Here is a 72089-nt window from a genome sequence, read left to right as displayed (position 1 = left end):
GGAGAGTTTGGGGAGTTTTGCTTATCTACCAGCAGCGGAGAGGCCTATGGCGATGGATGTTCAGGACTTAGCCAGCCTATTCGTCAGATTGGATCTTTCGGAGCCCAATCGGGTTCTAGCTTGCGTGGTCTCTCGGTCTTCCTTATTTGATCGTATCAGGGAGCGTCAGTATGATGACCCTCATTTTCGTCCTCAAGGACAAGGTTCTGCACAGTGATGCCAGAGATGTGACTATTGGTGATGACGGGGTATTGAGGATTCAGGGTCGGGTATGCGTACCTAATATTGATGGGCTTCGGGAGTTGATTCTAGAGGAGGCCCATAGTTCGTGGTATTCCATTCATTCGGGTGCCGCGAAGAAGTACTAGGATTTGAGGAAGCACTAGTGGTGGAGGCGGATGAAGAAGGATATAGTTGGGTTTGTAGCTCGGTGTCTCAATTGTCAGCAGGTAAAGTATAAGCACTAGAGACCGGTGGGTTGCTTCAGCAGATAGAGATTCCGAAGTGGAAGTGGGAGCGGATCACCATGGACTTCGTAGTTGGGCTCCCACGGTCTTTAAGAAAGTTCGATGCCATTTGGGTGATTGTGGATCAGCTGACCAAGTCCGCGCACGTCATTCATGTGTGTACTACTTATTCTTCGGAGCGGTTGGCGGAGATTTATATCCGGGAGATTGTCCATCTGCATGGTATTCCAGTTTCCATCATTTCAGATAGAGGTACTTAGTTCACATCATGGTTCTGGAGGGCCGTACAACATGAGTTGGGAACTCGGGTGGAGTTGAGCACAACATTTCACCCCAAGACGGACGGACAGTCTGAGCGCACTATTTAGATTCTTGAGGATATGCTCTGTGTGTGTGTGATGGAGTTTGGGGGTTCTTGGGATCAATTCTTGCCACTGCCGGAGTTTTCCTACAACAACAGCTATCAGCCCAGCATTCAGATGGCACTGTATGAGGCCTTGTATGGAAGGTGGTGTAGATCCCCAGTGGGTTGGTTCGAGCCGGGTGAGGCTAGATTTTTGGGCACAGACTTGGTTTAGGACGCCTTGGAGAAGGTTAAGGTGATTCAGGATAGACTCTGCACAGCCCAGTACAGACAGAAAAATTATGCGGACTGGAAGGTTCGTGATGTTTCCTATATGGTTGGAGAGCGGGTCTTGCTTCTAGTTTTGCCTATGAAGGGCGTTATGAGATTTGGGAAGAAGGGAAAATTGAGTCCAAGGTTATTGGTCCTTTTGAGATATTGCGACGTGTGGGAAGGTTGCTTATGAGCTTGCCTTACCTCCCAGCTTGGCAGGAGTTCATCCAGTATTTCATGTTTTGATGCTTCGGAGGTTATCCATCGCACGTTTTGGATTTCAGTTCAGTCCAGTTGGACAAGGATCTATTTTACATTGAGGAGCCAGTGGCGATATTGGATAGGCAGGTTCGGAAGCTGAGGTCAAAGAACATTGCATCAGTAAAGGTTCAGTGGCGGGGTCAGCCGGTCGAGGAGGCGACCTGAGAGACCGAGCAGGATATGCGCAGCCGTTACCCTCATCTTTTCACTACTTTAGGTATGTCTCTATGCTCGTTCGAGGATGAATAAATGTTTTAAGAGGGGGAAGATGTAACGACACGGCTGGTCATTTTAAGAATTAACACCCCGATCTCCTATTAACTGCTTTCCCCATGTTTGTTTCTGCTATTGTGAGTTGCCGAGAGGATTCATTTTGGGTTCCGGAGTGTTTTGGGACACTTAGTCCCTAAATGAGAGTTTAAGCTTTAGATATTTGGACTGTAGTCGGAGAAGTGTGAAGACGGACTCGGAATGAAATTTTGTTGGTTCCGTTAGCTCCGTTTGGTGATTTCGAGCATAGTGGCATGTTCGGACTGTATTTTGGAGGTCCGTAGCTTAATTAGGCTTGAAATACCGAAAGTCTAATTTTTGAAGTTTCCGGTTCGATAGTGAGATTTTGATATCAGAGTCGGAATGGAATTTCGGAAGTGGAGTAGGTCCGTTGTGTCATTTGGGACGTGTGTGCAAAATTTCAGGTAATTCAAACAAGGTTTGATAGACTTTTTTTATCGAAAGCGGAAATTGGAAGTTTTGGAATCCTTAGGATTGAATCGAAGGGTGATTTAGTATTCCGGCATTGTTTTGAGTGTTCTGAGGGTTGGTATGAGTTTGAATAGTGGTATATGACTTTTTTTTTATTTTGGATTAAGGTCCCGGGGGCCTCGGGATGATTTCAGAAGGTTGACGGAAGGATTTGGGAGATTTTGAAGCAGCTTCAGCTACTGAAGTCTGTCATAACCGCAGGTGCATGATCATAGAAGCGTGGGAGAAGCCGCAGATGCGGCCATGTGCTAAAGGACCAGAAGTCGCAGGTGCGAGAGGTTGAGCGTACCTGCGAGACCGCAGGTGAGATAAAAGAATCGTAGGTGCGGCCCAGTCCTTTAAGTGGAATTTCGCAGATGCGCACCTGGGACCTAAGGTGCAGGTCAACAGGTGCGAGGAAAAGGCCGCAGGTGCGGAAACCCTGGGCCAGAACCTATATAAGGGTTCCTTCATGATTTTCAGCTCTATTTCAACATTTTTATCCGAGATTGAAGTGTTTTGGGAGATTTCTGAGAGAGAATTCAAAGGAGGTTCGAGGAGGTAAAATTTTTGTAACCAAGACTCAGTTATATGGTGTTATTTCACTGATTAGACAAGGAATTTAAGGAAAATGATGGTTAGAATTGGGTATTTAGGGTTTGAAATTGGAGACTTCGATTTCGGGATTTAAGGGGTTGTTTGTGGTCCGATTTTGATGTATTTAATATGTATGAACTCGTGAGAGTTTAAGGATTCTAGTTTTTCAAATTTTAACTAATTCCGAGACATCGGCCCGGGGGACTTTTTTGGGTAATTTTCTTAATTTCGCGTGTTAGCTTCGAATTAATTAGTAGAATTAGTTACTTGAACTTATATTTACATTATGCAATTGATTTGAAGATGTTTGGGGCATTTGGAGTCGGGTACTCGTGGCAAGAATGTGATTTCGAGTTGATTGAGCTAGTTCGAGGTAAGTTGCTTGCCTAACCTTGTGTGGGGGAACTCCCCTTAGGATTTGGTATGGTTGTTATAGAGTGTCGTGTACGTATACGTGCTAATTGTTGAAAATCCCATTTTCCTTAAGCTAATACCATGTTTTCTTGTAGTTTAGCAAATACTTGTATTTGAAGCCTCTTGTTTAGATTAGGAAAAGCATACTTACGTGACTTAATTGTCTTACCTGCCTTAATTGCCTACTTGTATTCTGTGCAGCATGTTAGAGTAGAAATTTCCTATTTAATTCTTGAATAGAACTGTATATTCTTCTGAGATGGTTGTGTGTTTACTTTGGGACTACGGGACAATATCCTGGGAGATTCCCCCCCCTGCTTTTTTACTTTGGGACTATGGATCGGTATTCCGGTAGATCCCCCTACACATTTATATTGGAACTAGGGGACTGCACCCGATAGATTCCCCCAGTACTGAGTATTTACATTTGGGACTAAGGATTGGTATTCCGGTAGATCCCGTATGCACTACGAGTTGGACTACGGGACGACACCCCGGAGATCCATTGGATATATATATTTGGGGACTATAGGACAGTATCCTAGTAGATCCACGGTTGCTATCAGTGTGGAGTTATTTTGTTTCTGTAATTTTCTCTCCATTGTATTGGTTGTTATTCTTATTATCCTGTGTTACTGCATACTGTTAGCATTTAATTATATTGTCGTATTCTATACTGTTTCACCTTGTTTTTCATCTATAATCAGTAGGGCCCGGACCTTCCTTATCACTACTCGACCGAAGTTAGGCTTGACACTTACTTAGTACCGATATTGTGTACTTATGCCCTTCCTGCGTGCATTTTTTCGTGTGTGGATCCAGGTTCTTCGGCTCAGCCATACCATCAGTGAGGCGAGGCGATCTTCAGAGACTTCGAGGTATAACTACTGCATCGGCAGACCGAGGAGTCCCTCTCTATTCTCCCCTCTAGCTTTAGCTCTATTGTATTTATTTTTGTGTAGACATTCTGGAGATTAGAACACTTGTGGTCATTCAACAACTTGTAATTTCATGAGATTCCGGGTTTTGGGAGTTGATTTAGTTTGAGAGTTTATATTTGTATATGCCAAGCGACATCTTAAATGTTTTATTTATGTTTATTTCGCAGTTTTTGGCTAGTTTTTATCTTTCATTTCTTTTTCACAAATCGTTAGGCTTACCTAGTCTTAGAGACAAGGTGCCGTCACGACAGTTCACGGAGGGCGAACTTGGGTCATGAAAATGCCATATTTGGGCCTCGTGCCAACTGTTTGGACCCTTAGGGGCTTTTTACTACTATTTTTCACTGTTTTGACTTAATATGTGTACTCAGTCATGCTGTATTTTACTGATTTCACAACCCAATCGAATTTACTTTGTTTTGATATTTAGAATGATATTTTGGGCTGAGCATCCTGTTTTACTGTTGCCTGAGTAGCTTGTGAGGTTTCTGACTGAGTGAGGCCGAGGGCCTGTGTTATGAGGATATTATAGGATTGGGCTGCGCGCCACAGCATGTTGTACTGATTTGTGATATATGAGAGGTCGAGGGCCTGATTTGTTATGCCATGAGATGGCTTGTGAAAGTTCTTGGGCTGTAGGAGCCCCTCTGGAGTCTGAACACCCCTAGTGAGCGCGGGTACCCAGTGTGAGTGATGTGATGTAGCTCGAGGGGCTGCTGTTGATTTATCTTGTTGCCCGAGGGGCTGATTGCGAGTGACTGTGAGGCAACCCAAGTGGCTGGTTCTGTTGATATTTGGCCCGAGAGGCGATTTATGGTACATGTTATGCTCGAGGGGCTGTTTACGCTTCTATCATTTTTACTCATTGTTTCACCACTAGTTTGAAACTATTGAAAGAAGTTTCAAAAATGTTTTACTAAAACTGAGTCGTTTTTATGAGTTAATTGATTTTCTGTATTGTTCTGGACATATACTGTTTTGATGTAGTGTTATAACGTGGAATTACCTGTTTTCTTACTGCTCAGCTGCTTTTACTTTTATAACTTACAAAGTTGGCATGCTCACATTACTTCCTGCACCTTGCGTGCAGATCCAGGAGTCTCGGTACGCGATAGTGAGTGTTGATCAGTCTTCTAGCAGGTTTTCCGGAGTTGGCTAGGTAGCTACTTGATATTCACAGCCCTGCACTTCTCCTTCTTACCTTACTCAGATTGTCTTAGTATTTTATTTTTCGGACTATGTTAGCCTTTCTTGTTCTTAGACGGGTTTGTAGTTGCTCATGACTGGTGATACCCCGATGTCGGGCTTGTGTTATATTTCTGCCTGCTTATTTAAACTTATACTGTGAGATATTTTTGTTAATTAATGGCTTAAAAATGACTTTTATAATATGGTTCGGAAGGATTTGGGAGATTTTGAAGCAGCTTCAGCTGCTGAAGTCTGTCATAACTGCACATGCAGTTTGGGGACCGCAGGTGCTTGATCACAAAAGCGTGGGAGAAGTCGCAGATGCGGCCATGCTCTAAAGGACTAGAAGTTGCAGGTGCGAGTGGTTGAGCGCACCTGCGAGACCGCAGGTGAGGTAAAAGAAGCATAGGTACGGCCTAGTGCTTTAAGTGGAATTTCGCAGATGCGCACCTGGGACCTCAGGTGTAGGTCAGCAGGTGCGAGGAAAAGGCCGCAGGTGCGGAAACCCTGGGCCAGAACCTATATAAGGGTTCCTTCATGATTTTCAGCTCTATTTCACCATTTTTATCTGAGATTGAAATGTATTGGGAGATTTCTGAGAGAGAATTCAAAGGAGATCCGAGGAGGTAAGATTTTTGTAACCAAGACTCAGTTATATGGTGTTATTTCACTAATTAGATAAGGAATTTATGGAAAATAATGGTTAGAATTGGGGGTTTAGGGTTTGAAATTGGAGACTTCGATTTCGGGATTTAAGGGGTTGTTTGTGGTCCGATTTTGATGCATTTGGTATGTATGAACTCGTGAGAGTTTAAGGATTCTAGTTTTGCAAATTTTAACTGATTCCGTGACGTGGGCCCAGGGGACTTTTTGGGTAATTTTCTTAATTTCGCGTGTTAGCTTAGAATTAATTAGTAGAATTAGTTTCTTGAACTTATATTTACATTATGCAATTGATTTGAAGATGTTTGGGGCATTTGGAGTAGGGTACTCGTGGCAAGAATGTGATTTCAAGTTGATTGAGCTAGTTCGAGGTAAGTTGCTTGACTAACCCTGTGTGGGCGAACTCCCCTTAGGATTTGGTATTGTTGTTAAAGAGTGTCGTGTACGTATACGTGCTAATTGTTGAAAATCCCGTTTTCCTTAAGCCAATACCATATTTTCTTGTAGTTTAGCAAATACTTGTACTTGAAGCCTTTTGTTTAGATTAGAAAAATCATACTTACGTGACTTAATTGTCTTACCTGCCTTAATTGCCTACTTGTATTCTGTGCAGCATGTTAAAGTAGAAATTTCCTGTTTAATTCTTGAATAGAACTGTATATTCTTCTGAGATGGTTGTGTGTTTACTTTGGAACTACAGGACAATATCCTGGGAGATTCCCCCCCCCTGCTTGTTTACTTTGGGACTATGGATCGGTATTCCGGTAGATCCCCCTACACATTTATATTGGAACTAGGGGACTGCACCCGATAGATTCCCCCAGTACTGGGTATTTACATTTAGGACTACGAATTGGTATTCCTGTAGATCCCATGTGCACTACGAGTTGGACTACAGGACGACACCCCGGAGATCCATTGGATATATATATTTGGGGACTATAAGACGGTATCCTAGTAGATCCACGGTTGCTATCTCTGTGTGGAGTTACGTTCTTTCTGTAATTTTCTCTCCATTGTATTGGTTGTTATTCTTATTATCCTGTGTTACTGCATACTGTTAGCATTTAATTATTTTGTCGTATTCTATACTGTTTTACCTTATTTTTCAGCTATAATCAGTAGGGTCCTGACCTTCCTCGTCACTACTCGACCGAAGTTAGGCTTGGCACTTACTGAGTACCGATGTGGTGTACTTATGCCCTTCCTGCATACATTCTTTTCGTGTGTAGATCCAGTTTCTTTGGCTCAGCCATACCATCAGTGAGGCGAGGCGATCTTCAGCGACTTCGAGGTATATCTACTGCGTCGGCAGACCGAGGAGTCTCTCTCTATTCTACCCTCTAGCTTTAGCTCTCCTATATTTACTTTTGTGTAGACATTCTGGAGATTCGAACACTTGTAGTCATTCAACAACTTGTGATTTCATGAGATTCCGGGTTTTGGGAGTTGATTTAATTTGAGAGTTTATATTTGTATATGCCAAGCGGCATATTAAATGTTTTATTTATGTTTATTCCACAGTTTTGGCTAGTTTTTATCTTTCCTTTCTTTTTCACAAATCGTTAGGCTTACCTAGTCGTAGAGACTAGGTGCCGTCACGACAGTTCACAGAGGGCGAACTTAGGTCATGACAATGCCATATTTGGGCCTCGTGCTAACAGTTTGGACCCTTAGGGGCTTTTTACTACAATTCCTCATTGTTTTGACGTAATATGTGTACTCAGTCATGCTGTATTTTACTGATTTCACAACCCAATCGTATTTACTCTGTTTTGATATTTAGAATGATATTTTGGGCTGAGCATCCTGTTTTACTGTTGTCTGAGTAGCTTGTGAGGTTTCTGACTGAGTGAGGCCGAGGGCCTGTGTTATGAGGATATTATGGGATTGGGCTGCGCGCCACAGCATGTTGTACTGATTTGTGATATATGAGAGGCCAAGGGCCTGATTTGTTATGCCATGAGATGGCTTGTGAAAGCGCTTGGGTTGTAGGAGCCCCTCTGGAGTCTGAACACCCCTAGTGAGCGCGGGTACCCAGTGTGAGTGATGTGATGTAGCTCGAGGGGCTGCTGTTGATTTATCTTGTTGCCCGAGGGGCTGATTACGAGTGACTGTGAGGCAACCCAAGTGGCTGGTTCTGTTGATATTTGGCCCGAGAAGCGGTTTATGGTTGATGTTATGCTCCAGGGGCTGTTTATGCTTTTATCATTTTTACTCATTGTTTCACCACTTGTTTGAAACTATTGAAAGAAGTTTTAAAAAGGTTTTACTGAAACTGAGTCATTTTTACGAGTTAATTGATTTTCTGTATTGTTCTGGACATATACTGTTTTGATGTAGTGTAATGACATGGAATTAACTGTTTTCTTACTACTCAGCTGCTTTTACTTTTATTACTTACAGAGTTGGCACTCACACTACTTCCTGCACTTTGCGTGTAGATCCAGAAGTCTCGGGATGCGATAGTGAGTGTTGATCAGTCTTCCAGCAGGTTTTCCGGAGTTGGCTAGATAGCTGCTTGATATTCACAGCCCTGCACTTCTCCTTCTTACCTTACTAAGATTGTCTTAGTATTTTATTTTCGGACTATGTTAGCCTTTCTTGTTCTTAGATAGGTTTGTAGTTGCTCATGACTAGTGATACCCCGATGTCGGGCTTGTGTTATATTTCCGCACTGCTTATTTAAACTTATACTGTGAGATATTTTTGTTAATTAATGACTTTTATAGAATGGTTCGGAAGGATTTGGGAGATTTTGAAGCAGCTTCAGCTGCTGAAGTCTGTCATAACTGCACATGCAGTTTGGGGACCGCAGGTGCATGATCACATAAGCGTGGGAAAAGCCGCAGATGTGGCCATGCGCTAAAGGACCAGAAGTTGCAGGTGCGAGTGGATGAGCGCACCTGCGAGACCGCAGGTGAGGTAAAAGAAGCGTAGGTGCGGCCCAGTGCTTTAAGTGGAATTTCGCAGATGCGCACCTGGGACCTCAGGTGTAGGTCAACAGGTGCGAGGAAAAGGTCGCAGGTGCGGAAATCCTGGGCCAGAACCTATATAAGGGTTTCTTCATGATTTAAAGCTCTATTTCACCATTTTTATCCGAGATTGAAGTGTATTGGGAGATTTCTGAGAGAGAATTCAAGGGAGGTTCGAGAGGTAAGATTTTTGTAACCAAGACTCAGTTATATGGTGTTATTTCACTGATTAGACAAGGAATTTATGGAAAATGATGGTTAGAATTGGGGGTTTAGGGTTTGAAATTGGAGACTTCGATTTCGGGATTTAAGGGGTTGTTTGTGGTCCGATTTTGATGTATTTGGTATGTATGAACTCGTGAGAGTTTAAGGATTCTAGTTTTGCAAATTTTAACTAATTCCGAGACGTGGGCCCGGGGGACTTTTTTGGGTTATTTTCTTAATTTCGCTTGTTAGCTTCGAATTAATTAGTAAAATTAGTTACTTGAACTTATATTTACATTATGCAATTGATTTGAAGATGTTTGGGGAATTTGGAGTCGGGTACTCGTGGCAAGAATGTGTTTTCGAGTTGATTGAGCTAGTTCGAGGTAAGTTGCTTGCCTAACCTTGTGTGGGGGAACTCCCCTTAGGATTTGGTATTATTGTTATAGAGTGTCGTGTACGTATACGTGCTAATTGTTGAAAATCCCATTTTCCTTAAGCTAATACCATGTTTTCTTGTAGTTTAGCAAATACTTGTACTTGAAGCCTCTTGTTTAGATTAGGAAAATCATACTTATGTGGCTAATTGTCTTACCTGCCTTAATTGCCTACTTGTATTCTGTGCAGCATGTTAGAGTAGAAATTTCCTGTTTAATTCTTGAATAGAACTGTATATTCTTCTGAGATGGTTGTGTGTTTACTTTGGGACTACGGGACAATATCCTGGGAGATTCCCCCCTGCTTGTTTACTTTGGGACTATGGATCGGTATTCCGGTAGATCCCCCTACACATTTATATTGGAACTAGGGGACTGCACCCGATAGATTCCCCCAGTACTAGGTATTTACATTTGGGACTACGAATTGGTATTCCTGTAAATCCCCTGTGCACTACGAGTTGGACTACGGGACGACACCCCGTAGATCCATTGGATATATATATTTGGGGACTATAAGACGGTATCCTAGTAGATCCACGGTTGCTATCTCTGTGTGGAGTTACGTTATTTCTGTAATTTTCTCTCCATTGTATTGGTTGTTATTCTTATTATCCTGTGTTACTGCATACTGTTAGCATTTAATTATATTGTCGTATTCTATACTGTTTCACCTTGTTTTTCATCTATAATCAGTAGGGCCCGGACCTTCCTTATCACTACTCGACCGAAGTTAGGCTTGACACTTACTTAGTACCGATATTGTGTACTTATGCCCTTCCTGCGTGCATTTTTTCGTGTGTGGATCCAGGTTCTTCGGCTCAGCCATACCATCAGTGAGGCGAGGCGATCTTCAGAGACTTCGAGGTATAACTACTGCATCGGCAGACCGAGGAGTCCCTCTCTATTCTCCCCTCTAGCTTTAGCTCTATTGTATTTATTTTTGTGTAGACATTCTGGAGATTAGAACACTTGTGGTCATTCAACAACTTGTAATTTCATGAGATTCCGGGTTTTGGGAGTTGATTTAGTTTGAGAGTTTATATTTGTATATGCCAAGCGACATCTTATATGTTTTATTTATGTTTATTCTGTAGTTTTTGGCTAGTTTTTATCTTCCATTTCTTTTTCACAAATTGTTAGGCTTACCTAGTCGTAGAGATTAGGTGCCGTCACGACAGTTCACGGAGGGCAAACTTGGGTCATAACAATGCCATATTTGGGCCTCGTGCCAACTGTTTGGACCCTTAGGGGCTTTTTACTACTATTCCTCACTATTTTGACTTAATATGTGTTCTCAGTCATGGTGTATTTTACTGATTTCACAACCCAATCGTATTTACTCTGTTTTGATATTTAGAATGATATTTTGGGTTGAGCATCCTATTTTACTGTTGCCCGAGTGGCTTGTGAGGTTTCTGACTGAGTGAGGTCGAGGGCCTGAGTTTTGAGGATATTATGGGATTGGGCTGCGCGCCGCAGCATGTTGTACTGATTTGTGATATATGAGAGGCCGAGGGCCTGATTTGTTATGCCATGAGATGGCTTGTGAAAGCGCTTGGGCTGTAGGAGCCCCTCCGGTGTCTGAACACCCCTAGTGAGCACGGGTACCCAGTGTGAGTGATGTGATGTAGCCCGAAGGGCTGCTGTTGATTTATCTTGTTGCCTGAGGGGCTGATTACGAGTGATTGTGAGGTAGCCCAAGGGGTTGGTTCTGTTGATATTTGGCCCGAGGGGCGGTTTATGGTACATGTTATGCTCAAGGGGCTGTTTACGCTTCTATCATTTTTACTCATTGTTTCACCACGTGTTTGTAACTATTGAAAGAAGTTTTAAAACAGTTTTACTGAAATTGAGTCATTTTTACGAGTTAATTGATTTTCTGTATTGTTCTGGACATATACTGTTTTGATGTAGTGTTAGACATTACCCGTTTTCTTACTGCTCAGCTGCTTTTACTTTTATTACTTACTAAGTTGGCGTACTCACATTACTTCCTGCACTTTGCGTGTAGATCCAGAATTCTCGGGACGCGATAGTGACTGTTAATCAGTCTTCCAGCAGGTTTTCTGGAGTTGGCTAGGTAGCTGCTTGATATTCACAGCCCTTCACTTCTCCTTCTTACCTTACTCAGATTGTCTTAGTATTTTATTTTTGGACTATGTTAGCCTTTCATGTTCTTAGACGGGTTTGTAGTTGCTCATGACTGGTGATACCCCGATGACGGGCTTGTGTTATATTTCCGCACTGCTTATTTAAACTTATACTGTGAGATATTTTTGTTAATTAATGGCTTAAAATGACTTTTATAGAATGGTTTGGAAGGATTTGGGAGATTTTGAAGCAGCTCCAGCTGCTGAAGTCTGTCATAACCACACATGCGGTTTGGGGACCGCAGGTGAATGATCACAGAAGCGTGGGAGAAGCCGCAGATGCAGCCATGCAATAAAGGACCAAAAGTTGCAGGTGCGAGTGGTTGAGCGCAAATGCGAGACCGCAGGTGAGGTAAAAGAAGCGTAGGTGCGGCTCAGTGCTTTAAGTGGAATTTTGTAGATGCGCACCTGGGACCTCAGGTGCAGGTCAGCATGTGCAAGGAAAAGGCCACAGGTGCAGAAACCGTGGGCCAGGACCTATATAAGGGTTCCTTCATGATTTTCTACTCTATTTCACCATTTTTATCTGAGATTGAACTGTTTTGGGAGATTTCTGAGAGAGAATTCAAGGGAGGTTCGAGGAGGTAAGATTTTTGTAACAAAGACTTAGTTATATGGTGTTATTTCACTGATTTGACAAGGAATTTATGGAAAATGATGGTTAGAATTGGGGGTTTAGGGTTTGAAATTGGAGACTTTGATTTCAGGATTTAAGGGTTTGTTTGTGGTCCGATTTTGAGGTATTTGGTGTGTATGAACTCGTGAGAGTTTAAGGGTTCTAGTTTTGCAAATTTTAACTAATTCCGAGACATGGGCCTGGGGGACTTTTTTGGGTAATTTTCTTAATTTCGTGTGTTAGCTTCGAATTAATTAGTAGAATTAGTTACTTGAACTTATATTTACATTATGCAATTGATTTGAAGATGTTTGGGGCATTTGGAGTCGGGTACTCGTGGCAAGAATGTGTTTTGAGTTGATTGAGCCAGTTCGAGGTAAGTTTCTTGCCTAACCTTGTGTGGGGGAACTCCCCTTAGGATTTGGTATTATTGTTATAGAGTGTCGTGTACATATACGTGTTAATTGTTGAAAATCCCATTTTCCTTAAGCTAATACCATGTTTTCTTGTAGTTTAGCAAATACTTGTACTTGAAGCCTCTTGTTTAGATTAGGAAAATCATACTTACGTAGCTAATTGTCTTACCTGCCTTAATTGCCTACTTGTATTCTGTGCAGCATGTTAGAGTAGAAATTTCCTGTTTAATTCTTGAATAGAACTGTATATTCTTCTGAGATGGTTGTGTGTTTACTTTGGGACTACGGGACAATATCCTGGGAGATTCCCCCCTGCTTGTTTACTTTGGGACTATGGATCGGTATTCCGGTAGATCCCCCTACACATTTATATTGGAACTAGGGGACTGCACCCGATAGATTCCCCCAGTACTGGGTATTTACATTTAGGACTACGAATTGGTATTCCTGTAGATCCCATGTGCACTACGAGTTGGACTACAGGACGACACCCCGGAGATCCATTGGATATATATATTTGGGGACTATAAGACGGTATCCTAGTAGATCCACGGTTGCTATCTCTGTGTGGAGTTACGTTCTTTCTGTAATTTTCTCTCCATTGTATTGGTTGTTATTCTTATTATCCTGTGTTACTGCATACTGTTAGCATTTAATTATATTGTCGTATTCTATATTGTTTCACCTTGTTTTTTATCTATAATCAGTAGGGCCCTGACCTTCCTCGTCACTACTCGACCAAGGTTAGGCTTGGAACTTACTGAGTACCGATGCGGTGTACTTATGCCCTTCCTGCGTACATTTTTTTCGTGTGCATATCCAGGTTCTTCGGCTCAGCCATACCTTCAGCGAGGCGAGGTGATCTTCAGAGACTTCAAGGTATATCTACTGCGTCAGCAGACCGAAGAGTCCCTCTCTATTCTCCCCTCTAGCTTTAGCTCTCTTGTATTTACTTTTGTGTAGACATTCTAGAAATTAGAACACTTGTAGTCATTCAACAACTTGTGATTTCATGAGATTCCAGGTTTTGGGAGTAGATTTAGTTTGAGAGTTTATAATGTATATGCCGAGCGGCATCTTAAATGTTTTATTTATGTTCATTCCATAGTTTTTGGGTAGTTTTTATCTTTCGTTTCTTTTTCCACAAATCGTTAGGCTTACCTAGTCGTAGAGACTAGGTGCCATCACTACAGTTCATGGAGGGCGAACTTGGGTCATGACAATGCCATATTTGGGCCTCGTGCCAACTATTTGGACCCTTAGAGGCTTTTTACTACTATTCCTTATTGTTTTGACTTAATATGTGTACTCAGTCATGCTGTATTTTACTGATCTCACAACCCAATCGTATTTACTCTGTTTTGATATTTAGAATGATATTTTGGGATGAGCATCCTGTTTTACTGTTGCTTGAGTAGCTTGTGAGTTTTCTGACTAAGTGAGGCCGAGGGCCTATGTTATGAGGATATTATAGGATTGGGCTACGCGCCGCAGCATGTTGTACTGATTTGTGATATATGAGAGGCCGAGGGCCTGATTTGTTATGCCATGAGATGGCTTTTGAAAGCTCTTGGGCTGTAGGAGCCCCTCCGGAGTCTGAACACCCCTAGTGAGCGCGGGTACCCTGTGTGTGATATGATGTAGCCCGAGGGGCTACTGTTGATTTATCTTGTTGCCCGAGGGGCTGATTACGAGTGATTGTGAGGCAGCCCAAGGGGTTGGTTCTGTTGATATTTGGCCCGAGGGGCTGTTTATGGTACATGTTATGCTCAAGGGGCTGTTTACGCTTCTATCATTTTTACTCATTGTTTCACCACTTGTTTGAAACTATTGAAAGAAGTTTTAAAAAGGTTTTACTGAAACTGAGTCATTTTTACGAGTTAATTGATTTTCTGTATTGTTCTGGACATATAATGTTTTGATGTAGTGTTATGACATGGAATTACCTGTTTTCTTACTGCTCAGCTGCTTTTACTTTTATTACTTACTGAGTTGGCGTACTCACATTACTCCCTGCACCTTGCGTGCAGATCTAGGAGTCTCGGGACGCGATAGTGAGTGTTGATCAGTCTTCTAGCAGGTTTTCCGGAGTTGGCTAGGTAGCTGCTTGATATTCATAGCCCTGCACTTCTCCTTCTTACCTTACTCAGATTGTCTTAGTATTTTATTTTCGGACTATGTTAGCCTTTCTTGTTCTTAGACGGGTTTGTAGTTGCTCATGACTGGTAATACCCCGATGTCGGGCTTGTTTTATATTTCCGCACTGCTTATTTAAACTTATACTGTGAGATATTTTTGTTAATTAATGGCTTAGAAATGACTTTTATAGAATGGTGGATCGATTTGAGAATTGTGTCAGCTGGCCTAGTTTCACGATAGGTGCCATCACGATCGGGTCGGTTTTAGGGTCGTGTCATTGTTCAAACATAAAGATCTAAAAGTAGAATGTCAAATCGATCTTTTTACTCTTTGAAAATAAAATTTATGGTGGATAAAATTATAATTAAGATTAAATCGTCAAAACAAGAGATGAACTAATATTAAGAAACTGAATCAACATGAAATAAATTATTTTTTGTTTTAAGACCAAATATTAAATCTTTCAATTAATTATTTAGCAAGAGAATCTAATTCAACTATTTTTTTAAATTCATCATATGAGTAAAATTATTTTTCACAAAAAAAATCTTAGAATACATAAATTTATTTCATAAAAAGAGCGTTAGAGATTTAAATAATTCGAATACAAAGTAAAAAAATATTATTATAGTATTAAGAATCAAACGGCCATAAAAGTGCCTGTTGAAGCACAATCAAAGCTACATCATGAACAAGAACAAGCTTTCAAGACTATATTTTAAAGAGTCGACTCTGGTATAGCGGGATTATTTTTTGTAGATGCCTCCGGAGGAATCAAAATAATATTTTTACATCATGCATTACTTGCAAATGTCAAATCAAGAGGCATGAAACTGTTAGCAATAATAACAAATGGTGTATCCACAACGATTCACTCACTTTAGATTTGATATACCTCTTCAAACAACTAAAATAACCATCACAAATATATCAAAGTATAGCAATGTTGCTAAATTTATAATGAAGGCAAAATTGATAATTTGGGACGAAGCACTTATAGCTAAGTATCAAATGATCGAAACAATTGCCCAAAATTCTAGAGATATATTGAATAACAATAAACCGTTTGGTGAAAATTTAATGGTTTGGAAGGTGATTTTTGTCAATGATAACCAATATTTCCAAAATCGCCAAAAGCAGAGACTGTAGAATATAGCTTGCTCAAATGAAAAAGATTTGACTAACAAGAAATATAAAATAAGAACAGATCGAGTATTTAGTGACTTCTTGCTTCGTGTCGGAAACGAAAAAGAGCATCTAATAAAAGATGATTTGATTCTTCCAGGACACTTGGTTATCAATCCCAATAGTAATAGTATTGCAATTAATAAGGAAAATATTTCTATCATTAGGTTAAAACACAATTTGTGCAAATTGCACGATAGAAATTAAAAAGTTATCTTAACTTGCAGAAACAATATGTCGATCAACAAAATAAAAGGTTGATTGCAAAATTTTATGGTAAAATACAATATTTTTTACTTTTTGACTCAGTCGAAGATGATACCAACAAATACTACAAAGAAGAATACTTAAATACTTTAGTATCAAATGATCTTCTACCACACAGGTTCGTTGTCAAGTTTATTTTTTCTTACATATGTTAGTGTCACCGTATATGCAATAGACTAAGTTAAAATTTATCTTCCATTGCATATAGATTAATTTTAAAAAAAACTATGCCTGTAGAAACTGAAAAACTTAGATCCGTCGAATAGCTTATATAATAGCACATAGATGGTATATAGAAGTTTTGACAATAACGTCATACATGCAAAAATTATGATACTGGTCAATATGCTTTTAAGTATATTTTTATCTCTGAATTCAACTTTCGTCTTCCAAAACTGAAGAATATCTTTTTAAATTTGTGTGAAAATAATTTTTGATATGTTCATGTTTTGCAATTATAATAAATAAAGCACATGGACAAACATCCTAAATATTGGACCATATTTATCGCAATATGTTTTCTTGAACGAACATCTATATGTTGCACTTAAAGAGTAATATCAATATCGACAATAGGAGTTCTGGTTATGGCAGAGCAACCAAAATATTAGAAGGAAACATACATAAAAAATCATCTACAAAGAATTGTTCGGCAAGATACCATCAAATTAAATACTTTTAAATTATAATACGTAGTCATCTAACTAACATGACTGAATTGATCATTTGTATAAGTTTTGATGATGTCCTTTCATTTTGAATTCACATATTATGCTAATGTAATATTTTTCGGCTTTAGATGGTTTAAATGCTAAAATCATCATATACCATTAGTAACGTGCAACGCATGTTCATAGATACTGGTATTATATAAATGAGTAAATTTTCGAATTGCGCTACTATTTTTATGCAAGGAAAATAATACCTCATTCATCTAACTTTTGCATAAAATGACAAACCCCTTCGAATTAACATTTTCAAGTGGTTTTTAACATTTTGAAACTCTACAAAAGAAATGTGATGATCTAAAAGGTCATCTTTTGTTTTAGAAGTCAAATCTGTGTTTCGAGGCCTTAAAACCCTCCTTTTGTCTCACCTCAATTGGCGTGCGCAGTCCGGGCGTATATCTAGAAAGCCTTTATGTGAAACTTTGAGAAAAATGCTTAATTTTGCCTTTAAAATTGAATTAAGTTGACTCCGGTCAACATTTTGGGCAAACAGACCTACACCCGTGATAATATGGGGCTTGGGTGTATGCTCGAAATTGAATTCCGAGGTATTTTTTTGAAGCTTAATCGGTCCGAAATGGACTTGAAGGTATTTTTTTCCCCTCACTGTCTGTTTTTCAATTCTCAAATGTTGAATTGTGCATGTAGTTATATTATACGATTTAGGCCAAGCGTGCCAAAAAAAATTTCAAAAGAACTCACACTGTGAATATCCCTGCACCTTTTATATGTAGCTTCTTTTTTGTTAATCAACTTCCGACATGACGCTTTGTTTGCACATCCAAAACGAAGTACAATATGGCCCATCACCGAGATATTATTAGCTCGCATGGTGTGTCACTCACATCATCCGAGTATTCATAGCTACCAAAGCACACATTCTTCTTCTTATGCGTTCAGTGTTTTACTTTTATACCAGTTTGTTGACCTATACCAGCCCAAAAATCCTCTTAACATAGTGCCAGATATTGTCCATTTTGGACCAAGACTACACAGTTTTCTCAAAGGGCTCCCACCATTAAGAGTGTTCCTACTGCACATCCAATATATTAGTATTATAATTGTATTAGTCTAACAGCTCATAATATTACTTTTCCTACAGAAAACAACTTGATAAAACCTTTTTGCTGCAGGCAGTAACCACTAGCACAAATGGATGGACTGATGCAGGGCATGCTGTAAATCAAGTGTATGACATGCTTTACATGATGGGGCGTGACGACATTGTTGTTGGAATGGGAGGCGAAGGAGGAATACTTCCCAATGGTACCATTCTGCCAAATGTTGGTGGATATCTCCCTATAATTGATCAGGTGAAGAAAAGCTCTCTGTGTTCTCTACTTCTCAACCAGTTCTGCAAGTTAAAAGTCATTTATTTAATGTCAAAATGCTGGTTAGTTATATATATCCATACTTTCCCTTTGATACTGGATATGCTTCTAAAGTTTCACTGATTTGTTAGGAAAATGGAACGGCTGGATATTGTAGATATAGACAAGCTATACCTATGGGTCTTGGAGGACGTTTGGACATCGACTCAAGCAATGGGTTCCGAAAGAGTTTCCTTCCACAGGTACCACTTTGCAGTGTTGCTGAATAGAGGTGTCATGATTCAAGCCCATGACACGTATTGTCCGCTTTTGACTTAGGCCCGCACGGATTTGTCTTTCTGGCTATGCCACCTCGAGCTCCAAAAGCGTGCGTACCATGTTTGTCATGCCTTATAAAGCTCATCACTTTCCTCTCTCATTCCGATGTGGGATTTGCCTGAGGTGACATGCACACTCCTTCTTCAGAAGCATGCTAGCCTAGAAGCCTGCCAGTCCTACTTGATAAACTTATCAGCCCCCCCCCCCCCCGTCATGGGCATCACATTCACCCATGACGGAGGGCGGGCTGATGAGGGTGGGTTTAGAAGGATTAAGGCTTCTAGGTTGGCAAGCTTTGAAGAAGGGATGCACATGGCACCTTAGGCCAATCCCACATCGGAATGGAAGAGAAAAATGAAGAGCTTTATAAGGCATGACACATGTTCACACGGTACGCGTGCTTTTTGAGGCTCGATGTAGCGTAGCCCGAAAGACAAATCCATGCGGGACCATGCCCAAAGTGGACAATACATGACATGGGCGTGGGTCGTGACAAGAGGATAACTTGTTCTGCAAGTAGAATAGGCAATAATGCAACTATTTGAGGATAAGCTAACTTCTACCTCAGTGACTAGATGAAGTAGCTCAGATCTCATTGCTTACTTTCCTTTGCTTGAAATGTGTGCATAACTTGTTAATCTGGAGCTGGTAACCAGGGAAAGAGACAGTATTCGCCTCTTCAACAGCCAACAGCTCAGCAAGTGATGATCAAAACAATTTCTTCTGGTCCAACTGTAGTTTTTCTCATTAGATCACATACAAATTTTGCACTATTTCTGCTAAGTAATCCACATTTGAAGAAAAATGTTGAGCACATTTACATAATGGGAGGTGGTGTAAGGTCACAAAATCCAACAGGTTGCTGTCCTAAGAATTCCAACTCTTCTTGCCAACCTCGACAGTGTGGTGACCGTGGCAATTTATTCATAGATTACACCAGCAACCCTTATGCAGAGTTCAATTTGTATATGGATCCTTTTGCTGCTTATCAGGTTTAATACAAAAAAAAAAAAAAAAAAAAAAAAAATAGGCCTTTTCTTTCATGTGTTGTAGGCTTCTTTAGACGATCTTAATGATTAGTAACTGATATCAACCCTTATACTTTAGGTGATTCATTCTGGTATTCCGGTTACTCTTGTCCCATTGGATGCCACAAACACCATTCCCATAACTGAAAAGTTTTTTGAAACTTTTGAGAAGAATCAGCACACCTATGAGGCAAAGTACTGTTTCGAGTCCCTGAAAATGGCTCGTGATACTTGGTTTGATGACGAATTCTACAAGGTAATATGTATTTACAACATAGAAGGGGAGCCTTATAGCAACAGTAAAGTTGTCTCGTGTGATCTATAGGTCACAGGCTGTCTACATCACACCCTTGGGATGCGGCACGTCCCTGAACCCTGCGTGAATGCGAGATGATTTATGCACCGGGCCCTTTTTTTAACATTTTATTACAACATACATATACAATACCTTTGGATATGAAAACAGCAGTTGTAAATCTGATTTAGTAATGATAATGTTGCTGTGATGCAGAGTTTCTTTATGTGGGACTCATTTATGTCTGGAATAGCTGCTTCAGTCATGAGGAAACGGCACAACCCCCAAGGAGAAAATGAATTTGCAGAAATGGAGTTCATCAATATTACTGTGGTTACTTCAAATAAACCATATGGTATATCTGATGGATCAAATCCCTTTTTCGATGGCCATAGAACTCCCAAGTTCACCTTAGAACGAAATGGAGTTCACAGTGGTCATGTTCAGACTAGACTTCGTGATCCATTTTGCATAGTCAAGAATGGGAGGGGCAGATGCCAGGTGAAGATCAATTGATTCATGTCATTATCTGTAATATGGTTTCTGGTTTTTGTCAATAGTAAGTGACGAGATTTTGTAATTCCCGAAACATGAATTATGCTTGTTTGTTTTAAAGATAGTCAAAGTTGGTAAAGCTACAACTTCTTTATGTTCTCAATCAACTAAGAAGAAAAATTTTGAGATAGGGTGATGTTACTGATGTATGATTTCCTTCTTATACTTCTGACTTTTATGATCTATTCTTTGTTTCATCATTTTACTTCTATAAATGTTCTGAGCTGTTACTGTTTATCAGGACAGTTGTACAAAAGAAGTTGTTGGTTCAGGAGGAGTGCCTGTTCTTGTTGCTGTAAGAGCAAAAGCCTAATCGAAATGCTAGCAGTGTTTTAGACAGAGAGTTTTATGTTAGCTTTCTGGATGTAAGTTTCAAAACTAATTTCTCAGTTAGACTTGAATTGGTTGTATTTTATATATTACCAGTTTCTTTCCTCAATGCAATATGAGCTTCCATATGCCTTCTTATTTAGTCTGGCCTCATGTTTGCTTGTGACCTTTTTCTTTTACACATTTTACATCAGGACAGACCTTATTGCTATACTTTTCATGGTTGCAGGTCTTAAACCAAAGAAAAAATTCTGGAAAATTCAACTTCTCTACACAATTTCCTTATTACAAAGAAAATCTTCACAAACCAGATTTCAGGGGCAAGCATCTTGGGAAGAATGTTGTGTTTGATATGGACATGAGTGCCGGAGATTTTCTAGCTCTCTTTTATCTCCTTAAGTTACCAGTAGAAGAAATCAATCTCAAGGTATGATGGCCTTCCATATGTTCAGTCTAATAGCTTAAGCAATATTTACCGTCTTCTATTTTTAAGAATACCCAAAACAGACTGGATGAAGAATACCCAAAACAGACTGGATGAAGATATTATCTTGTTTTATTTACTATAAAAAACTGTTAGGAATTTATTCCTTGACTAAGCATCAGGTATAATTCCATGAAGTTTCTTAAAATGGGTACATTGCTTCAATTCATGCTCAAATGTTTGTTCAAGAATGCATTTTGTTAGTTCTATTTAGTTTTGGGGAAACTAATGATTCGTTGGCCATTTATGAGATACTTTCCTTTAACTGTGAGCAAATTTTGCTAAGTCTCCCACATAGGTTGAGACTTGAGAGAATGCGTTGTCATCTCCTTATATGATCTTGGTCAGTCCTTATTTCATGACCTATTTTTTGAGTTCTTAACGTGGTATCAGAGCAAGACCCATTCATATTCTTGGTTTACTGAATGTTCGACCGGACCCAATGTTTTATTGTCTACTCACCAAATGTCTAGTCCTGAGTGTCTGGAGGGTGCTAAGTGTCCCACATTGGTTGAACTAATGGGATGTTGTCTCTTAACTCTTTATATGGTTTGGGACAATTTACGACCAAATTCTGTAACTAACTAAGTTGAGGAAGCAATGGTTATCAATCTGCAATCCCTTCTTATAAATGGGGCACCCTAGTGCACAAAGAATCTCGCATTCGCGCAGGGAGAAGGGCCACACCCCTAGGGGTGTGATGTAGACAGCCTATCTTAATGCAAGCATTAATGGCCACTTTTTATATGCAATCTCTTCTTCTGTTCAGGCTATAATTGTGAGTCCAACTGGCTGGGCGAATGCTGCAACAATTGATTCTGTGTATGATTTGCTTCATATGATGGGTCGTGCTGACATTCCCGTTGGCCTTGGAGATATGTTCGCAATGAACCAGTCTGATCCTGTTTTCTCTGCAGTTGGCGAATGTAAGTACAACAAGGTTATCCCACAAGGTAGTGGCGGATTTCTCGACTCAGACACTCTTTATGGATTATCTCTTTCTTTGCCTCGAAGTCCTCGCAGGTACATTGTCTAGTCTGAATCTCTGCTTAATAGTAAATCTATGTAGAAAAATGCAAACTTGTACTTTCACATGTTCATTTGTGCACTATACGAATTTGCTGATATACCAGCTTGATCTAAATAATTTCAGATACACAGCTGAAAATTCTGTGAAATTTGGAGCTCCCAGGGATACTGATCATCCTGAACCCAGACAACCTCTAGCACTAGAAGTATGGGAGTCGGTGGTGAAATCACTTGATTCAGGATCCAAAGTTACCATTTTAACCAATGGCCCATTGACCAATATAGCGAAGATTCTTCTTGCAGGCAAGAACTACACCAAGGCCTTTCAGGCAAGTGTTTCCCTCTATCCTTGTTATCTTATGAGAGAGAGTTAAGAATTACGCATTCAAGAACCAATACTAATATAGCTACCTTAGTCGACTACTGGATCGAAATAATAAGGTGTTATGCAAAAGCTAACAAGCAAACCTTAAACAACAAGCAATCAGACAACAAAGAAAAAACATACTAAAAGAAGCATAACAATTTAATATGGTTTGGTCAATCGACTTAGATATGAGAAAACTTAAAAAAAGAATAAAAACTATCGAGAGACTCTCCCCTAAGCAAGACTCTTTTAATGACTACATTGTGGATGTTATTGTATTATCGTGTGAGAAGGAAGAATCCTTAATTTATAAAAGTGCAAAACTTCTCCCTCAAGAAAAGGATAAATATGATAGAGTCCTTTTCCACCAAGAAAACCTTTTCTACTAAGAAATGTAATTGTAATCATTATGGTAGAAAATCAAGGGAAACCCTAACACCAACATGATTTCCTAGTACCACGGTAGCATAAGTCAGTGGAATCAATAGTCTATTGTATCACTCAACTATACAAATATGTCAATGTTATACAGGTACTGTGTAGCTTAGATATATCTCTGGTTTGTAGTGGCTGACCACTACATAAAGGTTACACCGCTAAGAGCGAGTGTGGTTTGAGTTTACTGCTTCTAAAACAGGCATTCCTTAATGAGAAAGTATTGTCTTTGGAATAATGATGCAGGATATACTAATTGTTGGGGGACACATCAATTATGACAACACTGAGAAGGGAAATGTGATCAATGTTCCCTCAAATAGATTTGGCGAACTGAATATGTTTCTTGACCCTCTGGCTGCACAGACAGTTTTGAGTTCAGAACTTAATATCACTCTCATTCCACTTGGCATACAGCGGAAAGTCAGTGTATTTCCTAAAATTCTTGAACGACTTCACCTGACTAAGAGGACACCGGAAGCAATCTTTGCAAGGCGTTTACTGTCACGGTTACACAACCTGAGAAAAATACATCCTAGATACCAGCATATGGTACATAGCCCTCACCTTAATATATCCTTAATCTTTCTTCATAATACAGACTAAGTTGTATCATTTCTAATATTTCAGGATACATTTCTTGGAGAAATCCTTGGAGCAGTAGTTTTGGCTGGTGATTATTCTGTACTAAAATCTACATTTTCTGTCAAGAACATAAAAGTCACAGCTAAAGGAGTTGAATATGAAGATGGACAGATAACTATCGACAAAAAGCAAGGAAAATCAGTGAAAGTATTGCAGAATCTGGATCATTTAGCTTATTACTATGTTTTTGCAAATCGACTAAGTGATGAAAAGCAGTCTGCAGTAGTTGGAAGCTTTCATGAGCTGACAAGAATTTGGAGCACACCATCTAATTAGAAATAAAACTGCCCATTGCTCTTCTACTGTTTCTTTTCCCTTTTCCTAATTTTCTTTCTTCTTTTCTCTTTCTTTATGGTTTTTGAGTTTCATATAGGTGATTCTTTTCGGATATTCTAATTCTTGAAAACAATTGTAATTTACACGAAATCTTATTGTAGTTGTACTGTATGGTTTCAAGGTGACAATTATAATGAGGACATTTAAGTTTTTTCCCCCTCGTATCTTATTAGTGCCATAGTGAGAAGAGTTTACCTTCTATGCAGTTCACTAGCAATCTATCTAATAATTTTTCACATTTTTGTACTCTGTGTTGAATATACTGGGTTCTGTTGAACCCAATGAATAACGCTTTATCTGCCTATGGCTGCTATTAGGGGTGTACATGGACCGGATTGGTTCGGTTTTTATCAAAATCAAACCAAACCAACTATATCGGTTTGGATTGGTTCGGTTTTGTCGGGTTTTTCGGATTTTTTGTTACTAAGTCAGAACACACTCCTGTCGATCCTGCCTCTCCGGCCCCAGGAGAACCAACCTCGGGAACCGTCGCCCGGGAATTTGATACTCCGGGAACATATGGCTCGGATGATGCCCTCTCCTTAAAGATCCGGGACCGCCCAACGCCACTAAAAGCTCCATCACACCGCAGATGTCGGTCCCCCTTATTGTCGTCATCCCTCGGCTTGGTGGCCGACGACTCCTTCCCCTCTTCGGAAGAGCACTGCCTCGTCCCAAAGAATCGCCCTATATCTGCAAACGGCGAATCCAGTGCAAATTAAAGCGGAAAATATTACCTCGAATATACGAAGGCCAAAGCAAAGGCAACATACGCACATACCTTGGTATTTCACTCCCCATTCGGTACGAAATACAGCTCACCACCCGCGCTCGTCTCAGGTCGAATGGGTCACCAACTTCCGGACCCATCCGGGCAGGTCGAGGACTTCACCCGGCGTCCACAAAATTGCTGCAACAAGGGAAGACAACATTATTACTCAACTGATTTTCGCTATAAGGCAAAATCTGAAAAAGCGCCAGACGCCCCACTCACGTGCATAATTCCACCTTTCGGGAAATGGCAAAAGCCCCGCAGGGATAATGTCAACCGTCCGGACCCGGATAAACCAGCTGGCCCACTCTCGATCCTCATCTTCTTCGTCATCAACAACAAAAGGCGTGGATGAGAGGCACCTTAGAGTTAGCAGGCCCCGATGATGAAAGGGCCGATATAGCCTAACGAGGTGATCAAGCGTGAACTCGAGCTCAGCCTTCTTCGCAAAACGATATAGGTGTATGCTCAAGAATCCATCAGTAGAGTTCGTAATACTCTCATCTGGGGAAAGCACCTGCAGTGTTATCCCCTCGCTCCACCCGTAATATCTCCTAGCCAACTCTAGATGTTCCTCCTTTACTGAAGAAACAGTCTTCGGAATGAACCCCAGCGGATCCTGGGTGCCAGGAGCAGCACTCCCTGCTTCCTGACGGGCCGGCCCCGAAGTGCTCGCCATGATTTGGTAAAACTAATAGATCAAAGCAAGAGCGTGCACCAATGTTTTTTGCGCCTGAAGAAATGAGGAACCCTATGCCAAAGCAGAAGGGAAGCTATATAAAATAGTGAGGTCTTGTGAAGAAGCCGAAGCCGCCTCACATATATGCGAGAAGCAGCAACGACTCGCCTACCCGAGGCGAGCCCCGGGAAGCCAACAGCCTTGATACGGATCGATGGGTCGGTACCCAATCTGGAAAGCATCCTTCAACGAGAAGTCAAGATTCGAGGAGTCGTCCATATTATCTCCAAGCTCAAGATAGCATTTTATCTCGAGGATCCCCGACCTAAAGAAGACGGGCTTCGGGAAGCTTTCAACGCCATCACCCGACGAAAGGTAGGTACCTGGTCTCGTGGTTTCCCTCTCCTGAAAGAGAGGAATAAGCATGGGAAGCTCCAATCACGACTCCACGAGGGTCTGAGGCAGCGCCTGAGTACAGACAACTCCTCAGCATAATTCTACCCTATACGTATTAAAGGGGCTATCTACATCAGGATCAAAAGGGACCCCCGGGTACCCAAAGATGACCTTCATTCATGATAACGTTCCCGAATATTCTGGGATTCGACGCATGATCTCCATACAACTCGGAGGACCTCGATAGCCCGAGCCTATCAGATCAATCCAGGATTGGTCCTAAGTACGATGACGGGTTCGAAAGAGAGCCGCGCCGATCAGCAGAAGATCGAAAAGAACGCCTGCGCCCAAGTCGGATATCAGCAGTCGGTAAATAAAAAAAGGCATTCAAAGGGCCTCGAAGGGTATGAAAGCATACAAAAGTGAGGAAAGTAGAAGTCAGTAAATTTTATTCTTATTCATAAAAAATTGTGTACAAGAAGCCATCGAGGGGTCGTTACATACAATTACAAAAGCCTACAGGAGTCTATACCTAAAGCGGAGGAACGGAAGGATGTACATGTGATGAAACCCGGGCGCCCGGTCTGCCCTCGAAGATCCATCTCCGATATCAGCATCCTCGAGCGCCGCACCCTCGAGCGCGTTTCCTCGAGGGTGATTCCTTCGACCTCCACCTCCCATAGGTTCCCAGCTCAATCCCTCGAGGGATTCCCGCTGGAGAAGATGAAGAAGAGGAAAAGGAGGGGATGCAGAGGCGGTAGAGAAATGAGACATGGCCCGCTGAAGCGAAAGGTTGAAGATTCGGCGGGTCCCAACCTCAACGGCCGGTAGTGCCACTTTATCCCTTGGGAAGGAAAAAACCCTAGGGATGAAGTGCCATACCAGGCCCGGGTAGAAGAGTGAGCAGCGGTGCATAATCCGAACGATTGTCTACATGAGGGGGAAACCGACTCCCCGTTCATCATCACCTCGGGCCAACAGCAGCAGCCACAGTGAACATATTAACGGCCACAGCAGTAGCGGGACAAAATGGTTATGCTCAATGAAGGGAAGCCCCGGAAAAAGACCACAACATAATCTAAGGAAACTTCTCCAAACGGCCTTAAGGTCATGAGCCCCTGGCATGATGTTCAAGGGTGAAAGAAGATGATAAGAAGAAATAGGCAAACAAACCAACAGAGGCACTGGGATAGGAAAAGCAAAGCCAAGGCACCCCCATTTATAGGGGGTTACAACACGGTCATCTAGGCTTTGGAAGACTGACTGACGGGCGCAGTTAATACATCCATGGAAAACTGAACCCGCGACGGTACCTTCACCTTGGGAAGCGAGAATAAGAAGTACAATTAATGAGGTCGAAAAGCACGAGCTCGTGGATGTTCGGTTGCCACAAAGCTTATGCCAGGAGTCGCATCATTGATATGGCGTCACCGAAGAAGATCGAGGAGTCGAGTGTCAGAATCATTTCCCATAACTTCATTATGGGAAACGCGGAGACTATCTGTACGCGGCAAAATCAGAAGACTTGATTTCTCGCTGTCGAGTCATTCCGGAAGCATGCCGCAGAACCCCGGGGATGGGAGGCCACGACCGAGTTCCCGAACTCGGGGATCGACGAGGCTTGACTCAGAGGAAACAGAGACCAAATCCAGGACAGAGGGGGAAGCTTCCAAGGCACATGGCTAGGTCTGACAGGGTCGGCCTATCCAGAGCCTATGTTGAGGCATCACGTCAAGCCATCCCATCTTCATACTTTGCAATTGATCTCCACATACTTGTAACCGAGTCCCCCCTCCTATATAAAAGGGACTTACCCTACCTTGTAAGGGACTGATGTTGCTTCATTTCTCCACAAGTGCAATAATATCTCTCTCTCTCTTTTCTTTTTAACTCGTTTGTTCTCACTGGCCCGAGGCCGCTTCAATATTTATTGTCCTCTTACTCGTTCTTCACTATATTGCTTAGTATTGGCCACAAAGAGCCTTGTTTAATTATACCTTCAACTGTTATCCCATCCCCGGCTACCCGAGATACCTCGAGCTTGACCCAAACCTGGACCCCGAGGTCCCCATCGATCAGCCCTGCGACCAGGCATCAGGCCCTTCGGTTTGATTATTGTCTTGTTTAGCTCGCACTTTATCGTTAAACTTAATATTATTAGCATCAAATGTTCTAACAACTATCTCGGAAATAGATCACGTATTTTTAGAATCCCATTTACAAATCTAATTGTTTCTACCATTTTCACGGTAAACAGCTATATTCACTGGTCTACGGTATCGATGCCGTCATACCCGTTGAGGTCGGAGAACCCAACCTGAGATACTCCAATGAGAGTGGACTGAACAACGACGAAAACAGAATACAAGACCTGGACGAGGCAGAATAACGGAGGGACATGGCTCATATAAGAATGATAGCCCAAAAACAACAAACGGAAAGGTACTATAACAAGAAGGCCAAAGTACGACCACTCAGAGTCGGGGACTACGTCCTCAAGGCCAAAACACAAGCAACAAAAGACCCAAATGAAGGAAAATTGGGATCAAACTGGGACGGGCCATATAAAAATCATAGCAGTAGCAAGCAAAGGAGCATTTCAGTTAGAAACAATGGAAGGAAAACTACTACAAAACAACTAGAATGTCGCCCACCTCAAATATTTCCACTTCTGAGAAATGACGCCACCTAAGTCGTACTCTTTTTCCCTCACCCGGGTTTTGTCCCAAACGGGTTTTCTCGAGGAGGTTTTTAACGAATCAACAAGATGGACGTCTCGATGTTCAAAGTATAATTCATTGCCTAGCCTGCCGATAGCATCTCCAGGCCGAGCAATTAAGGGACTAGATACAAGGATATTGCTCCGTTAAATGCACAAAATCGATATGTATCTCCAATGCATGAATGAAATTACTCCAATGAATGTATAAAATCGATATGTATCTACAATATATGAATGAAACAGGCATATGTGACACTCCAGCGAATAAAAAAAGGCATGTTACCCTCTACCGCCCTTTGGAAAATACGTCAGCTTAACATTTCGACATTAATTCGAAATAACACCCCACGGCTAAGGTCATCGCCATAGAAGAGTTCAACATTATTCGAACCACGATGGGTTAACATTTTGACATAGTCGAAATAACACCCCACGACTAAGGCCATCGCCATAGAAGAGTTTGACATCATTCGAACCACGATGGGTTAACATTTCGACACAGTCGAAATAACACCCCATGGCCAAGGTCATCGCCATAAGAAGAACGATATTATCCGAGCCACGAGGAGTTAACATTTCGACACAGTTGAAATAAAACCCCACGGCCAAGGCCATCACCATAAGAAGAGCGATCCCATCCGAGCCACGACAAATTAATATTTCGACACAATCGAAATAACACCCCACGGCCAAGGCCATCGCCATAAGAAGAGCAATGCCTTTTGAGGCACGATGGGTTAACATTTTGACAATCGAAATAACACCCCGCGGCCAAGGCCATCACCATAAGAAGAGTTCGAAACCATTCAAACCACAATGGATTAACATTTCGACACAGTCGAAAGTAGCATCCCTATGGCTAAGGCCAAATATTAAAGAAAAGAGTTCGACATCACTCGAACCACGATGGGATAACACTTCGACATTAGCTCGAAAGTAACATCCCTAGGACTAAGGACGTTACCAAAGAAAAAGTTTGACATTAACTCGAAACAACACCCTTACGGCTAAAAGCCGACGCCGAAGATAAAGGCTTGACCTCGCCTGAAGTGCAATGGGCTAACATTTCGGCAACTCGAAGCAAGCATGACTGCGACAAAGTTTGTCGCCAAATAAAAAACGCAAAACACAACAAGAGAACAATTTAAAGGTACACAATAAAAAGTAACTGCTCCATTACAGCTGTTATATTACAAAACTTTTTTACAAAGGGCTCAAAACGCCCCACAAAAATGACAAAGCAAAATAAATATAGCAAAGTCCTATGACGCATCACCCCCCATGGCATACTCCTCATTGTACCAAGAATCGGAGGCGAGCTTGTCTGCATCATCGAAATCGACATCGTCTCCACCAGGCGTGACAGGGTCGTAACCATACGCCTCTCGAGTGGCACGCACTTTAATATGCACCTCTTGGAGTTCCGCCTCAGATATTTTCCCATCAGCGTGAAGAGACTTATATACGTCAAGCTAGGCTTCAGCATGAACCCATAGCTTATGTAAATCTCGAGGCACGACAAGGTCGGCCAAAGCATGGGAAGTAGAAGGCTGCGACTGTCATCGTACATCCTCCGACTTCAAAGCAGCAACTTGTTCGTTTAATGTGGACAAAACGCCTCCAAATCTCGGATACGCCCCTCAAATCTCTCCACCTTAAGCGCAGATGCCGCCACTTCCTTGTCCTATTCCGATCTGCAAACACGGAGGGCGTACTCTAGAGCCACTACCTCAGAAATGGTAGTTGCCCTATCCCTTCCAGCACGTGCCTATCCACCAGCATTCGCACTCAGCTCGCCTTTAAGGTCGACGACCTCTGCCACTTTCCTATCAAGCTCAACAATTAAGTTGGCCTCCTTCGCCTGGAGGTCGGCATTCTCGGCCATCACCCCTTTATTCAGCTCGAGCTTATATTTATTGTCCCTAAGAGCTGCATTTAGTTCACTGCAACTGGTAATGGCCTTCATCAGGTCCTCATCTCGCTCCCTCAGCTCCTCGACCTTCTACACCAACTGACTCTCTTTTTGTTTAAGCCCGTCACGGAACAGCTGAAAGTCGTTGTCCTGAATAAAGAGATCAGCCAACATGCGATGCTTGGAGCGATATTCCTGATATTTGGTGGTCATCTTCCCATAATGGTAGTCCTCCGTCTATCTCAGCATTCACGCTCAATCTCCCTGATGAGAGTCTAGTATGAAAAGCAAAGTAAAAACAAAGAATGGGCTAAGGATACAAAAAACACCAAAAACAAAAAGAAAAGGACAAAGCGTTTACCCGTAGAGCAATGCTGGATACGCTCTGTGACAACTCCACGTCACTCACCGCCTTAAGCGTCGCACTTTCAGGAGCAGCGCACAAAGGGGGCAAACACCATCGTTGCCTGCTCACTGTTCGACAACAAGTCGTAGTCTCCAGGAACAACAATATGTCGGTCAGAACCCTCCATCCTTACTTCTACAAGGGTATGACGGTCTACGAACTCTCATACATCTTCTGGGTTGAAGTTCGAAACCGAACCGTCGCCCTCGGCGTATATGCCTCCTCCAACAGCAGATGATGCTCCGCCCTCGGCAGAACGTGCAGATCCCCCTCCTTGGTATATTCCTTCGGTCCGAGGAGACCTTCCTGCCAAAATGGCATCCGCCATAAAAACAAACACCAGTACCGTCTCTGACGCACCAGCTCTGCTCTTTCCAGTATTAGTGGCAACTTTCTTCCTGAGTTCTACCCTCCTCCTTTTCCTCGACGAAGATTCATCCCCATTGGAGGGCTCGTCCACAAGGTGATAAACTGGTCGGGAGGAGATCTCATCCCGAACAATCATGTCACGAGAGGAGTCTCTAGTCTGTACGGACTGAGCACAGCTCCCTCGGACGAACTCAGCCAAAATAAATTGCATCCCCGTTGATGCAACGGCCTAGCGAAATGCAGGGACTGGGGCCTTCTTCCTGGAAGCCCTACGACCTGTCATTACAGGGAGTCATATCAATAAATGGTGGCAAACGGCCAAAAGTCAAAACAGAAAAACATTTACCAGATGGAATCTTCGGCCCAAAGCGCTTCATGAAAGAGGGCCAATCTCGAGTCTCCACTGCGTGAGGTAATAAGTGGCCTACCCAGTCCTAGATACCGGCGATGGGATGAGGTGTACGCTTCGTAGCTGCATGGGAAAGTTACAAATAAGTACAAAGTTGGAAGGAACGAAAGTAAACTACAAGTATCAACACCTACGGTTATGATTCCATCATTCTGGGAATCCAGCGGGGTCTGACACCAGATGCTCGATTCTAACAAAGAAGTATTTATGCCAAAATCTGCGGCTTGCCTGATCATTCGTTCCGACCACCAGCTCCCTGGTCCCACGGTGCCTCAAATGTATCATAGTTCCCCTATGAAATCTAGGGGAAAATAAATGTAGAAGGTGATGAAGGCAAACTTCACACCCCGCCAACTCTGCGTACTTCGTCACTACCAAAAATATTTTGTACGTGTACAGAGAAAGTTGTGTCGGGCAGACCTCATAAAATTGACAGAATTTCTTCGCTAATGGAAGAAGAGGGAAATAGTGGCCGATCACAAAGGGGTATATGTAAAAGGCACAATATCCCGGTTTGTGGACATCTACGATGTCCCTCCCAGCCAGAACCATCTCAACATGGGAGGGAATGTTATACATAGATCAAAGGTCATCTATATGAGCTTGCTCAGTCTCAGAAATCACCAGCGTAGGAGAAGGAACAAGCTCTTTAAGGAAATAATTTCAAGATATGGGGTTTCTCGGTAGTATCTCTTCCACGGTAGGAATGGTGTACCCTTCCTCTACCGCCACACCCTCACCACCAAGGGGAGGCGCTATGGAAAGTGGGGTGACGTCAGAAATCTCTTCGTGGGAATGATGTGTTCTAGGCATCTAGATGGCAGAGGGTATATCGATAAAACAAAGAACGATGAACGGAAGAAGGTGAAGAGAAAAATCACGAAAGTAGAGCTGAAGATATGAGAAGAGATGGCCAAAGAAGATAACACATACACTTGAAAGGAAATAATCGAAAGTTCTTGAAAGAACCAAACCTTCATCTATTTATAAGGTTTATTTGGCGCCAAAATCGAAGCGAAAGGCTGCTAGTAGCACCAAAACCAAAGCGACAAGCCAATCGGTCTCTGCCTCGGGAAGATGCGTAATAATGACACACGTGGGAGTGACATCATTTCCCAATAGGCTACACTATTTGGGATGCCGTGGAACGCACAGCTCTTTCGTTATTTATCAAACCGTTATGATCCAACCACCAAATTTCTCCGCGGGTATGGGCGACGTTCGCTTATCAAGGACGCACTGGCCCGCGACCTCAACAAGCGGAGGGACTAACTGTATGTGTACAAATTTGACAACCACGACCATTACCGAGTAGGACGAGGAACGAGGTTACTATGATGCATTGTCTGATGATCGCCATGGCGAAAGACAATGACCAAAGGCGGTCAGTCGACGTGTGACGTCCACTATAATGTAAACTTAGTAGGAGACAATAAGAATATGCCTTTCGAATATTCTCAATGTTGTACTTTTTAGGTTTTCTTGGGAGATTGTCCCTTATAAATAGGAAGAGTGAGTGAAGAAAAAGGGACACGAAGAAAAAAAGACAAAAGAACACTTTGTAAAAGAATCATCTGAGATTGAATGCAAAGGCAGTCTTGTTCATCAGAGAAGATCCTAAGATTCCCCAATCTTCACATTTATGAGCATTTATTCACTTTGAATAGACTTGTTATATCGTTCTCCTTGCTTACTCATTCCATCATTTGATCTAGATTTTATTGTGCTTGACTAAGATTGACCTCATCATTATTATTAATTGTTTTAATCAAAAAGGTTGTGACATCTTTCGGTCAAACAATCCTGTTTAATGATGGCTTCTTTTTGTGTGCCTGCCCAATAACACAGCATTATTGGCATTTCTGGATTGTGCTGACCCCCCTCCCCCCGTTAAGCAAAAGTATAGAGCAAAATCATAGGTCGACGATTCACATTTCTACATGAGGACCATCACAGCAATCATGAAACAGAAACCAATAATGCATCAAATGAAAAATACAAAGTAAAAAGAAAGAGATGTCAAAAAAGATCAATAGAGGTTGAACTATATAGCCAGCACAGTCGTCCTAGGCGAAATGGTTGCACAAAATGGACTCTCCAAATTCATGGAAGTTGTGCTTCAACTTGGTGAAGGAAGTGAGCTCAGTACTTTACATAAGAAAGTGCAAACTTCAAACCTCAGATCTGAAGTTCACTTATAGTAGTGCAAACTTCAGACGCACACTTGTAGAAAATGCAAATTTCAGACTGCGGGCCTGATGTTCACTTGTAGCATGGAAGCTTCAGGCCTTGAGGTATGAAGTTTGAACTATCATAGCTGAATTCAGACCTTCGAATGGTCGTAGCCAAACTTAGTCTGAAGTTCGAACTACAACAGTTGAACTTCAGACCTCGCGCCTGAAGGTTGAAATTGAAATAAACTGTGAATTAGAACACAACCACGTGTACTTAGTGTTCTCTCCTTTCTTTCTATCCCATTTTATATTCATGTTTATCTTTTCTGACATAAGTATAATTTCTCTTCAGATTCTAGCATTCTTGCAGTTTAGAGGATTGGGCAAGTTGATGGTAGTGGTTCTGGAACAAGAGTGTTTACTGTTATGCCGCAGAAGTTTGCTCGACTTGAACTCCAAAACTCAACCTTGGGTGATGGTATCTTGATTACATATGGTTTCCAATATGTTTTAACTAGAACATTTCGTATTCGTTCTTTTTCAAGCAATGCATGCATCTTGCAAGTTTTAATTTGGAACATGGAGGGAGACAGGTTAAAAATGATTAATGAAAAGAAAATAGTTGATAGGGCTTGCTTGAGAAGCGAATTAAGGAAATAGCGAAATTAGCACTAAGGTGTGTGCTAAAATTGAATGCCAATATTTAAACCTGCTTCCATTATTAGTACTAAGCTGCAAGTCATTTATTTTTTTTCACCAGACAGTCTGCTAACAGCCAATGCTGCTCTCACTATGCTTCAACTTGTCAACATTCCGAAGCAATAAACTATTCCATATAGTCAAACCTCTATACACTACTGGAAAATAGGCCTACAGGAACAGTTGTTTTGGCAACGGTTATTAAACCGTTGCAATAGATTAGGTACGGTAACGGTTACAACAGTTACAATAGAGTTTGGATGAAACCAGCACACTTTAGATACTAAACCGTTCCCGTTGACAGTTCACCGTTACCATAGGTCTTCTTTATAGGAACGGTGTTGTCAACCGTCCCAATAGGACTATTTGTAGTAATGGTTTTAGAAATTTTGTAATATAGGAATGGGTATTTTGTTCCCTCCACATTCCCCCCCCCTCTGAATTTTGCTAAACCCTCCAATATAACCCCTTTTCCTTTTATTTCTTATTTATTTTATTTTGGTAAATATAATAACTAAATTAAAATTTATTCGACACTTCCAATACTCTCGTCTTCCTCATCAAGCTCGTATTCTTGGCAGCAAATATTACCAAACCTAAATTCTAACCTTCCTCAAATCACCAACAAACCTATTCTCACCTTCCTCAAATTACCATCCCAAATCCCTCATTCGCAAATCACCGTCCCAAATCCCCAGCGTTTCGTTTATTCGCAAATCACCAGAAAACTTCCTCAAATCTCATTGATGGTGATTTACTTTCATCTCATCTGCATTTGGTCCTAAATTCCCAAATCCTCAAATCTATTTGTTAACTAAAAATTCCCAAATCTCGATTGCTAACCCAAAACTCCAAAAATCCCCAAAGTCCCAAACTCCATTTGTTTCACTCGAAGGATCTGAAGAACAGAGGAATAATTTAAAGGCAGCGATTACTGTATAGAAAATATTTTAAATCGCGAGAAAGTTTCGACCCAAAAGGCAATCAGTGAGAAATCAACTTCAGGTAATTTTTCCTTTGTAATTTGGGCATTATATTCTATAATCGTTCTTTTTTCCTTTAAGCTTTATGGTGTGAGCAATGTATATGATTTCACTTCAGTGTATATTCTAGCCTAGTTTCTCGAATTAATTTTCTAACTTAGTTAAGGCACACAAAATACCAAAGCATTTTGGGAGATGACCGAAGCAGCTTTGGAGATTTTGTATAAGTCGGGTCTAGCAGTCAGTTTTCAGCAAGTATTCAAATCTCTTTGTTTATATCCCACCAAAACCATGTTCTTCAGAATAAATTATTATTCTTACTGCAACAGAATAAACCATGTTCTCTGTGCTAGTTTGTTTAAATGTTTATGCGAAATCCTGCAGTACGAAGTTCCCCAACATATGTCAAACTAGGGACGCCGATGATGTTTGGTGAGTTAATATAGCTCCACCTATTTACATAATACTTATTACTTCTAGCTTAGAAAGCTCTTACATGTGAAAGTCCAAGATTGTTGCTTTATTAAAGAAAGGTTCCAGATTATTGCTTTAACAAGGCCAAACTCCTATTATCCCTCTCTTTTTCATTGTATACTTTGCTCTAAACTGGATATCTACTATATGTTCCTGCTTGTTAGGTTCTATGAACTCTCATTTTCAAATAATATTGTGAACTGAAGCATGGTTTCATGAATCAACGCATGCATATAAGCTTAAGACAATAAAGATAAAATAGTTATTCCATGCCCATTTTCTTAGCTTATCAATTATGTAAGTATATATTTTAAAATCCATTATGATATATGTTTCTTGGCGAGCTACATGCAAGCAGCCTGTTGGTAAGCAATTAACTAACGAAAAATTTCACGCCTGTGCAAAAGGTCATAATATTTTGTATATGAGTGCTTTATATTACATCTTATATGAAGCTTGAATCAAGCACGTGATTTATCTATCATAAATGCACTAATATGCTGGTGAAATTTCTCTCTTAACTGCTTTAATTGCCCATACCCTAGAAAAACTCTAATAGAGGAAAATCTTTAACATGTTTGAAGTTTATCTGGTTTTAAATCTAAAATCCTTTTATTCTCTTTAGCCCTTTAATATAACTATGACAAAGGTAAATAATATCCTAGAATAGTTGTCCATGAAAGAAATGTCGTGGTTAACAATATTGCAAGAGCTATTGCAGTAAGTTGTGATGAACTAATATAGCTTTTACGCATATAAAGTTCTTTAGAATTGCCAAAATTCAAGGGTTTGAATCTTAGAGAATACTTGTTACTCGTGATTTTAGCAGAACTCATGCTAAGAATCTGAACTTTGGTGACATATTCTTTTTTTAGTAAATTATTATTCTCCTACCATGTATATTATATTGTTCTGATGGATTGTGATGAGACTATGTTGTCTTTTGTTTGACTTGGTCTTTCATTGGATTTATGCTTCTATAAATACAAAAGTTCAACAATTTCACGGGCATAGGTGCTCAACTCTTTGGAAATGGAAAGCATGAATGCAATTATGTAGTCATGTCCTTAGTTCCATCAAACATTAACACTTTGTTGTCTTCAGATGCTCACGTGCTTGTTATAGTGTAGAGGGTCTTGCCTTAAAAGCAGTGGTCAATGTCAAATTAGTATGATTTTGGTTTATTTGATTAGTTTTGTTGATTTACTTTTATCGTATAAGATATCTATGGATAATGGTGATAAAAGTTGGATGAATCTCCTGAGATGGACGGATGAATATATCCGTGGAGTGAATGATTTTCTTGATAAGGCATTTGAAAGAGCCTCCCAAGAAAATGAAATATTATGCCCTTGCAAAAAGTGCCTGAATCGCTATTGGTATTATAGAAATGTGTTGGAGGATCATTTGGTTGTTCATGGGTTTGTTGATGGTTATACCAAATGGGGTTTCCATGGGGAAGGATTTTCCTCGAGAAATACACCTCATCCAAGCAATGATGATGAAGGTTCTACCATGCGTGACGATATTGACGGACTACTTCATGATACATTTAGAAACATAGAGGCCAGGCAGAGGATGAAGAAGAAGTTGGGGAAAGACTATCTGAAGATGCAAATAAGTTTTTTAAATTGCTGGAGGAAGGAAAACAAGAGTTATATCCGGGGTGTGAAAATTTTAGTAAACTGAGTTTCACTATTCGATTGTACTTGCTTAAATCATTGCATGGGTTGAGTAATGTGGCTTTCTCTGATTTGTTAGAGTTGATAAAAGAGGCATTTCCATTTGCTCAGGTACCAGAATCTTTCAACAAGGCTAGAAACATGATAAAAGATTTGGGTCTTCATTATGAAAAAATACATGCATGCCCTAATGATTGCATGTTATTTTGGAAAGAAAATGCGAATATGGATAATTGCTCTATTTGTGGGTCTTCAAGATGGAAGAGTTCCAGTCCTTTGACTAAAGCAAACTCTAAAATCCCTACAAAGGTTTTAAGGTACTTTCCTTTAAAGCCTAGGCTTCAGAGAATATTCATGTGTCCTGAAACGGCTGCTGCAATGAGATGGCATGCTAATGAGTGACCCAATGATGGGAATATAAGACATCCTGCTGATGGGGAAGCTTGGAAGGCTTTTGATTATTTGCATCCAAACTTCTCTAGAGATCGTCGGAATGTTAGATTGGGTCTTTCAAGTGATAGTTCCAACCTGTTTCGGACCATGAGCATTTCTCATAGCACGTGGCCTATTATGTTAATGAACTATAATTTATTACCGTGGATTTGCATGAAGCCGGAGTATATAATGTTGTCTATGATCATTCCTGGTCCATCATCTCCCGGAAATGATATAGATGTGTACCTACGTCCATTAATTGAAGAATTGAAGGAGCTATGGGAAACTGGGATAGACACATTTGATGCTGAAACCAACCAATCTTTCCGAATGCGTGCTGCCTTATTGTGGACAGTTAGTGACTTTCCAGCATTAGCAATGCTTTCAGGATGGAGCACTAAGGGGAGATTAGCATTCCCCACTTGCAATTATGACACATGTTCTCAATATCTCAAACATAGTCACAAGATGTGTTACTTGGGCCATCGAAGATTTTTGCCTCGTGATCATCCATTCCGAAGAGATAAGAAGTCTTTTGATGGTAAGGAGGAACATAGACCCGCACCTGCTCCCTTGTAGGGTGAAGAATTCTTTGAAGAGCTGCTTGAATTCAACAATATCTTTGGAAAGAGCACTAAAAAAGGCCTCGGAGTGATAAGGGTCCGTGGAAAAAGAGATCCATTTTTTTTTGAATTGCCATATTGGGTGCATAACAAATTGAGGCACAATCTTGATGTGATGCACATCGAGAAAAACATATGTGATAGTTTGCTTGGTACTTTATTAGAAATAGATGGAAAATCAAAGGATCATAAAAAATTTCGCTATGACTTACAAGAAATGGGGATACGAAAGGAGCTACAACCAAGAATAAATAGTGATGGAAAGTGTGGCTAAATCTTGTTTCTACATGGAACCAAAACAGAAAAGTTTATTTTGTATTGTCATAAAAAATGCTAAATTACCAAAAGGTTGTGCTTCGAATATTTCAGAACGTGTGCAAGTGAAAGAGATGAAAATATCAGGGTACAAGAGTCATGACGCTCATTTTATAATGCATTACTTGCTCCAGGTTGCTGTTAGAAAAGTGTTGCCCAAACATGTTTCATTGGCCTTGATTAGGTTGGGAATTTTTTTAGAGCTATATGTAGTAAGGTCATAAGGCAAAGAGATCTTGAAACAATGCAGTCGGAAATTGTTGAAATAACATGCGAGCTTGAAAAGATTTTCCATCCAATATTTTTTGACATAATGCCACATTTGCCTATTCATTTGGTGAATGAAATTAAGCTTGGGGGTCCGGCTCATCTCCGTTGGATGCATACCACTGAGAGGAACCTATGTAATTACAAGGCATTTGTACGTAATCGGTCTTGTCCAGAAGCATCAATAGCAGAGGGGTTTGTGGCCGATGAGTGCTTGACTTTTTGTTCGAGATATCTACATGATGGCGTTAAGACAAAATTTATTAGGTACCAAACTATGGATGATGAGTGCTCTAAAAATTTGTCACCTATATTCCCTAATATAGGCCATCCAATTGGAAGTAAGAAAAAAGATACTTTTTTCATGGATTCGCAGTTATGCTTTGAAACACATCGATATGCTCTGTTCAATACTGGAGATGAACAAATGGAAAAGTTTATCGAGTAAGATAAATTATATAAACATTTATCTATATTTATATAAAAAATTTATTATATGATTAAAATTGAAATGTTCTTGATTGCAGGGAACATAAGAATTTAATTGTTATTCATAGTAGATCAAATGCATGGGTAAGAGCGACGGATCACAGTCGAGAATTCAGCAATTGGTTTAAAGAGAAAGTTAAAAATATTGTTGTGCCAGATTATTTAAGATGGCTAGCCAAAGGACCTAATATGGTATCCAAAAGATATACAACATATTTTATTAATGGATACCGATTTCATACCAAAGAACGGGATTTCCGATGCAAGACTCAAAATAGTGGAGTGACTTTATCGGCAATAACAGATAGTTTTGCTAGTTCTAGGGACCAAAATTCCATCGATGGTGAGGTTATATATTATGGAGCGATTCAGGATATCATTGAGATTGATTATTGGGGTTGTTTTAGGGTTGTATTGTTTAGATGTGATTGGTTTCATAATGAAATAGATGATTATGAGTTAACTCGGGTGTACTTCAATAGATTATGCAGTAGAGATGACCCTTTTGTGTTGGCATCACAAGTTTATCAAGTTTTTTATGTGGAGGATCCAACTGAGAAAGATGTTTATTATGCGAGGAGCAAAGTACCTGTTGATTTGTATGATCTAGAGAAAGAGAACTGTCCAAATATTGGAGATACATTTTGGAGGGAACCTAATAATGACATTAGTTCCTCATCTAGATTACTTGATGTTGACATTAGATGGTCAAGAGAAGACGTACCCGTTGATATCATTTATACTCCATCTAATGCACAAAATTCACATGATACAATAGTGGAAACATCGGAAGAGGAGGATGAGTTTGATGATACTGATTGGGACTGGATGGAAACAGATGATTAAATAAGAAAATTCTGAAATCTTTTAAGTATATTCTTTTTTGAATGAGTGATAATGCCTTTTTAAATAAATATTTTATGGTTATTTTTGTTTATTTCCTTTATAAAATTATTCTGACATGCTTCAATTTTGCAGGATTTGAGATCTGGTAACATTATTGTCGATATTGAATTAATTGATAGAGATTTCGGATACTTTTGTTCGGTTGTTGAGGCCCGTCCCTTCTCCCACGTCCTCTTCTGGTTCAGCTGTCCAAGTCTTCAAGTGTGAAGCACAGTTGGTAATTTCTATCCTCCATGAAATTATAGCAACTCTGTGGTTCTTCAAGAGTATATTTTACATGGTGCATTTTGCATCCTATTCCTTATCACAGGCCATCATTGCTTACATGTTGCTGATTGCTATTGGTCCATGGCAAGAGGACAAGAATATTGGAAAGAATCTAAAAAGATGATCCATATTTCAAATCCAAGAATAGATATAAATGGGCATGACTTTGGACAATCTAACAAGCTTCTTTTTTTCTTGGCGTTATAGACTTTTTTTTGTAAATGTTCCACTTTTCTCTGAGTTAAATTTTACTCTTTTTGAGTTATCTCCTCTTTATGATTGATGTGGTTTCTTGGATTCTTTTGGTGTTAGCTAGGAGCTGGAGCTAGTGCTGAAATGAGTGATATTTTGCTGGTTGTATTTTGAGCGGAGCATTTTAAAAGACTTGGTCTTAGGTAATTTCTTGAAATTCTATTCATTGTCTTATTTTCTGATGATAATCTTAGTGATATTTTGCACCAGATGCACACATGTTTGGCCATGTTTGCACCATATGCGCACATCATTGAAGCTATCAGTTTTGTTGTTGATTGTGTGTGCGATACAGTGATAACATATGCCTATCATGATGTGCCTCTCTTCATGTGATATTGAAATGTTGATCTGCACTTTGATATCACTTCTAAGCATCTCAACTCCTTCTGTATGTTGGTCAATCAGTTCTCTTCCTTTGCTAACCTATATTGTGTTTGCTTTTCAGAATCTGAAAAATATTTGAATAGTCATGAATCAAGAAGGGTGCTCAAGCAAATATAAGAAAATATCCAACCGCATTCCAGCTGGATCACTTGCATCTTTGCGAAATCAAAGGGTTTCGTCATTGACAACAAAAAGAACCTTCCAAGCTACACGATCTAATACAAATGAAGAACGACAATCAGAAAGTGGATTACCTTCATCTTTGCGAAACCAAAAGGTTTCGTCGTTGACAACAAAAATATTTTTGAAATCTATAAGGTCAAATGCAAATTAAGAACGACAATCCGAAGGTGGATCTTAATTGCAAGAACAAGTGCAGCAAGTGCCACAGAATTGCACCTCTTTAGCAATACAAGGAGTACATGAACAAGTGCAACAAGCGAATATGGATTGCATCACTCCTGCATCACAGGGAGTACATGAACGATCTGATGATTCTACCAATCATGAAGCAATTGAACAATTTGAGGAACAAGGCAAATATATATAAATTGTAATCATAAACTTAACTAAATATAGTGATTAATGATTATCTTTGTTTTGTACTATTGCAGACCCCTCCTCGCCAAAAAGAAAAAGAGGTCGTACTCAAATGCCAAGTGTTCATATTAGAAAAGAGCGTAAAATAATCACTCTAAATGAGTTTAATCAACCCATTGGTTCTGCTAAAGAGGTTGTAAAAGAGTTGGGTAGCTTCCTTGGCACATTGGCAAGGAGTGGGACTTTTTGTCCTCTTAATGTAGTTAATTGGAGGAAACTAGATACAAAAGATGATATGTGGAAATATATCAAGGTATGAAGTTTCCAATGTCCAATAAACATGGATGATATTTATTATTTCTTACACTAACCCAATTGCACTAAATTTGTAGAAAAAATATGACATTCCCGACGAGGCGAAAAAATGGATTTTTGAATCAGTTTGTAGTGCTTGGAGAAAGTATAAGAGTCAATTGAAGACAACCCACTTCACAGCCTATGAGAATGATTAGCTTCGAATGGAGAATAGGCCAGTAGATGTTTCGGAATCTCACCTTAAGGATCTTCTTAACTATTGGAACTCCGATCCTTATAAGGTAATTACATCCAGAATCTCTTGTCTAGTCTTTGGTGAGTCAGTCTAGTCTTCGGTGAGTCAGTCACACTTAGGAACTGTTCTGACTTCTTGCCATAGCTTTTTAAGTCCCAGCTCAGTCAGTCACATTGTCAGCCACCCTTTGGTAGTAGTTGCCCTGTCTTACTGGTATCATTTTATAGTCCAACCATTTCAATTTGAGGCATTAAAGGCAGCTAGCTTATATATTATACAGAAAAATGAACAAGCAATCATCATACTTGGAAACTCAACTTCAGTTAATTAACTTATTTTAAAACTTGTAAAACCACAATCCTGTTTGGTTTTCCAATAAGATCCTATAAAGTCCATAGTGAGTAAAATCCATGTACAGGAAATTTTGTCTTGTGTTGTCTGTATCTCACTTGTAGAGGCACAAGTTAATCTTCTTGCTGAAATAAAGTATAATCTGATGTTGCTTCGCTCTTGTGCACTTGCACGAAAAATGATACCAGTTTATGAGATACACATGTCCCTTAAATCTCAAAATGCATATCTGTGCACATATATTTTAAGAGGATGCTGCAGTATTGGCTAACTAATCTCCCCTTAACATTCATCTAAGTGTATGGTATTGGGATGAATATATCTAAGCTCTTCAGATGTATTCACTTCAACATCTACTACCAAGTCCTTTAATCAAAGAAGTTATAGAGATGAATTTGCAACTACCTGACTTTCAACCTTTTTTTCTAGAGCAGTGACAGTACTTAATCAAGCAAGCTTTAATACTATGAGTGTAGTCTTGGGTCATGATGTGGGTAATATGCATAATTGTTGGTTGCTATTTGGTTGACTCATTTATTTGCAGAAAATATCCGAAACCAATACAGAGAATCGAAATAAGTTGAAGTGTCCACACACAGCTGGCAGAACACCTTTTGCTCTAATTCGCGAGGTTTGATGTTTTATCTTTCTTATTTTTTTAAAATTATGAACTTGCTAGTTTTATATGGAAAGATTCTTATACTTGTTTTCATGTAACTAGGAAAAAAAGAAAGAAATCTCTGATACTTCGGATACTGTATCAAGTAAGGACATGTTTGTGTCTATAAGAAAAAGAAAACTTGGCCGAGTATACAAAAACTCATATGACAATACAATTAGTAAAATTGTACGAAATTTCTAATTTAAAGTTTGTCATGCTTATTTATTTGTTCTTAATTATTGATTCAACTTTAGTTACTTAAAACTCTTTTTTCTCGCATTTGGTTTGTAGGCTGAAATGGAAAGAATACAATTTACTCAGGAAAGTGAAGATGGCAATCATTCAACTGACGCTTTTACATCAGTCATGGGACCTGAACATCCAGGTCGTGTGAGATTGTATGGATGAGGGGTTACCAAGACTGTGTTAAAAGGGCAAAAAGGAAATCTTGGATCTTCTGATGATAGGATGCAGCAAAAAATAGAGGAAATGGAAGAGAGGATGCAACAAAGAATGCATGAAAAGTTGAACGAACAAAAGGATGCTATGGAACAAAATATTACAATGAATGTCATCGTACGACTTCAGCGTCTGAACCCAGATTTGCAACTTGATCCTGACATGTTAAGGTTCAGTACACATTCACCTGTAGATGCTTCCTCTGCACAACAAGTTGTTGTTCAACTAAACAGTCGACCATCTACTGGTAGCAACAATCAAGGTCAGTACGTACCAAATATTATAACAATCAATTTCACTTGAATTTAAAAGGTAGAGATGCAACGTCTGTGTGTTGGAACTTTTTGCTTCTTTTGTTTAAGATCTTTTTGATGTAATTTGCCAATATTTTTAGCAATTCTAATCAGTTGTGCCTACCCTAATGGTGCCTATCTCATCACGATAATTTGATTGTTTAACTAAAGAACCATAGATCGTAGTCATATTTTGTCTATATTGATACTGTCTAGTTAAAAAATGGTTTGTATGTCATCATGATAATTTAATGAAGGTATGGGACCCATTAGAAAAGCGATCACTTCGTCGCTTAAAGCGCGAAGCAACACTATATCGCTTCTGGCTGCTCGAAGCAATGCGATCTTGAAAAGCGCACGCTTCACTAAAAAAAGACCCCTAAATAGTCACAATAGACCACTGCTTCTCCCCGTCAAAACAGAGACATCAACAAAAGGCTAGGGTTCACCCCTTCTCTCTCAAGCTCGAGCTCGACCACTACTTCTCCAGTCGAGGTAATTTCTTTCTCCTTTCTTCTTCATTTCTTCTTCTCCTTTCTTCTTCTCATTTCTTATTTTTCTACTACTTCTTATTCTGCTTCTTTTGCTTCTGGTTTTGTTGCTTCTGCTTCTTCTCCTTCTCCTTCTGCTTCTTCTGCTTCTGTTGCTTCTGTTGCTTCTTCTTCTGCGTCTGTTTCTGCTTCTTCTGCTGCTTCTGCTTCTGCTTCTTCTGTTTCTACTTCTGCTTCTGCTTCTGCTTCTGCGTTATTATATTTCAGCATATAAAATTAATTATATATATGTATTATTTCTATTTTGCTTGTCCTATGGTTTGTGGATGGTTTTAGATGATTTGGTGGTACCTAGTACCTACTTTTAAGTATTTAAATTGAATTTTTTGATTATTTATAATTTTATATTATGTTTTTTTAAGAATTGCGCTTCACTTTAATAAAGCGTGCGCTTCGCTTTGCGCTTCGCTTTTGAAGCGAGGCGAGCCCTTGTCGCTTTTTTGTGCTTCGCGCTCTCAAAAACACTGGTATGGGTACATCTTAACCTAGGGTGCCACAGTAGTCCTGCTAAATGATGATCTGCATTCATCTATCTATTTAGTTTTGACCATTTATGTTTTTGGATCTTTCATGATCATGTGATGTCTAAGACACTATTTGAGAAGACTTCTTTTGTCAATATGAGTAACTGTTCACTTTGGTAACCTAATAGCTTGATGAAATGATGTTGAACATGTACTATGCCGGTAGGATCCAAAATGGAAAGTTTGTTGGTGTAACCTGTTTATTGACATCACTATGTATAGATGAACTTAATCATGAACTGGAGTGATATTTGGATCTTGCAATTTGAAAAAATTGTTAGACTATATTGTCACAACAAGATATCATGCTCGTTAGGTCCAAACAAAATTAAAACTAACTTTCCTACCTGCATTGATCTCTCTGTTGGTTTAGCGGATTGATGATTTGGGAAGCCTGGACACGGCTGTTAATATAAGTGTTGAGTGAAGTAGGGGTCTCAACTATACATACATACATATATATATATATATATATATATATATATATATATATATATATATATATAGACTGTTCTAAAGATTATTGAAATGCATGCTGACCTGTCCTAAATGACATGAACATATTCAAGGATCCTGAAATGTTGAACCTTCAATAGAATTAATAAAGCCAGTGTACATATCCGTCTTTGTCACTTACTGATGCTTAGATCACATAATAAGGCATCTCTGAACTTAAAGTGGTTAAAGATAACACCTATCTACTGATAATATGCAACTTATACAGTAAAAATATACTGGTAATATGCAACTTACTGATATTTAGGGCTAAATTTCAGAAATGTCATTGTTTTAAAATGTTTTGTTTAGTTTCTCTACAAAACTGTTAGATTAGTTGGTTCACTTGCTTGGACATTTCCAGCGAGAGAAACACGTGTAATTGGTCATTTAGTTGAGCAACTTAGTAATAGGAACCTAGACGTGGCAGCAGAAGCTGCTGCCTCACTTGGGAAGTTTACTTGTCCTCAAAATTTCTTGGGTATGAAGCACTCAAAAACAATTATCGAATTCAGAGGTGTTCCTCCTGTGATGAGACTGTTGAGAGGAAATGAACAATCAAAATTGAATGGATTGGTTCTCCTTTGCTACCCAGTATCACATGCTGGTAACAGTGAGGCTCTGGAACAAGCACGAGTATTCACTGCTCTCGAGGGAGTAGATTGCTCATTAATTGCTGCACATCCTGAGTTAAAGGAATTGGTGCCAGAGGCAATGTATCACCTAAATGTTTATCACTCTGGTGTACTTACTGAGAGGCAATATAATGGTCATTGATCAGCTGAAATAACGGTTTAAATAGTTGATGTTTCATGCTAGTTTTGTAATTATGTTTGTGATTCTTCTTATGAATTATTCTTTACTTTGCCATCATAGCTTAATAGTTTGAAAGTCTTGGTATTTGGTAATAATATCAGATTGTTATAATGTTGCGTATAGTTTGTTGAGATGAATAAGTTGGATTAATAAAAGAAGAACGAAAATAGTTAAATGCTTGAGTATTCTTAGACCTGATTTTGTTGAAGGGTAATAACTTTATTTATCCTCTTTTGTAGGTGGAGTAGATCAAGAAATGAATGATGAAGACGATGAAGAACTAGACCTTACTTGAAATGAATTTTGTATTGTTATAGATGAATGTTCTAGTAATCTTTTGTTACCAACATTTTTGAAACTTATTTACTCTTTTGAAATGTACTAAACTTATGCACTCATGAGGTAGAACATTTGCTTTATGGATAATTTTATATTATTAATAGTTTCATTTTATTATGTATTTAAATTTTAATATTATTATAATTTATTATATGTATAAATATTTATTTATAACATGTGCTATATTTTGGTTTTAACTGAACTGATACAATAGCCTACCAGAACCGTTCCAATAGGACATAAATGGCGTTCCAGTAGACTATGTAAACCGTTGCAATAGGTCCCATAAACTGTTCCAAATATAAATATAACCGTTACCATAGCCTAAAGAAACCGTGGCTATATCCAACATAACCGTAGCAATAGCTTACATAAGTGTTGCTTTAAATAATATGGTAACGGTTAAAAACCGTTGTATAAACAATACAGTAACGGTTTTGAACCGTTCCAATTGAAAAAAATAACCGTTCCAACAGAGAAAGGGAAAACTGTTGCGATAGACTTATCTATTTTCACTGCGTATGAGTACGTCGGCTGATGTGACGGTCTTTAAACCGTTCCAATATCCCTATGGAAACGGTTTTGCAGTCTGTTGGAACGGTTTTCCAACCGTTACTGTAGACCAATTTTTCAGTAGTGATATAACGGTCTCGTTTCTTCCAGATTTTTTTGGTTGTTATAGTGAAATGCTGTTACAGAGAATATATATTATGACTAGCATGAAAATTGGTTTCAAAAGAAACTTGGCTTTTATACTGAATGGTTGTTATATAACAATGCTGATATAGAACCAAAATTTAGGCCAAATTGAATGAATGGCTCTTCACGTCATCATCAGTTCTAATCTCGTCTATTTCAGATCAGCATCGTCATCTTGGACTTTACTTTCCTTCAACTCTTCAGCACCCTTTGAAATCAGCTCACGCAATTCATCAGCCAAGCCCTCAATGTTTGTTTATATCCCTAAATCAGGGTCTTGAGAATGAGAGAGATCATCTTCATCAGAGTCAGAACCATGGAATGCTGCTTCTATGCTTTTGTGTATGTGCTCTGCAAAACTTTCATCGCCCCTCAACATCTTGTCATTATTTCTCTTTTGTATCTCCATTTTGATGCATAATGAATTTTTGCACAAAATAGGATGGCCACTGAAACACGCTAAGCACGCATTTGCACAAAAATAGATGGACAAACTTTGCTCATGGCTGAACAACTCTGAATTTAATTGGCACCATATTTCGCTCTTTTTAAAAAAAATATATGAAATATAACTTACGCTCACAAGTTCTAAAAACTATCATAAATATCTAACAGTACATTCATCAATGACATTCCTTATCATTAACAGAAATTATAGTCCTGAACATAAATAAATTTGATACAAAATTATTATTTTTATAATAAACTACATAATAAGCTATCAGATGACCGAAAAGATGAAGCAGCATTGTTACAAAATAATAAATGGTGGGCTCTTTTATAAAATACAAAAGTTTGGGATAATTTTTAAAATTTTTAAAAAATGTAATAGTAAAATTTTGGGCCAAAACTAGCTTTGGGATTTGGGAATTTACCAAAAGTATGGATAAAATTTATGAACAAACATGTATTTGCCAAAAAAATTGGAAAAAAATTGACAAAATCTTTGGCCAAATGGTCCTTCTATTGAGGTTTTTTTTATGGTATTTCGTGAGAATTGGATAATTCTACTAGGGAGTTTTTCGTTCCTATATAATATCTGAAACTTATTTACTAAAATTGTCAAAATTTTGTATATTAGCCGCCCTAAATAAAGTTTGCTTACAATATATATACAATCAATTATTAGTGCCTTAAATTATGGGGATTTAATAATACCATTTTCCTTTATCTCTCTTCTCCTCTTTCCCTATTCTTTGTTGCTTCTCTCCCTATACAATCTATTATTAGTGTCTTCAATTAAGGAATTCATTTACACTTTTTTTTTCTCTACTCTTTTTTTTTTAAATTAAAAATATATTTATCTAACAACAAACGCCCTCCGGCGACCAAATTCATTAATGATCTACATCCTTTAAGGATAATTCATTATGCCATGGTAGTAATATACTTTTCAAGAGACACAAAAATCATTAAACCCACATTTAGATATGATGTATAAATTTGGCCACCTACTAATTTCTCCAACCATTGGACTAAGGAAGAGAAAACTGATCCTAATAGATTTAGAAATCTCGGAACTAACAAACTGATTAGTGCTCAAGATGGAAGACATATTCTGTCAAGTGTCGCAATTTACTGGGGTCCAACTTCTGTTCCTTCTTCACAATAAGTATTTGAGAAGCTGGATCCAATACCCAAACCCTGTATAATTGTGCAAACATCCTTTTCCTCTCTCCTCCTCTTTCCAATAGAGCATTAACTGTAGTATAGCAATTCCATGATGTCGAATCACAATGACATAAAATAGTTCAAGACTTAATTGAGAACCAAATTTTATAACATTATTTTAATAGCTTGAACCAGGAAGTAACGCCAAACCAAAGCAATAGAGATACTATCGATAGGTAGGTACCTAAACCAAACGAGTTGAATGCCGGAATATTCAAATTTGATATAAATTTGATACATCCACAATAACATATAAACTAAAATAACTTTTATACAACTAATTATATAATATACAACTATTTATAGCTTATCTACAACTTTCATACATCATTTTTACCAGTTAAATACAACTATAACATCTTACAACTTAAATACAATTTCCATACAAATTTTATATAATATGTCTTTTGTATGTGTTTTGTATATGATTTGTATATCTTTTGTATGTGGTGTGTTCTTCGTCCTCTGTGAAATTTCAATCAAAACTTCATCTCTTAATACAATTTTGATACATATCAACAACTTTATGTAAAAAGATAGTATTTATAAGTTAAATACAAATTTCATACAATTACATTATACAACTATTTTTCAACTTTTATATAATATTCAAATAAAAAAATACAACTATAAGAGAATACAACGTAGATACAATTTTAATACAACTTCAATACAAGTTTAATACAATTTTGTATGTATATTGTACAATTTTGTATGTTTAATACAAGTTTAATACAACTATAAGACAATATGATCTTCTTCTTTTTTCGAGTTTCAATCTAAAATCTAGCCAAAATCAACTCTAACCTTCACCAAACACTCTCAAAATTGAGATGTAAACTCCGAAGAATATTCTTATTTGTTGCAACAACACCCAATCCATACAAAAAAATATTTTTTGAAATTCCGAATTCGAATTTAAAGCTTTTTAATGGCTGCCAATGGTGGAGAGTCAAACACCTTCAAAATTTATTTATTGACAATTTTAATTCGAACACCAATTGCGCAATATGAAAGGAAATTGCTACGTTAAAACTTTATAGTAAAATGATTGAAATTTATTGATGGATTCCATTAAAACTCAATACAACATGAAATAATAAAAAACAGAAAATATTGAAGGAAGAAAAATTGGGGAAAGAACAGATACAGACACACACACAGAGAGAACATGTATAAGGGGATGGGGAAATAACTAATATTCCCTATTTAATTCCTAATATAAAGGGATACTCATTAATACTAATTTGTATATAATTTTGGTAAATTATATATCAACTTGTAATTAAGTTAAAACCTAACAATGATGGTGAATAAATTTCTAATATAATACATATAGGTAAAATAATACAACATGAGTTGCTGATGGGTCTTTTGGATGGGCCATTTGGGTTGAACTTGGCGAAGTTTGAGCTTAAATTGGGGCAATTTGTTTTGGGATCTTTACACGAATAATCGGTTGAATTTACTGTTTATTTTTCTATCCAATATACATAATTATATACAAAATAATCTTAGAGTATGCACGTTGCGCGTGAATCCTTATCGATGAGAATAAAATCTTAAAATCCCACGAATAATATTATTTGACTTCTTATATTGTTTAAATAAGCATAGATTAAAAGATATATGTAGGAAGTTATATTCTAAACAATCTTAAATTTCTTATAAATTACAGTATTATTTTATTGCTAATTTGAATATCTAAATTTGAGTATCTTATCTATACTTTATTTTTCAAATATCGTACTTGGATTTATAATTTAATAAGGGTATATATTACAATATGTAAATAAAAAATTAAAGTATATTATATATTTATTACTACAAATTATTTATTTTATATTGTAGGCAAGTCGTTTATTTAAAAATATCTTGCTCGTCCAAATGTGCTTACACGTGTGGTTTAGATTGTATAGTAAGCTTTATTATTTGAAAATATAAGGAATAAATTCATATAACCTAAATATTAGGAATTTCTATATCGTTCAAATAAGAAAAGATTTAATATCAATAGTTTAGTAAATTTTAAAATCTTAAATATTAGAATAGCCAACTTGGAAGGGGTACGCGTAAAAGGCACAGTACCTAGGGCGATGGATATGGATTATGTCACGGCCAGCCGGGACCAAGTCGATATGGGCTAGGATGTTGTATTTGGCCCTAAGTTCGGCCAAGGCGGTCGCATCCATTTCGAACTGCACAGGTTCAGGTTCATCTGTAGTCGCCTTCGAGAAGTCCGACCTGGCTCTATCGTTACGAAGAATGATTTCCTCCACGGTGGAAAAGCTCTCATCCTCAACATCAACAACAACATCCTCGTCGTGAGGAGGCATTCTCACTGCTAAGAGGGTGGGTTCAGGAGCCTCACCAAAAATCGGGGGCGCATTAACCATTTTTGGTTGCTTGTAAAACATAGAAAAAACAAGAACTTAAAAGAGGTGAAAGTAACAAGAATCAAGAATCACTCAAACTCGAAAGGAGAGAAAGAACACAAGAAGAAGAAGAAAAGAGAAAAGGGGGGCAGGTTCAGAAGCTGGAAAATGGAAAAGATCACTCAAAAGGCACTCCACCCTTATTTATAGAGAGCGAACACTCAAATCAAGAAAATCTACCGTCAGGCGTACGAGAATCGAAATGATAGGGACACCGGAAGTGATGCGGCGCATCGGGAAGGTGCGTAATAATGACGCGTGAGGCTGTGATGTTACTCCAAACTGACGTCACAACAACTTGTGGTTCTTAAAACGCCATGTCACCGTCCCATGCGAGACCCTCTCCTCAACCCCCTCCATCTGAATTTCCCGATTACGACTAATGAAGTCCGTTCATCGAGGTCGACCAAAAGACGACCTCGATAAGCGGAGAGACTAACTGTATGGGTTAAATCAGACCAAAGAAATTTGGCATGAGGAGATGATTGCCATGAGCGATTTTAACATCAACACGGGCAGTTCGGCTGAGGTCGACCAGTGATCAACAAAACGAGTCGCTGAGCGGTTCGTTAGGGTCGAGGTCGAGTAGCATATATAGGAGTAACGGCTAGTTTTGTTTTGGGAACTTTAGAGGGAATATTCTATTGGATATTCTCTCTATTTGTATTTTTCAGGGTTCTTTGAGAATACCCCATATAAATAGTACGAGAGATAAGACAAAAGACATGAAAAACTCTAGATGATTAGAACACTTTTGAAAAGTAAGCCCTCTAGATAAATACAAAGGATAACTTTCTGGAGAGATTCGACCTTTTTGTATTATCTATTGTTATTTTCACCAGATCCGAGAAAGTGCTCAACATTCTCTTATATTCTTGTCATTCATTATTGTCAGAGGGAGGAATCTTTCAGCTCATTCAATATTGGGTAAATCTTCCTCCTTATTTACGTTCAATGCCATTGATTGGAGTATTTAATACTTGATACTCCATACACGTTATTACATTTGACACATTTATTGTTAGTATATTAATTCCATTTCTTCACTGCTCATACTATTCATACTTTCAAATCAAGATATAAGGTTATCAACTTTAACTAGGATTAACCCTTCTTAGTAAATAATTAATTAGTTTAACCAAAGATTATCTTTTTTTTGGTCAAACATTAACCGCACAGCAAAAGAAAACATTATTGACAATTTACAATAGACCAATCACAAGACACTAGGTCAATGAGAGTGAAATGAAAACTATGAAATTCCAAAGTTTAAATTCCAAGAGATACAAAAAATAAATAAGTTAGATTGGGCAGTATTATTCGATATTTGTATATGTAGGAGGGTGAAAGATAAAGCCCCTGTTTGGTTATTAATTTTGCCAAGTTTTTCCGAATTTTTTGGCAAAACCTATTTGTTTATAGATTTTATCCATATTTTGACAGATTTTAAAAATAAAATTTTCGAATCACAAAATTAGCTCTACACTTGTTTTTGGCTCAAAATATCAGCGTTGGATTTTTTAACCATTTCAAAATTACCCCAAACTTTTGTATTTGATAAAAAAGTCCGCCATCTATTATGACTCAACTAATCCACCAACTAGTTACTATCACTTTTTTGGGACTGATGGATCTTGTAATATTACTGCAATTTGACGAATTGTAATAGCTAGTAATTGTGTTATTAGTAGTTGATATTAAAATATCAGGTTATGATTTTAGGATAGCGTATTATATAGTTCATTATTAAAATAATAATTTTGCGCCAGAGCTACTGTTTGTGATAATGATAATTAATGAATGACATCAATGAAGGTTCACATACATGATTAGCAAGTTTGTTTGTTTGGTATTATTGGGCATTTTAGATAGTTTTAGAACTTATGGTTATAGGTCACGTTTCATTTTTTTTTTAAAATGAAATATATTTTGAAAAATGATGTCCAAACAAATTTTCATCTTCAAATCAAACTTCGCTCAAATTAGGTTTGTTAAAACAAAATTGGGAATCTATGACCAAAACTAATAAAATAATTCACGTCCAGTCACAATTATTAAAAAAAAGAAAAGAAGTTAAGTAAACTCTTGGTGCCAACAAACTTTAGAGAGATTTATTTTGGTGGTCCGCTACAAATATTATTTTAGTTATATAATCTTTTCTATAAAAAATTAGTAAAAAAATTAACATACTAGGTCTAAAAAGTTAACATAAAAAACATTTGAACCACATATATTTAAAAGAATATACTTTCTTCTCCCTGTATATCTGTTCTACATGTATCTATAAATATGATATCATGGTGAGAGGTGGAGTCAGAATTTAAATCTTATGGTCATGAAATTTTAGCCTTTTTAAGTTATTAAATTTTAAATTAATAATTTTTAAAAACCAAATACAAAATTTTAATGGCCCGTAACCCGTATTTAAGCTCCGGCCCTGATCAAGAGTTGGCTTGAAGGGTCTAGCCTTTTCTATTCTTACACAAGTTTCTAAATTTGTCTTTCGCAGTTAATCTTACACCTTTGAGAGTATTAAAAACTCAATGTATTCGTGTGTCCAATTCTCTTTCCCACCTTTTGTCATTGCTCCATTCAGCTTTACGGGCATTGTCATTCTTGGTAGCGAAAAAATTTCATATTCTACTTGCCAGATGGGGTAGTTTGGAGTGAGCTAAGCTGCTAATAAGTACTTTTCGCATATATCCGCTTTTTAAAATACAATCAAGCAAATAAAATTAAGTACAGCCAATTTATTAATAGCCGTTAATTAAAGTACTTGTTTCATTTGATTTTGCAACTCTAAAGCATCTACTGGTAGGGAGGAAGGGGACACAAGTGCTTTCTTTGGAGAAAAAAAAATGAAGACTTTAGTGATGGTTGCGGATTGGTTTAGAGGCTTAAACTTTCAGTCACTGCTAATTCTACTAGAACGATTGTTGTTATGGTGGTGACGTGATGGGTTACAACAATAATAACAACAACCCAATAATAATCTCACTAATGGGATATGATGAGGGTAGAGTGTATGCAGACCTTATCCCATTCCCCGAAAGGGTAGAGAGGTGACGTGATGGGTTGGTATAAAAAACTATTTCTAAAGTGTAAATACTCGGGGTAGTTGACGAAGTGATCCACTTTCAAACTTGAATTGGCCAAGTGACCTTCAAGTTTTAATTATCGTAGGATTGACCTTCGTGCTTAATTGGTTGTCACGATTCCAAATTCCCATCTTAAGATGTCGGGATAATACCTAGCCTCTAAGACTAGGTAAGCCTAACATACGACGAGAGTTAACATAAATAATAACTTAGATATCAAATTAAACTATTAAGCTATCATAAATAAATCCAAACAAAACAACTGTCAAATAGCTCCAAAAATTTGGTGAAACCGAGTCATAAGCTCTACAAAGAGTGCTAATAATCTCTAAATACAATACTGTTTAGAATAGGAAATAAACAGTAATACAACTAAAAGCAAAAGGTGACTCCGAGGTTTGCGAGCGTCGAACAAGTGTACCTTTAAGTCACCAAAAATAACTGGTCAATTACTGGCATCTGGCACGAGCGGATGTACATGGCTCTGGACAAAAATATGCAAAAGCGTAGCATGAGTACACCATAACGGTACCCAATAAGTATCAAACATAACCTCAGTAAAGTAGTGATGAGGTCAAGTCAAGACACATAGCAGGACAAGAAAACTAAACAAGTATGCTATAGTCTAATAACGGAAAGTGAGGAAATGAATGACAACAAAGCAGTACAATAATGTAGGCTAATAATGGAATTTAAGGCAATAAAAGCAACAAGAAGTGAACACATGGCAAGAATAACAAGTAATCAAATACGAACAAATACAAATAAGACAAACGAAGAAATAACAAAACTGTTCAATCAAGCCTTTTTAACATAGAATGTATAACAAGAATCACAACAGAGGCACCACACCTCATATCCACATTTCACAAATTACAATCACAATTCTCCTTATATCGCCGCGTGAGCCTTGCATTTGAATTTTTGAATTTTTTTTTTCCTGAAATAACTATACGCGCTTTAGCCCCCTTATCTCATCGCATGACTTCAAGTAATTCCTTTACTAGCAACACGCACATAAATCCCACCTTATCTCGCCTCATGCACATCACCCCTATCCTTATACCGGCGCATGCACACCAATATCACAACACAATAATCAACTCAGACCGCATGTGCCCATATGCCATAACGTTGCCAAGATCAGCAATACCAATGTTACCATAACACATAGCCCACAGCTCAACCACAATGCCACGCCCCAACCTCGGGAGGCGCGGCCGGCACTCAATCGAGTAAGCCCGACTGAGAAAGCCTTATCGAACACATTCTACCCAATTCAATATGATTAAGGAAACCATGCTTTCTTTTATTTAGACAATAGGAAAGGTTGTACATTCAACAATCTTATATCACAACCTTAAATCATAGTTAAGTTCCAAGATTCCATACAATTACAATTTAGAGAAACAAGAGTTTAGAATTATAATATAGTTCATAAACCCATCCAACACCCGTACATAACCCACACAAACATCTACGGAGCCTCTAAAGATACAAAAGACAATGATGACAATGCCGGCAACAAGGCCCTAACTATACCTCAAAAGTGAAAGTCTACAACAAAAGATGTACAACATAACCCCTTGAAGGAAAAAGGGGATCACCAAGACTTTGAGAGGAGGATACTCCGCTACGCGCGATCGGCACTGTCCGCTATAGAGCCACCTACATTCATTCAAAAATGTAGCGCCCCCGACAAAAGGGATGTTAGTACCATGGAATAGTACTATTATGTATAACTAAACACCATCTCATTAGAAAGAACTATCATGCAAGAACAAGGAAATTGCAAGAGACAATCGAAAGCTTTAACCGAACACTACATCATCGAATAAAAGAATCATATAACTTTCACATAATTTTTATAGCTTTAGTTTAGGGCATTTCATATTGTTCATCATCAATCATAATACCACCGCTTTCTTGAGCGGAGTCCGGTCACGATCCGATAGGATAGGTTGCCTCAATTGAGACATGTACCTCAAATCACAATCTCATTCTCCTTTTCCAGAATTCAATATCAGCACAATACCACCATGTGTGTGGCATGACATCCGATCACGGCCCGATCGGCTAGGCCTCCTTACCGAGGCGTGGTTCCTTTCTCATTAATCATCTCGTTTCAATCTTTATTTTACATATGTCAATTCATAGGCACCTAGGGCAACAATTATCACATCAATTCCATTTTTAATGTTAACCTTGAAATTTGGGATCATAAGCACATACAAAAGCAAGTCAAGTTGTAAGCATAGGTAAAAATTTCCATAGTTAGCATGACAATCTCAGTTTTAATCTTGGCTTGTGCCTAGACATTTCAACATATGGTTCATATTCTTCGCACATCTTTAAATATCAAGAATAGTACATTGCACACATTGAGGCACACCCTTCATGTATATATATATATATATATATATAATTGCAAACCAATTCATGTGAAATAACAATCAATACATCAACCAATTTTAATGTTACCACATTTGCATAAACACCAACGGAGCTCAATTTCTAATAAGAGGGGGTTTTAGCCATACATACCTCAATAAAGCTTTCCTTAAATTCTTACAAAAATTCTGGGACTCTTTGCAACTTCAATCTATTTTATGAGAATTACAAATTGAACCAAGAATTAGATACATAACTAAGACTCTATCTCATTTGAGCATATTATCAAGCACTGAGTGTGCATTGTGATTTTAAGATCCTTTTTGTGAGAGATTTTCATCATCTTACACCCAAATTGCTATCTTTTTAGCTCACAACCTCCTCATACCCTATTATCACTTATGCATGCAAGAAAATCCATTTTTTATACTCATGAACCCACTTGCTAATTACTCATTTTATTGCGAATTTTGAAATTAAAGGTTAGGGCTCAAGTTCTTACCTCTTGGGGTGAAGGCCTAGCAGCTTTACTTGATAATCTTCAAGGGTTTAGGCAAGGATTGAGTGACAAACTTAATGAATATCACTCTCTCCCTCTAGAACCTCCTCTCTCACTCTATTTGCAGTAAAATATCATAAAAGGGACCTAAGGAGGTGTTTTTAATGGGATGGGGTCGGGTTTTAAAAGTTAGAAAATAGGGGCCTCGATACACTCTGCGATTATATAATGGATATGCGATCCACAGAATGGACTGCAAAAATGGTCCCAAAACCTGTCCAAACTATCCGGGTATGCGGCAAGAATGCGGTCCGTATACCTGTTCTGTGGTCGCATAATGAACCGCAGAACTGCCCCTCGCAAAAATTTCAAGGGGATTATGTGATGACTATGCGGCCCGCATATTGATTATGCAATCACATAATTGGCCGCATAGTTGACCTCAAATTAACCATCAAACTGTTTGACTCTACGGCGACTATGCGGTCCGCATAGCTATTATGCGATCGCATAATGGACCGTGGAAATGCACTTTTCTGGAATACATTATTTCTTAACTTTTTAATGCACTGCTAACACATATTCCTAACTTGGAACTACGAGCTTTCGGGTTTTGGGTAGAAATTTCCACGGGGCCTTACACACAATATGTACAAGAATCTCAATAACAACAAAATAAATGAGAAATAACTCAACAAGGAAAGATATATCAATAGTTCACCACTTTAACCTCAATATGTTATTAGTTTTCGTAATAATAACTTCAAAAACCCACAATTTAGGTATTTTCCCATGGAATAACAACTTCCAATTTAAAGTGCAAAACACAAGCTTAACAACGAAAGAGATAACATGAAATAGTAACTAAGTCTAATACATGAGAATAACTCAACAATGAAAAGAATGTCATATAACAACAACTACGAATAAGTGCATATGAGACTAATTTTGACAATATAAATTAGAACATATAATGACAACTTCAATTTAAGGCATGTAAGAATAAAATTAATAATGAAAGGTAGAATAGATAATAATAACAATGAAAGATAGCATGAAATAGTAACTAAGTCCAATACATGAGAATAACTCAACAATGAAAAGAATGTCATATAACAACTACTACAAATAAGTGCATAGGAGACTAACTTTGACAATAGAAATTAGAACATGTAATTACAACTTCAATTTAAGGCGTGTATGAATAATATTGACAATGAAAGGTAGAATAGATAATAACAATATCAATTAAGTGCTTATGAGTAACCTAAGAGTTTAAACCGGTAAAATATCATATATAAGTCCGTATACATACTCGTCACCTCATGTACATGTCTTTCACGTAATACAAATAGTACAATTAACCCATATCCTAAGGGGTAGTTCTCCAACATAAAGTTAGACAAGATATATACCTCAACTAGGCCAAATCAACACTCAAATATAGCTTTTCCCTTAAAACTCGCCTCATGCACGACTCAAATCTAACAAAAACGACTTAATAATATCAAACAATGCAAGAGAGACCAATTATGATAGATAAAACTATAGATAAAGCTATGATCTTTACACAATTTTCCAAAAGTTAACCTCGGGCGCACGCGGTCAAAACCCGACTCCAAGGGTAGATTTCGACTACCCATAACCCCACGAATCTATATATGTATTTTGTTTTCTAATCCGAGTCCAATTCGACTCTCAAAATCCAAATTTTTATTTTCCAAAACTTAGACAACCCCCCCCCCCCCCCAAAAAATTTCTCTTTGATTCTCATACAATTGATATTAAATATCATATATAATCATGAAATATAATTGTAAATTAATTAAAAATACTTTTCCAATGATTTTAGGTGAAAATACCCTCTCTAAATCGCCTCCCACCGAGTCTAGGGTTCTAAAAAGAGAGAAATGAGATGAAATCTCATCTTTCCAGCCTTTTATTCAGTTGTAAATGTCACAATTGCGACACTGGATTTGCTATTGGAAACCATCGGTATTGCGAATAAAGCCTCGCAATTGCGGCTACTGACAGCCTAAGGGGGAAGTCGCAAATGCGACATTGGCTTCCCATTTGCGAAGCTTGTCCTTATCGCAAATGCGACATAATTATTGCAAATGTGAGCCTACCCTACCCAGGTACTACTTCACAATTGCGTTCCAAGCTTCGCAAATATGACACTGAGACCCCCCTTCTAAGATCGCAATTGCGGTGCTGGTGTTCGCAATTGCGACACCTGAGGCATCAGCACACCAGCAACCTGTAACTGGATCCAAACCTTTTTGAAATACATCCAAAACTCACCAGAGCCCTTAGGGCTCCAAACCAAACATCCATACAAGTCTAAAAATATCATATGTACTTGCTCGCATGATCAAACACAAAAATAACATCTAAAACTACGAATCAGATATCAAAATGCATGAAGTTCAAAAGAAAACTCAAGAACCTCTAGATTGCAACCTAGCATCCGAATCCTATCAAACTAACTCCAAATGACACCAAATTTTGCTGACAAGTTTCAAATAAAAAACGGCCTATTCCAAGTACCAAAACAAAATTTCGAACCCAATAGCCAAAGAGTCAACCTACAATCAAACTTGGGAAGAGACTTCTAAACCTCAAATTCTAACTTTTTGCAAAACACGTCAAATCAACCTAGGGACCTCCGAATTTGATTTCAGGCATACGCCCAAGTCCAAAATCATGATACGAACCTATCAAAGCCATCAAAATACCGTTCCGGAGTCGTTTGTATAAAAGTCAAACTTTGATTAATATTTTCAACTTAGGTTTCTAAACCAAGAACCAAATGGTCCAAATCAACCCAAAACCTCCCAGAATGAAACTAATCAACACCGCATGTCATAAACCCACAAACTATAACGACCCGACTGTTCGTTTTGTGTCATTGCACCCTATTTCCCCTATTGATACTTCACATATGTATGTTTATGATTTTATGACTTACAGGGTTGATTAGTTTCGTCTTGGGAAGCTTTTGGTTGATTTGGACCCTTTGATTCTTGACTTAGAAGCCTAAGTTAAAATTGTTGACCAAATTTTAACTTTTGAGAAAACAAATCCGGAATAGTGTTTTGATGGCTCTGATAGCTTCGTATCGTGATTTCGGACTTGGTCATATACCCGAAATTAAATTCGGAAGTCCGTAGATTGATTTATGTTGTTTTGCCGAATTTTGGCAATTTGGAGTTGAAAAGTTTGATCGTAGGTTGAATTTTAGCTATCGAGCTCGAAATCTGATTTTGGGACTTGGAATAGGTCCACTATGCTATTTAGAACTTGTCTGCAAAATTTGGTATCATTTGAAGTTGATTTGATAAGATTCAGACATTTAGTTGTAATTATAGAGATTTTTAAACTTTACTTTGAAATTCATGCATTTTAGTGTTCAATTTGTAGTTATAAGTGTTATTTTTGTGTTTTGATTACACGAGCGAGTTCGTATAATGTTTGTAGACTTGTGTGGATGTTTGGTTTGGAGCCCCGAGGGCTCGGATGAGGTTTAGATATATTTCAGAATATTTTGAACTTAAAATGAACTACTGGTGCTGCTGGTGCTCAGTTATCATAATTACGAGCACCATCCTCAAAATTGTGAAGGTGACAGTGGGGGAATAGATGTGGCAGTTGAGACTTCCCTTTTGCATTTGCGAAGTCGACAGACTTTTGACTTAGTTCGCCTTTGCGAAGATTTTTTTGCTTTTGCGAGATTTTCAGCTTCGCAATTGTGAAGCCTTTTGTCGTAATTGCAATAATGAATGAGGCTTTCAGGTTCGCAAATGCGATCCGTGGTCTGCAATTGTAAGGGTTCACAAATGCGACACCAGCAGCTGGACAAAAGGGCTGGGAGACGAGATTTTTCAACATATTCTCTCATTTTAAAACTCTAAACTCAGTAGGAGATGATTTGGAGAGGGGATTTTCATCTACAAATTTTGGGTAAATAACTCTAATCTATTTCAAACTATATTCCATCATTATATCTTAGATTTTAACATCAAAATCATGTGAATCAAAGTGACAATTTGTGAAACTTTGTCAAGTTTTTGAAAAATAAGAATTTGAGTTTTGAGAGTCGATTTGGACTCGGATTTTGGAACTAATCATATATATGAACTCGTGGGATTATGGATAATCAAAATCTAACATTGGACCAGGGTCATGACTGGGTGAACCCCAGGTTGAATTTTGTTGACTATTTGGGAAAAGTGTAGAGATTTTAGCTTTATCTATTATCATTGATTTCCCTTGCATTGTTTGATGCTATTAGGTCAAATTTTGTTAGATTTGAGCTGTGTGGAGGAGAATTTTAGTGGAAAAGCTATTTTCGAGGGTTGAATTGGCCTAGTTGAGGTAAATATCTTGCCAAGCTTTGTGTAGGGGAACTACTCCGTAGGATTTGCGATTGATTATGTCATTTGTGTTATGTGAAAGCGGTGTACATAAGGTAACGAATGTGTACACATTTTGTATGTGGATTTTAGCTGTTTAGGATACTTAGACTCTTTCCATGCTTTAATTGAATTGCCATGTCATGTTCTAAATTCTCGTAGTCAACATATTCTTATTTGTGTTAGTCTATCCTTACATGCCTTAAATGACCTTGTTAACACTTGTTCACATCTTACTTGATATTTAGCTCTTATGCTTTAGTTGAACTTATTTCCTCTTTCATTATTATATGTTATCTCTTTCATTGTCGATACATGTTATCTCTTTCATTGTTGATTATCATTACTTGAAGTCATTGTTAAATGTTATCTCTTTCATGGTTGATTATCCTTATTCGAAGTCATTTGTATGTGTTACCTCTTTTATTATGAGTTTTTCTTATTTAGTATCGTGGTCACATATTATCTTTCTCATTATTATGTTATGGTGTTAAAGTTGTGAAAGCTGTTATCACATTGAGTTGAAGTGTTAATTGTTGAGACATCTTTCTTGTTGAGAAATTTACATTCATTGTTATTATTGATATTCTTGTACACATTGTGGTGGAGCCATGGGTTATTATTGTGAAAATATTGATATTATTGATTATTGGCAAGTTGTGGCATATGGGCACTTGTGGTGCGAGTTGTTATTGTGATGTGATATCAATGTGCATACAACGGTATAAGGATAAGGGTTAATGTGAATACAATAACATAAGGTGAGACTTATGTGCGTGTTACTTTTAAGGGAATTACGTGAAGCCATGTGGCGTCATAAGGTGGGCTAAAGTGCGTGTAGCTGTTTCGAGAAAAAATATTTTCAAAACTATTTAAATGTAAGGTCTGCGGCGATATAAGGAAAGATCCTGATTGAGTTTGTGAATTGTGAATACAAGGCGGTACCTCAGTTGTGATTCTTATTATACATGAGGCGGTACCTCGTTGTGATTCTTGTTATTTATCTCGTGTTGTAAAGAGTTATTTAGTGGGGATACTTCTTGTTGTTTTGTTCTTCCTTGTTCTATTAGTTGTTGTTCGTATATGAGCATTGTGGTTCTTTTCAATTGCTTCCCTTATGTTATCTCTATGCTTACAATCCTTTCATTAGTGTATGTTATTAACTTGCTTCATATTACTTATTGCTCCGCTTTCCGTTATTTCTTGTTATTACATTTACATTTTGTTTTTATATCCTAGTAAGTGCCTTGACCTGGCCTCATCATTACTCTACCGAGGTTAGCTTGATACTTACTTGATACCATTGTGGTGTACTCATACTACGCTTCTTTACATCTTTTTGTGGAGATCCAGGTACGTCTCCCCTTGCCAGACGCTAGAGTTGATAAAGCATTGTTGTTTTAGAAACATCAAGGTATACTTGCTCTATGTCTATATGCCTCGCGCCCCCTTCTATTTTAGACATTCCACTATTTCTTTCTTATTTCAAATAGTATTGTAGTTCGAGACTTGTAGTACCATCTTGTAGAGCTTATGACCTCGTTCCACCAGGTTTTGGAGAGATTGTTGGCTATTGTACTGTTGGGTTTATTATTATAGTATGAAGGTTCTTATTTGAAGTTTTAGTAGTATTTTTGCTATCTCTCTATGCATGTTTGGCTTACCTAGTCGTAGAGACTAGGTGCCATCACGATATCATATAGAAGGAAATTGGGGTCGTGACAGTTGGTATCAGAGGTCTAGGTTCATAGGTGTTATGAGTCATAAGAAGGTTTAGTAGAGTCTTGTGGATCGATATGGAGACGTCTCTACTTATCTTAGAGAGGCTACAGAATTGTTAGGAAAACTTCACTTCTTTGATTCATTATCGTGCAAGATTGTTGAATTCAAAAATTTAATCTTGAGTTTCTATTCTCTCACAGATGGTGAGGACATGTACTACTACATCCGACAATCAGACACCTACGCCCCCTACAAGAGTTGCGAGAGATCGGGGTTGGGGCAGAGGCCGAGAAAGGGCACGTGGTCAGCCAGAGTACCTGCCCGAGCTGTGATAGAGGAGCCACCAGTAGCTCAAGTTGGGGGTCAGGCGCCTAAGGCGCATGTTGGAACCACTACACTTCAGGAGACCCTTACATAGTTCTTGATCATTTTCGGTACCTTAGCTCAAGCGGGGTTGATTCCACTTGCACCAGCCATATCTCAGGCTAGGGGAGGAGCTCAGACTCCCATGATCCGTACTCCAGAGCAGCGAGTCCATTTTGATTAGGTCCCGGAGGTTATACCAATAAAACCTGGGTTTAGGGCAGCAGCATATGAGGAGGAGCAACTTAAACTTGAGAGGTTAAAGAAGTATCACCCTCCTACTTTCAGTGGATTGGCTTCAGAGGATGCACATGGTTTTCTAGAGGAGTGCCACCATATTCTTCATACCATGGGTATTGTGTAGTTGAGCAGGGTTGCTTTCACCACTTTCAAGCTATCAGGAGCAACATATCAATGGTGGAGGGTGTATGAGAAGGGTAACCCAGTTAATGCAACATTACTTACATGGACTCGGTTTTCAGTGTTATTCTTGTAAGAGTTTGTTCCCTAGGCCATTCAGGATACATGGTGCGTGGAGTTTGAGCAACTGAGCCAGAGTACTATGACAGTGTCAGATTATGCTGTCCGATTTAGTGATTTTTCCAGACATGCACCTGCCTTGGTCTACAGTCAGAGAGCGAGATCGTCGATTTATTGAGGGGCTCAACCATGGTATTAGATTCAGCATGGTTTGCGAGTTGGAGATAGGTACCCTATATCAGCAGGTGAAAGAGATTGCATGGAGGTTGGAGGGTATGCGAGGCCATGAGAAAGATGACAGGGAGGCCAAAAGGCATCAAGGTACTGGAGGATTTAGTAGTGGCCAAGCTGCAACTACAACCCGTCATGGTAGAGGCTATGTGAGCCTCTAGTTCACTCAGCACTTCCAGCTTCTAGTGGTGCTCCAGTTATTCCGAGGTCTCAGGCTGCACACTTTGCTCAGCCACTTTTTAGTACACCTCCTACATGGCGTGCCTTCAGCGGTTAGCCCAGTCGACCAGGCCTGAGCCAGTCCCAGTAGCCACACCCACTGAGATCTTTCTTTGAGTATGGTGATACCTGTCACATGGTTAGAGATTGCCTTAGACTCAAGAGGGGTGCACTCCACAGACTACTCAGGCTCCACAGATTCAGTCAGGTTTACAGACTTCTCAGGCCATGGTTGCTGCCCTAGTTGCTGCTCCACCTGCACAGCCAGCTAGAGGTGGGCGACGGGTGGGTAGAGGTCACTCTAGAGGGGGAGTCCTGGCCAAATTCTATGCTTTTCTAGGTAGGACGGAGGCGGTTGCTTCAGACGCAGTCTTTACAGGTATGGTTCCAGTTTTCCATAGACATGCACCTATCTTATTTGATCCAGTATCCACTTATTCATTTATGCCATCTTACTTTGCTCTGTATTTGGATATATTTCGTGATTCTTTGAGTTCTTCTATTTATTCATTGATGCTTGTGGGAGATTTTATTATTGTGGACCCCGTGTGTATCAATCGTGTTTAGTTGTTATTGGTGATTTTGAGATTAGAGTTTATTTATTGTTACTTAGTATGGTAGACTTTGATGTTATATTAGGCATGGACTGGTTGTCGCCCTATCATGCTATTCTGGATTATCACGCCAAGGCTATAACATTGGGCTATACTAGGTTTGCCACGGTTAGAGTGGAGAGGTGCATTGGATTATGTTCCTAGACGGGTTATGTCATTTCTAAAGGATCAACGGATGGTTGAGAAAGGGTGTGATACTTATCTAGCCTTTGTGAGAGATGTCAGTGCTGATACTTCTACTGTTGAGCCAGTTCTGATAGTGAGGGACTTCCCAAACGTATTTCTAGCGGATCTTCCGGGCATGCCACCCGATAGGAATATCGATTTTGGTATTGAATTGTTACCAGGCACTCAACCCATTTCTATTCCACCATATCATATGGCCCTAGTGGAGTTGAAGGAGTTAAATGAGCAGTTGCAAGAGTTGTTTGATAAGGGTTTCATTCGGCCTAGCGTGTCACGTTGGGGTGCTCCGATTTTGTTTCTGAAGAAGAAAGATGGTTCTATGCACATGTGTATTGATTATCGGTAGTTGAACAAGGTTACAATGAAGAACATGTACCCAGTACCACACATTGATGACCTATTTGATCAGCTACTTGGTTCCACAATGTTCTCAAAGATTTATTTGCGGCCAAGTTATCATCAACTAAAGATTTGGGATCTAGATATTTTGAAGACTGCCTTTAGGACTCGGTATGGTCACTATTCCTTGTAATGTCATTTGGGTTGACCAATGCCCCAGCATTATTATGTACTTGATGAACAGTGTATTCCAGTCATATCTTAATTCATTTGTCATTGTGTTTATTGAGGACATCTTGGTGTACTCCCGCAGCCGGGAAGATCATGAGCAACACCTGAGGATCGTGCTTCAGACCTTGAGAGAGAAGAAGTTGTATACAAAATTCTCAAAGTGTGAATTCTGGCTTGAGTTGGTGGCGGTTTTGGGTCATGTGGTGTCGAGTGAGGGGATCAAGTTAGACCTGGCGCAGACTGTCTTCAACTATAAAGATTTAGAGTTTTCTAGGTTTGGACGGGTATTATCGTTGTTTTGTAGAGGGTTTCTCATCTATTGCTGCACCTATGACCAAACTAACATAGAAGGGTGCTCCTTTCAGATGGTCCAAGGAGTGTGAGGAGAGCTTTCAAAAGCTCAAGACTGCTTTGACTATATCCCCAGTGTTGGTGTTACCTATGGGTTCGGGGTCTTCCATTATGTTTTGTGATGCGTCACATGTTGGCATTGGCACAGTATTGATGCAAGACGGTAGGGCGATTGCCTACGCGTCTTGATAGTTGAAAACCCATGAGAAGAACTATCCTGTCCACGACTCGGAATTGGTAACTATTGTTCATGCATTGAAAATCTGGCGACATTATTTATATGGTGTCCCTTATGAGGTCTTTACCGACCACCGGAGTCTACCTCATCTAGTCAAACAGAAAGATCTTAACTTGCGACATCAAAGATGGTTAGAGTTGCTTAAAGACTATGATATCACCATTCCATATCATCCCGAGAAGGCCAATATGGCGGTCGATATCTCGAGTCAAATGATGGAGAGTTTGGGCAGTTTAGCATATCTATCAGCAACAGAGAGGCCACTAGCCATAAATGTTCAGGCCTTGGAAACCAGTTTATTAGATTGGATGTTTCGAAGCCTAGTCAAGTTCTTGCTTGCATGGTTTCTCAGTCTTTTTTATATGATAACATCAGAGAGCGTCAGTATGACAACCCCTATTTGCTTGTCCTTAAGGATACGGTATAGCACGGCAATGCCAAGGAAGTTTCTATTGGTGATGACTGTGTGTTGCGGATGTAGGGCCGATTATATGTGCCTAATGTGGATGGACTGCGTGGGTTGATTCTTGAGGAGGCCGCTAAGATGTATCAAGATTTGAGGCATCACTATTGGCGGAGGAAAATGAAGAAAGACATAGTGCAGTATATAGCTCGGTGCCTAAATTGTCAGCGGGTGAAGTACGAGCATCAAAGGCTGGGCGGTTTGCTTCAGAAACTTGATATTCCCGAGTGAAAATGGGAGTGTGTTACCACAGACTTCATTGTTGGGCTCCTACGGACTCAAAAGAAATTTGATGTGGTATGGGTGATTGTGGACAAGTTGATCAAGTTGGCTTATTTTATTCTAGTAGCGACTACCTATTCTTTAGAGCAGCTAGCTCATCTATATCCGTGAGATTGATCGACTTCATGGCGTGCCGATATCCATTATCTCTGACCGGGGCACGCAGTTTACATCGTATTTTAGGAGAGGCATGCAGCGTGAGTTAGGCATACAGGTTGAGTTAGTACATTATTTCACCTCCAAAAGGATAGACAGTCCGAGCACACCATTTAGATATTGGAGGATATGCTTCGTGCATGTGTTATGGATTTCGGGGGTTCTTGGGATCAGATCTTGCCGATTTCAGAGTTTTCCTACAACAACAATTACCAATCGAGTATTCAGATGACTCCTTATGAGACCCTATATGGAAGACGGTGTCGCTCCGATTGGTTGGTTTTAGCTTGTCACGACCCAAACCGATGGGCCGCGACGGGTGTCTGAGTACTACTTGTCAAAAAACCCTAAGCATACGTCTAGGATATGAACCTATATAATATCTTCTGCATTATGAAGATAATGACATGAAGGAGATAAACCTGCCAACAAGACATATGTATGTATATCTGCAGAATACAGGGGACGAGCCAGCAAGGCTGCTATAGACAACTATACATCAAATAACTGAAAGCCGACAAAGCCACATACATCCCAACTATACATACTATCTACAGACCTCTAACAGAAATATAACTGTACAAATACGGGACTGAGCCACGTCATACTCATATACATATATATGTACAAACGTATCGTACCAATATCAAAAGCAGCTCCGAATCAAATGGAGCATGCCAACTCTCGCTGATCAGGGATCTTAAGAAAGGGGACTGTCAGCTTGCCTACCTGCACCTGCGAGCATGAAACGCAGGCCCTGTGAAATAGGGCGCCAGTACAAAAAATATGCTGAGTATGTAAGGCATGAAAATTAGTACGTAAAAGACATAGATGTAACATGGAATACTGAAACACATCTTTTAATCTGAATAACTTTGTAAATTCTGAAACGTTTAAAATATCATGCACATGCGTATAAATGTCGTGCCATGCATAGGTATGAGTGTACATAATGTCATCAAGCCACTGATGGCATCCCATCATATCGTCTCGGCCACTGTGGGCAACATCATCAACATATACCAGCTGATCAGGTGGTGGTGCATATATAACGCCATAACCTCTTTCCATATCCCATATATATATACATACATATATATGCGTATATAACGCCCTTTGAATCATATTTTAGCCACTATGGGCAACATCATCATCATATACCAGCTGATCAGGTGGTGGTGCGTATATAATGCTGTAACCTTTTCCCATATCCAATATACATATATTTACATATATACGCGTATATAACGTCGTTTGAATCATATTTCAGCCATTGTGGGCAATATCATCATCATATAACAGCTGATCAGGTGGTGGTGCATATATAACTCCGTAACCTTTTCCCAACTGCGTATTATTCTGAGACCCATCAACAGAAGATAATAATAATTCTCATGGGGAATCAAGAATATAGACACCCTTACCATTTTATGAATAGAGTAATTTATAGAAACTGTGTATTTGCTCGTTTCTTCAGTATAATTTGGACCATGCCAAAAGAAAGAAGGGAGGGCCTTAACATACCTGGAGTAGGAAAAACTCCGGATAATATTCCGTTGGAAACCTTCGTGGATTGAATTTAGAATCTAAAAATTGGATTAAGCTTCCACGCTTTGAAAGTGAGGAACGAAATCTTGCTTGGATTTTTCTTAACTCGGGTCAAATTCCTCCTGGATACTCTTAGGACAAATTAGCAAAACTTTCTTGGTTATTCAATCATTCTACTAACTATTTACATAACCAGAAAGAACATTGTTACTTTGGTTTGTACAGGAAACGATGCTTATTATTTGGGGTGATAAAGATAGAGTTTTCCCTCTTATGTTCGGCCAACAATTGCAAAGGCACTTTATACTTCTCTTCATGACATTATGTCTAAAGTGGACACCTAGACTGTTACTACTGAACTCATACATCTTAAATTGCAGACATCTGGGGCCAAGAGCGAAACTGAAAATAATCAAGGAATGATTAGTCATTTCTTGATAATGTGGCTAGTTGCCACGTGAGGTGGGTGGGATATTTAATTTTTTTATCCACTTATTAGTTAACTGGGTAATGTCTTATTACTCGGTAGGTAATCAATTACCCGCATAATTTAAAAATTGCCCCAAATTACTTAAAATTCTATTTATTTTTAAAATACTTCATATATACTTTTTATATTATACTACCGTGGTCATATGGTACCTTGCATGATACTAGTTCATAATTATCGGGTATTATCGCTCGACCTGTATTTTATTCCAAATGGGTCACTTTCAACGAAACTCGTTTTCTTCAATCTGTGTACCCGTTTATCCTTCATAACACTTATTTATCTCTTGTAGTAAATAACGTAAATACATTAACGTCAAAATGAGTTCATCCCCGAGTCTACGTCAATTAACTGAAGACGAAACTTTTAACGTACGAAAATGCGAGATGTAACATCCTTCCCCCTTAGAAACGAATCGAATGTTTAACCTTCCGGGATCTATATAACCTTGGTATAGTCGCCTTTATAACAACGCTACTACCAATTCTTCTTGTAGAAACCTAGTACTTTAACGCCACATAGGACCACAATCATTAATAACGGCGACAGACTCACACAATCAATAACAATAGCTAACACAAGAGTTCGCTCCTTGAGGTTTTGACGTCTCAGTCGGACTCTTATCTGGAGGAGAAAATATGTAGGGATATCCAGACTTCATGTCTTCCCCGGCCTCCCAAATCATTTCTTCCACATTGTTTTTCCTCCAGAGTACTTTCACGGAGGTTACCTCCTTATTATGTAGATTGCGGATTTGTTGCTCTAGAATGGAAACCGAAATTTCCTCGTATGACAAGTCCTCTATAATCTGTACATCATTCGTGGGCATTACTCGGGTAGGATCGTCAATGCACTTCTATAACACAGATACGTGAAAAACCAGATGGACAGGCTCAAATTTCGAGGGCAATTCTAACTCATAAGTTACTTAGCCCACTCTCCAAATGATCCTATAAGGCCGAATATATTGTGAGCTAAGTTTTCCTTTCTTTCTGAACCTCATGACAATTTTCATTGGTGATACCTTTTTGGAAAACCCAGTCGTCCACCTGAAATTCCGAGTCTCGTCGTCGATTATCTGCATAAGCCTTCTGACGCCTTTGAGCTGCCAATAGTCTTTCCTGTATAAGCTAAATTCTCTCGATTGCCTACTGTACTAATTCTGGTCCTGCTAACGTAGTTTCCCCAACATCGAACCACTCTATAGGCGATGTATTCTTCCGTGCATAAAGAGCTTCATATGTAGCCATCTGAATACTAGAATGGTAACTATTATTATATGCGAACTCAATAAGCAGTAAATGATCATCCCAACTACCCTTGAAGTCTATTGCACAAGCTTATGATATATCCTCCAGTGTTTGAATAGTACGCTCAGCCTGTCTGTTTGTCTGGGGATGAAATGTTGTACTAAGACTTACTTGAGTCCCCAATTCTTTTTGAAATGACTTCCTGAAGTTAGCTGTAAATTGAGCTCCTTTATCCGAGATAATTGATACAGGGACACCATGCAGTCATACTATTTCCTTAATATAAAGTCTTGCATAATCCTCTGAGAAATATATAGTCCTAACGGGCAGAAAATGGGTTGACTTTGTAAGCCTATAAAC

The 72089-nt window shown here is 38.8% G+C and overlaps 3 protein-coding genes across 8 annotated transcripts; all 3 read left to right on the top strand.

Moving 5' to 3' along the window:
• Positions 1–17806: 17806 nt before the first annotated feature.
• Positions 17807–24281, top strand: LOC107811251 (nucleoside hydrolase 3-like). Its single transcript, XM_075257214.1, is given in 12 exon segments — positions 17807–18321; positions 18471–18581; positions 19314–19649; positions 19765–19941; positions 20197–20481; positions 20777–20839; positions 20841–20900; positions 21095–21292; positions 22119–22372; positions 22503–22707; positions 23427–23732; positions 23811–24281. Coding segments are annotated over 12 exon segments (2403 nt in total). The 5' UTR covers positions 17807–18204; the 3' UTR covers positions 24102–24281.
• Positions 24282–35166: 10885 nt separating this feature from the next.
• Positions 35167–47470, top strand: LOC107814037 (uncharacterized). 6 transcript variants are annotated; one of them, XM_075257212.1, is made up of 10 exons: positions 35167–35704; positions 40946–41090; positions 41184–41357; positions 41457–41535; positions 41841–42315; positions 42394–42632; positions 42712–42915; positions 43765–43851; positions 44173–44602; positions 47259–47470. In XM_075257212.1, exons 5-7 carry the CDS (start codon positions 42225–42227, stop codon positions 42829–42831), a joined length of 450 nt encoding a protein of 149 aa, XP_075113313.1. In that variant the 5' UTR covers positions 35167–35704; positions 40946–41090; positions 41184–41357; positions 41457–41535; positions 41841–42224; the 3' UTR covers positions 42832–42915; positions 43765–43851; positions 44173–44602; positions 47259–47470. The 6 variants fall into 6 exon arrangements, with proteins under 6 accessions (XP_075113313.1, XP_075113312.1, XP_075113310.1 ...); XM_075257211.1 differs by having other exon boundaries at positions 41453–41535; XM_075257209.1 differs by lacking the exon at positions 41184–41357 and adding an exon at positions 36067–36114 and having other exon boundaries at positions 41453–41535.
• On the top strand, positions 37384–40813 carry LOC142162082 (uncharacterized). The gene is made up of 6 exons (XM_075218388.1): positions 37384–37777; positions 37918–38155; positions 38261–38333; positions 38451–38627; positions 39396–39922; positions 40006–40813. Exons 1-6 carry the CDS (start codon positions 37384–37386, stop codon positions 40811–40813), a joined length of 2217 nt encoding a protein of 738 aa, XP_075074489.1.
• Positions 47471–72089: the final 24619 nt, after the last annotated feature.

The sequence above is a fragment of the Nicotiana tabacum genome, chromosome 7, assembly GCF_000715075.1.
Source record: "Nicotiana tabacum cultivar K326 chromosome 7, ASM71507v2, whole genome shotgun sequence".
NCBI classification, from domain to species: domain Eukaryota; kingdom Viridiplantae; phylum Streptophyta; class Magnoliopsida; order Solanales; family Solanaceae; genus Nicotiana; species Nicotiana tabacum.
Note: the sequence above shows the minus strand (reverse complement) of the source record. Positions and strands in the feature narration are given on the sequence as shown.

What these genes read in the sequence shown, in the direction of transcription:
- LOC142162082 (XM_075218388.1), top strand. Translation starts at nt 37,384, where the DNA reads ATGGATAATGGTGATAAAAGTTGGATGAATCTCCTGAGATGGACGGAT. An exon ending in ATCCCTACAAAGGTTTTAAG is followed by an intron (nt 38,156 to 38,260) that starts GTACTTTCCTTT and finishes TGGGAATATAAG; the next exon opens with ACATCCTGCTGATGGGGAAG. An exon ending in TCTCTAGAGATCGTCGGAAT is followed by an intron (nt 38,334 to 38,450) that starts GTTAGATTGGGT and finishes ATTTGCATGAAG; the next exon opens with CCGGAGTATATAATGTTGTC.
- LOC107814037 (XM_075257212.1), top strand. Translation starts at nt 42,225, where the DNA reads ATGGATTGCATCACTCCTGCATCACAGGGAGTACATGAACGATCTGAT. An exon ending in TGAACAATTTGAGGAACAAG is followed by an intron (nt 42,316 to 42,393) that starts GCAAATATATAT and finishes GTACTATTGCAG; the next exon opens with ACCCCTCCTCGCCAAAAAGA. An exon ending in ATATGTGGAAATATATCAAG is followed by an intron (nt 42,633 to 42,711) that starts GTATGAAGTTTC and finishes CTAAATTTGTAG; the next exon opens with AAAAAATATGACATTCCCGA.